The sequence below is a fragment of the Juglans microcarpa x Juglans regia genome, chromosome 2S, assembly GCF_004785595.1.
Source record: "Juglans microcarpa x Juglans regia isolate MS1-56 chromosome 2S, Jm3101_v1.0, whole genome shotgun sequence".
Taxonomy (NCBI): domain Eukaryota; kingdom Viridiplantae; phylum Streptophyta; class Magnoliopsida; order Fagales; family Juglandaceae; genus Juglans; species Juglans microcarpa x Juglans regia.
The window spans coordinates 20,452,211-20,524,299 of record NC_054597.1 but is presented as its reverse complement, the minus strand read 5'-3'; the positions used below and the strand labels follow the sequence as shown (position 1 = coordinate 20,524,299).

At 35.1% G+C, this 72,089-nt stretch overlaps 2 protein-coding genes and 1 pseudogene across 4 annotated transcripts in view; 1 reads left to right on the top strand and 2 right to left on the bottom strand.

Annotated features, from left to right (window-relative positions):
- LOC121251864 (switch-associated protein 70) overlaps window positions 1–5,500 on the bottom strand; it is an 8,440-nt gene extending 2,940 nt beyond the window's left edge. Inside the window, 8 exon segments of the mRNA XM_041151254.1 lie at window positions 1,527–1,755; window positions 4,071–4,143; window positions 4,146–4,151; window positions 4,286–4,317; window positions 4,458–4,541; window positions 4,634–4,695; window positions 5,090–5,194; window positions 5,322–5,500. Coding sequence (XP_041007188.1) covers window positions 1,527–1,755; window positions 4,071–4,143; window positions 4,146–4,151; window positions 4,286–4,317; window positions 4,458–4,541; window positions 4,634–4,695; window positions 5,090–5,194; window positions 5,322–5,345 — 615 coding nt within the window. The 5' untranslated portion in view covers window positions 5,346–5,500.
- Window positions 5,501–31,723: 26,223 nt separating this feature from the next.
- On the top strand, window positions 31,724–61,461 carry LOC121252434 (anaphase-promoting complex subunit 5). 3 transcript variants are annotated; one of them, XM_041152060.1, is made up of 21 exons: window positions 31,724–32,180; window positions 32,327–32,612; window positions 32,742–32,901; window positions 33,075–33,196; window positions 38,118–38,367; window positions 41,644–41,821; window positions 41,926–42,004; window positions 42,967–43,052; window positions 44,191–44,320; window positions 44,458–44,490; window positions 45,200–45,448; window positions 45,826–45,903; window positions 46,020–46,282; window positions 48,971–49,030; window positions 49,152–49,219; window positions 51,227–51,332; window positions 51,468–51,609; window positions 52,120–52,218; window positions 52,971–53,235; window positions 60,020–60,087; window positions 61,157–61,461. In XM_041152060.1, exons 2-21 carry the CDS (start codon window positions 32,442–32,444, stop codon window positions 61,313–61,315), a joined length of 2,766 nt encoding a protein of 921 aa, XP_041007994.1. In that variant the 5' UTR covers window positions 31,724–32,180; window positions 32,327–32,441; the 3' UTR covers window positions 61,316–61,461. The 3 variants fall into 3 exon arrangements, with proteins under 3 accessions (XP_041007994.1, XP_041007993.1, XP_041007995.1); XM_041152059.1 differs by having other exon boundaries at window positions 31,724–32,612; XM_041152061.1 differs by lacking the exons at window positions 31,724–32,180; window positions 32,327–32,612; window positions 32,742–32,901; window positions 33,075–33,196 and adding an exon at window positions 33,767–33,918.
- On the bottom strand, window positions 33,814–33,932 carry LOC121253712 (annotated as a pseudogene).
- Window positions 61,462–72,089: the final 10,628 nt, after the last annotated feature.

The window sequence follows — 72,089 nt, the reverse complement described above, 5'->3', positions numbered from 1 at the left end:
TTCCTAAGCATTTTTTTTAACAATAGAGCTTTTGACGAGATTCTCAAACTTCGTGCTAATATATCAATACATCTCTTTCTCCAAAACCAAATTCTATCCAGACAATTGAAACATGAGTAACTCTTTGACTTGGTTCTTGTGAATGGGATATTTTCTAAGATCCAGAGCATGGGTGGCAATAAATGGCCATGACCTGATTACATCGAGGTTGTGAAGGTTGTGGAGTAGAGTTTTCATCACATATCTGATGATATATTCGTTCATATATTTTTCAGGGACCCCCACCCATGAGGGTGGTACATTTGCATGAGCTTCCTGCAGAGCAATACACAAAAAATGGAATTTTGATGTTCTTGGGATGATAAACATATAAAGCATATTTTATCGCTGGTGCATTCAATCCTGCTCATGTTACAGCTAGCTTGCTTCTTTGGATGTGCCATACCTTCATTCATTGTGATACGAAGAGTCTATTGACTTGTTTGATATACCTTTGAATTCAGGAATAAGCTAATCAATTAGTTCATACCTTAACATTATTCATTTTGCAGCAATTTCATAACTCGATCATCACCTCCATGTATACCATGTGGTTTACCACTTACATGGCCTTAAGTTCATCATTATTGTTCTAATATTTTTCAAATTAGCCTTTTGCATGAATAGCACTCTTAAGACTAAATGTCTCGCCTTCAGCTGACCTTTGTTCAAATCTTTGAACATCTAGATATCTTTGGAGAAATTGCAGTATGTATAGAGTCTTATCTCTTTTTTACCTTGCTTCTATAAGGAATCTTTACCAATATTGTTTATGCTTTATTAATGGGACCATGATTTAGACTTGTTATTTTGAAGATTTTGATTTTCTGCACAAATAGAGTTTTCATCTGCGGATAATCCGATTTTGATGTTAGTGTAACAGCTTTCTCTAGTTTCTCCAATGTAGCAAACTCGTCCTGGTACATGAGGGAACATATAGTTCCCCAACATCTGTATTTGAAACTTTTGGGCCACGACAATGTGCCTATGTAGAAAAATCTGCACAGGTTATAGTTATTCTAAATTATTCAAACTTTGTTCCCAACTTTATTAACTTAATGGTGATATAAGAATTTTTACCCATTTTTATATTACTTTTAGCATCTGAGAATTAAGTGTGTATGAAGGTATTTATTAAGTAAAGAAGTTAGTACTGGCACAAATAAGAAGGCAATATGTGCAATCATCCATACATATACATTCTAGCTTTGCCTCCTAGATTGGTTCCATCTATCTTGTACCAAATATCAGAGACAACCAAATATGGCAAATGGATTTACAAGTGATTAATATGTACATTCCAACTTAGTTAAACAATTAAAAGTGCAGGATATAAATCTGATGTAACTGCAGACGAACGCAAGCTATTCATCTTATTATCAATAAAGGCAAAGACCATAAACATAATCCCAATGAAAAATCATAAGGCATGCAATTCATAATTGAAGTAAAGACACAGTATAAAGTGGAAAATATAGATATTGTACCCTCATGATTGCTAGATCATCCATTGGACCATCGCTTGTTTTATTTGTCACCATTCCTAGAGCATTTCTTAAAGAAATCTGCATTGCTGCTTCAATTTCTTTAGAACATTCAAGGGCTGTCGAATTAGCAGCAGAAACTACAGTTGCAACTGTTCCTAATTTTGCAGAACCATTCCCACTTAAGGAATTCACAGCCTCTTTATGGGCCTTCAGAACCAACTGTGTTGCACTGAACGTCACAAGGCAAATGAGAAAGGGAAATATTAGCAGATAATAAGCCCCAAAATATGTATTCATCAATAAATGTGTTTATAACTGGGGCAACAAATCAAACACAAAGAAGAAAACGTTATCAGAAAAATGTTCATTTTACGCAAAGGATTCAATCTAATGAACAAAATGCAATTGTAGAGAATAGCTAATAGTTGAGAATTTGTAACCAGTATCCAAGTGACAGCAGTCAACAACGTAATAAAGAATTTGCACGACACTCACAAAACACACGCACGCATGCAAGGAAATATTAAAAGAAATAAATGTCAATGAACTCTCATCATGATCCTTAAACATGATGAACTTTGACCAATACTTCAAGCCACCTAACTTAAAGTTGAAGAGCCACTCAACTTGACTTCTCGCAGTTTTTTGCCTAATCTCTACTAAGCTCTAAAACAACTAAGACTTTTCACCACTATACAGAACAGGGATGTAGGAAGAAGCAATGTACCTCTTTCCAAACCCTACATCATTGACCACAGCCTTTCTTTTCTTAAACAATGGGGCAAGTAAAAAATAATAATATCATAAAATATGGAAGGGTCCCATGCTCCAAACTTAGTACAAATTTCGGATGACTGCATGATCCCTTTTAATCAAAAAATTACCGACAAGGCAACTTCACATACAAATCAGCCATCAGTTTGCAAGAAACATCTGCAAACTTCAGAAATTCTAGAATAGACTATTATATAGTCTTTTGGACTATAAGGCCAACCATATAGCTAGCCATCTGGAAAGGAAAACGGAATATTTTTTTATTGGCACCGGGCGTCCGAGAACAGTGTCCCGACTAATCCTAGGAGTTCACATGCCCTTGGCACGGAGCTTCCCGCAAGTGCACCTCGGGTAATTCAAGGGAAAAATCCTCCAGTTTGATAGCCCCTAGAAATTGTTTGCACCCAAGTAGTTTCGAACCTTAGACCTTGGAGGGAGCATACCACCAAGACCAAGGCCTTTACCACTTGAGCCAACCCCTAGGGTTTGGAAAACGGAATATAAAAACCATACACTATTTAGAGCAAAAGTAAAGGACAGCTTTTCACCAAAAATAAACATTAAGAACCTTGCTAGTAGTGAAGTTTCAAGCTCACAATCACATAACCTTGTTTCTTTCTACATATCTCTAAAGCATTCATTACAGAGTTTACAACTTTGTTAAATCACCATTTGTCCTAAAAAGTTAAGTTGATGAGAAGAAATGACTTCAATTGTTTAAGTTATGTTTTAACACTCTCACTCACATGTGAGTCATACTTTCTCTTAATAAGTGCACCAAACATCTGAAGTATTTAGTTAAAAATTGGGGAGGTAAAATGTAGAGTACTAGTTTGAGAGATGTAATAATCCCATTGTGTAAGGAAGGTGGTGAATGGGGAGATTAAATACGGTACTGATCGGTCTCCCTCTAGTGCTGCTCCTGGACTTCCCTACCGAAGCTCTAATGGACTACCTCAGTTCCATCCTTCAATGCGCTATTCCCTTCTCCCATCAGCCTATTCAAGCAATTATGAACCCAGAACAAATACCCTCATCTTCCACTTCAAGTCATGTTTCAAATCCCAAGTCTGTAAGTCGAGTATCTCCTCCTGCCTCTGTCACACATTGCCTTGGAGGGAGAAGTTCAATCCCTTTATAAAGATTTTAAAGGGTTTCAATTGTAACATTGACTATTCCTTTTGGAGTATAGGCCTAGATGTGATTTGTGCTTCATTGGGTAATTACAAGAGACGTCTACCATATCATATTATATCAACAATTTTCCCAAAAACATAAGTTAATAAGGATAGAGAAATTTAATTATTTAATTTATGTTCTGAAAAAAAATATATAAATAAATTGGTTGGCACCGGGTGTCCGGGAACAACGTCTCGACTAATCCCAAGGGTGCACAGGCCGGCAAGGAGTTTCGAGCAAGTGCAGCTCAGGTTATTCAAGGTGAAAATTCCCCCAGCCTGATGGCCCCTAGACAGTGTTTGCACCCAATGGGATTCGAACCTTGGACCTTGGAGGGAGCATATCATTAAGACCAAGACCTTTACCACTTGAACCAACCCCTAGAGGTTTTCTGAAAAAATTAAACCTACAAGATACTTGACTATACTAACAAATGTATGTGCTAGAATAAGACCATTCCAAACTTGTTATAAATGAAGAACGGATGCACAGCAGAACCATGACACAGTAAACCTTTTTGTAACCAAAGAAAAATATTACAATAAATCATATCATGCAAAGGCTTAAAAAGGAAAGATCCAGAGAACCTACTGTAAAGTTGATACCCAAGCTCTAGCCGCACCAGGAGTCTCTGCACAAAGGAAGTAGTCCTTTTTCTGGGGGTCCCAATATCTAATTATAATAGTTAAGAAGCGCTCATGTTTACAATTTCAACCCACATTAAAAGGATACTTACAATGAAACTCAAAAAGATACAAACTTTAGTATTTTCTACATTGCTAGAAAAAATAATGAAATGTGGATACAGAAACAACAGCCATCATACTTTGGTAGTCCACTAAAGCACATTAAGAAAGAAACAAAAAAACACGAAAAAAAATAAAGTGTTAGTAATTTTTAAAGCTAAAAGCCACTTGGACGAATTACTTAGCCAAGAATGCAATAATGCATGCTTATTCAGAACGCTCTCAATCTTACTGGAAGTTGACAGGAGATATGGTAATCGTGCTATTTGCATCAAATATAATGGATCCCTTAACAGCTGGCTCATTTCTCCTGATCCTAAAGCAAACAGACAACACGAAATATCAAATATTAAAATTCTTAGGTAATCAAAGCAAAGCCAGGGAAAATAATGCAAAATATTCACCGACTTGTATTCCATTCTTCCAGTCGTTGGGTCCAAGATCACCCACCGCTCGTTCCATTTCCTCAGCTGTTAAGTTGCACACAACAATATTAATTCGGCTATCATCACTTCTTCCGTTTCCGAACTCCCACATAGAATCACTCGTCCATCAGTGAATACTAATCGTAGTCAAGTAGTCTCATTCTTATAAACCCATTACATTATTTTCAAAAACTTTTGGCCAATTCAAACAGGGTGGAAGAAATTACATCTAGGAAAAGGTCATGATAGAGCAAATTGACCAAAACAAAAAACTATAAAAACTGCAACTTCTCAAGTTAAAATTCAAAGCAGAAGGCAACCCTTTGCTTGAGCTAAATTCTCACAAAGGCCTGAATTCAACGAAAATCTAATCACAAATAACCAATCCAATTTAGACGCAATTGGCGAGAGAGAGAGAGAGAGAGAGAGAGTATTGTACGGTCTCGGATCGCTTGAGAAGAGGGCCCTGCAGCAAGTTCCTGCCGGAACCGGATGCCAACTGCCGCTTGATCTTCTCCAAGCTACTGTCTGCATCCCCGGCTCTCTGTTCCAGCCCCATATTTTAGATTTTACCAAAATAATACATAATTATCAATCCCGCATAAACAAACATACACACACACATATAGATAGAGAGAGGGGGGGTGATAGGGAGGGGCTGACGAACTAACCGGTGTAGCAACATTGGAGGCCATGGTAGGAAAACAGCGAAGACTGGAGAGGTATCGCAAAAGCAAATATGGAACCTTGGAAGGGTCTATTTGATAATGGCAGGGTTTTTCCTTTTGAGGGTGATCTTTCAAAGCCGGTGCCGGGCTGTTAGGTTTCTTTCGTGGACTTGCAGGTGGTACTTGTTTTATTTATTTTTCAAACAAAATGAAATTATTTATTTAACATGTATATATGTTGCTCAACTTGCTCTTCTTTTTTTTCTTTTTTTTTTTAAATTGTTTTCTTTCCTTTTCTTTTCTTTTTTTTTTCTTTTCGATTTGTTAATTATTTTTCAGTTTTGGAATAAGTTTTATAGCATTTTATAAAAACTAGAGGGTTTTGGGAAATTAATTCAAATTGAGAAAGTTATTTTGAGAAATATTGTTGTTCAAATATGAAAAAAAAATGAAAGAAATATGTTTTTGTAGGGTTTTTGTAAAAATTGTTTTCATCTTTTTTTCTTTTTGTCATAGAAACTTTATTTCTGGTTAGATTTTTTTAGGTACATTGGGGAGTAAAAAAATCTAAAAGATTAAGTATTGATTTGGATTCGGAGATAAAATGGGATAATTTTAGATGATAAATAAAAGTTGAAAAAAAATATATTAGAATATTATTTTTTAATATTATTATTATTTTGATATTTGAAAAAATTGAATTACTTATTATATTTTGTGTGAAAATTTAAAAAAATTATAATAATAAGATGAAATAAAATATTTTTCAAATTCAAACGGGACCTAAAAAGAATTCTCACAATTTTGTGAAACTAAATATGGCCTTTTAATTTTGTGCTTTCACATGAAAGACGACTATGCCATGGCCTACATGTAATAAATATCAAAATAATTAAATTAATTTAAATAAAATTAGATGGTTTGTGAAAACAAATGAAATCAAGCAATTTAGTTTGGTTGCTTGTAAATGTAAACTGGCCAGGGCAACCTTAATTGTGGCTGCCACTTTTTTCCAAATTTGTTCCAAGAATTTTAAAAACAGCTTTTTAAAGTTTTTTTAAAATATTTAAATTTTAGGTCTTGATTTATTTTTTAATTCTTTAAATGTTTTTTAAGTTTTTGTATATTTGTTAGAACTTTAAATTATTTAATATTTTAATTGTTTTTTTCTTAGAGTGGCATGTAAAATGTCGACAAGTGACATGTCACCGGTCAGTTGACGAACAAAACAACGAAATTGAACAAAACAAATACAATAGCGTTCTTATTAAAACCAAATCTTAAGAAGGCTTCTCATAAGAATATCATAAGACTTTGATGAATAAAATAATGAATTTGGAAACTCAATTACTGTTTTTTTTCTTACATGAACCAAACATAAGTCCAAGCTTCTGGTCATTTGTTACTTTACTTCTTATAGTCTTGAATTGAATTTTGATTTGTTATCAAGTTTATTTACCCAAATACCACAGTGAATTGGTGTTGTCATGAAAAGTTGGGTTTCCATCATGAATAATTTCTATTTAGCATCACACACATACCACACACCACACTTCTTTTAATTTTTTATTTTATTTTTCTCATAACAAGTATGTGATATATGGATGATAAGTAGAACAACTCAGTTAATTTAACAAGAATAAAATAAAAAAATTTAAAATATGTATAGTGTGTGGTGCGGGATGATGAATAGCATAACCCTTGGAATATATATGAATAAGCCAAAACCCAAAGGTTGTATTTGGTTGTTGAACCAAACTCAACTTATCTCAAACAAATTATTATTTGAATCCACTACTTTTTCAACTTCTCATAAAAAAGTTAAACTCGTCTCAACCTATTTCATATATTTTAATCTAAAAAGTTAAACTCATCTCAACCTAAAAAAGTTAAACCCATCTAAATGGAACCCACAAAATACTATTATTTACAATTCAACTCATCTCATCTCGACATCCAAATGTAGTGGAAGGGAATTAATATCCCCAGGACCTATTGAGCCATACCACAAGTTTGAATTATGGCTCAACCCAATAACCTAATCAATGAAGAGCCCAATCCATCTCAAATACTGAAAGGATTAACAACCTGGGAGCTTCGAGTGAGAGAAGTCATCGGTTTATTTGGAATATGCTAAACCTCCAACATCTCGAGGTTTAAATTTCAAATAACAAATGAGATAGTTATCGATTAGAAACAGAAACATCGTAGATTCTATTTATACCATCCAAGTATGGCAATGAAATCTATCTGATTCTTTGGCTAGAGATAAATTATATGTTATTATTACTGACTTAGGCATCGGAGGTGTTCCCCCAATCCCCCTAAGCAACACACTCATTTGGTTGCATGTGATCATGTGTGAAAAGTTGTGAAACACGTTCTTAAGAGTTAGCGTCGTCTGTGGGATTTTGTTTGTCCTACAACCAACATGTTTTTCACATGCCCACCACTACTTGATCCCACGCAAACAGAGACCAGGAAGTGATATCACGAAATATGGAGGGAAGGCTCACAAAGATGAAGTAGTAAAGAAACTTATTGCCAATGTGGAGTCACTACGGAAAGAGAACGAGACCCCCAAAACAAAGAACGGGCCATCAGGGAAGGACACCGTGCCCAACCAGGCCGATAGGGTTGAGATGAAAGCGCATAGCATTCGAGCAGACAAACCTCCTCGGGAAAATGAGGAAACGAAAAAGATGAACCATGACCTATGCAGTTTGATGGATAAGTACGAGGAGATGGCCAAGAAAATATGGACATCTTTCTCGGTTGATCAATTGTTGACTAGCACCAATCTACCGTACAACGTAGAAATTATGGCAATACCATTGCCATTGAAGTTCAAAGTCTCAACGATAGATATGTAATATGGATCTAAAGACCTAATGGAACATTTGGAGACCTTCAAAGCTCACATAACACTCCATGGGTTCCCCAGAGAGATTGCATGTAGGGCTTTCCCTCTGACTTTGAAGGGAATGGCCCAAGGGTGGTTCGGAGCATTACAATCAAGATCTATCGACAGCTTCGAAAAACTAAGCAGGCAACTCTTAACCCAGTTTATGGCCAGTCGAAGGCAAAGGAGGCTAGCAACATACCTACTGACTGCAAAACAAAGGGAAGAGAGGAGCTTGAAAGCATATCCGGCACAGTTCAATAAGGAGAGAATGACAGTTGATAACCAAAATGAAAAGATCATGTTGGTCGCTCTGCTTGGGGTCATTTGACCAAAAAGTCCTTTTATGACCAAGTTGGCAAGGCCTCTACTTTATGAGAATTTATGGACAGGGCAGAAAATTTCATCAACGTTGAAGATACACTAATCGCCTTAACTACTAAATCGGAACGAAAGGAGGAGCAAGTGTCAAAGGGGGGTTCAAAAAAAGATCGGGAAGGAGGACAAAAGGCAAGGAAAGGTCAACATGATGGAAGGCGAGACACACACATAGGGCGACATAACAGCAATCACGTATACTATTCTAGTGTGCATAATCAAGATAAGGTCAAAGAGGCCAGGCGTGGCGAGGATCAAGGGCGACAGGCCCAGAAGTATTGCACGTACCACAATGCAAGCGAGTATAGAACTGAAGATTGCCACACACTAAAACAAAAGTTTGAAGAGATGAGGGGCAATGACGAGCTAGAATGCATTGTTGCTCAGAATGCTACTCCACCACGGCGTTCGAGCAACAAGAAACAAGAGCATAAGCCCCAATGGAGCAAGAGCCCAAGGAGGAGGGGATCACCAAAAAGAGGAAGGAGATCGCAGGAATCATGAGATTGGCATCCTAGGCATGACCCATTAGGCTATGCCACAAGTCTGAATTACGGCTTAACCCAATAACCTAATCAACGAAGAGTCCAATCCGTCTCAAATACTGAAAGAATAACAGTCTGGGAGCTTTAGGTGAGAGAAGCCATCGGTTTATTCGGAATAGGCTAAACCCCCAACATGTCGAGGTTTGAATTTCAAATAACAGATGAGATAGTTATCGATTAACAACAAAAACATCATGGGCTCTATTTATACCATCCAACATCCAGGTATGACAATGGAACCTATCTGATTCTTTGGCGAGAGAGAGATTCTTTATTATTATTACTGACTAGGGCATTGGAGGCGTTCTCCCAAACCCTCTTAGCCACACACCTCTTTTGTTGCAAGTGATCATGTGTGAGAAGCTGTGAAACACGTCCTTAATACGTAGCCTAGTTGAATCGCATCAAATCCGTCAATCATAAGTTTGTTACTTTGTTTCTCAATTCATGGGATGTGACAAAAATGCTCAATTCTAGATGTCGCATGTTGAATTGAGATTGTTTTAAATTGAGTCAAGATTGCATACGTAAATCATAAGCCAAACTTTGCTTAAAAAAAAAAAATATCATAAGCCAAACTATTTAGTTAAAAGATTTTTTAAGTTGTCAATTCTAATCAAATCTATGAAAATTACGAGGGAGGCCACCCAAAAAATCACATCGATAATCTAATAACTTTCTATTAGGTAGAGATGAGATAAAATTTAAAATTTAAATAAAATATTATTAAAATATTTTTATTTTTATTTAAAAAAATTAAATTTTTTATTATATTTTATAGAAAAATTTAAAAATAATTATAATAATTAGATGAAATAATACGAGATGAATGATTTTTAGTATCCAAACCTCCCCCTTAATGTCGTCCCGAAATCTCCCAAGAAGTATTCTCAACTTCCCATCTAATCAAATTGTTATATGTCAAATGGGATAAAATAACGCCATATTTAACTAATAAAAAAAGGCAGAATTAATGATAATTGTTGAAAAAGTACCTTGAAGATTTCTATAAAACTTTCTTGAAAAAAACAAGTGAACTCTTGAAATTTGTTCATTTTCATTTTATAGATTAATGACTATCGAAGTTTGACGTATGTGTTTGTTTCTTTACACATTTTTGTGGAATTACATTAAGTCTTTCAGTAACTTAAAAGTTATGTCTAGTATATATTAATGAGAAATAATATTTGTAGTTTTAGGGTGTGTAAATTATACGCACTCTATTTGAAACAAGTGGGACTTATTATTAAAAAATAATTTTTTATATGAGTCTCTAATTCACCCTCTTTTTTAAAATGAAGTACTCATTATTTATACACTCTAGGACTGTATCTAGTATTATTACTTTATATTAATTTCAATGACTTGACTTGGTCATTAGGGGTGTAATTGGTCTGGTTCAGTCCGATTTTGGATAAACTTTAGAATGGAACTTGTATACACTGGTTTTGGAAATTTAAGACCCGATACATACCGATTCATCATTGAAATCGAAACTTTCGATTTTTTGGGTTTCGGTCTGATTTTTCGGTTTACCATTTATATGTGTGACACTATATAAGTTTAATATTATAATTTTTCCAATACTAAAATTAATTGTTAGACTTTAGTATTTATTATTAACAATTACTAATTCATTAATGTTCAATTATACTAGTATAGTATAAGTAGTGTCTAACTTATTAGTAACGTTAATAAACTTGAATAATAAGATTAAAATAGTATAATTGATATCTAATTATACTAGTATAAGTAGTGTCAAACTTACATTAAATGTTATATTAGTTTTATATTATAAGATTAATAGAATTGAATAATAAGATTAGAATTTCATATTATATTAATTAACAATTTAGTATATAATATATATAATATAAAAAATTAAAAATATATATACCGGCCTGATTTGGTTTAAACCATTTTTCAAAATATGAAAGCTGGTACCACACCAGTTTAGCACTGGTTTTGATTCTTGAGAACCGGTACCGTACTGGACGGTTAGATCGAATCCACAGATTCGGTTTGGTTCAACCTTGTCCGATTCAACTAATTTTTTGATTTTTTTTACACCGTAAATACAAGTTCAAACAAATTTAAAAAATTTCAATTATATTCACTGTTAGCAATGACTCTTATTCATATTAAATTAATGAACTCAAACATTATAAGTCATTTGTCATATCAAAGAGTGATATTTTGTATAGTCAATACCTCATTATGTTGGGTGATAGCATAGAAATATATCGATAATCTTAGTTATGATAAAAATATTACAAGAGCATGTTTGGTTTCAAAACTTTTGAGAACATTTTTAAAAATACGTTGTTTGTTGGATTTTGTGAAAGAAGAGAGAAAATATGAATACATTTTTTAAATATGTTTTGTATTGGATTTTATAAAGTGGATGGCAGAGTTAAAAATTTGATTGCATATAATTTTTTAAGAGTAACTTTTATTTTGGTTATTATAAGAATTGTTGTGATTTTGGCCAAAAATGTAGTAATTTTGGCCAAACATGTCATTGATGATGTTCTTGATGTTATTGATTCAAAACTGACTCGTTTATTGAGTTGGGAAGAGATAAAAAAATTGTGAATAATAGTGAAATGACTTATGAATAATAGTGAAATAATTTAAGTTAAGATACTTTATGAGGTTTTGAAGAATTGAGAGAAAAAGTTTTGAATAAAAATATTATAAAGTTAAAATATTGTTAAAATATAATTTTTTAATATAATTTTTATTTTGTGATTTGAAAAAGTTAAATTATCTTTTGTGTTTGGTTTGAAAGTTTGAAAAAACTGTAATATTTTGATAGTGATTTGATGAAAAAATTGAAAATTAAAAATTAAAAAGTATTTATTTTTTAATGATATTTAGATGTTGAGATGAGTTAAGAAAATTTTTCATTTTATCTCAAAATCCTGACGAGCCCTTATTCTATTATCAAGTAGTAACGAGATAGTAAGATTGGTTTGTAAAATTTAATTTTTCTTTAAAATATTTTCTTTCAAATCAAATTATACCATCTAATTATTTTATTATGCTTGCTTATCCTCTTTTCAGTTTGTAAATATGTTTTGACATCTTCATTTCAGTTTGTTACAAATTACATGCAATTCTTAATTGATAAAATGTTGGTTATTATGAAATCTTGAAATTTCTTTCATCAATATTTGCTATGATCGTGTCTTGATTTTTTTATATTTTTTATATTTGGCTGCCCCTACGGCAGTCGGCAGATAGGGATTTTGGTTTTTTCTACGAAATTTCCTTAGAGCAATGGTAGGTTTCCTCACACTGACACAGGTCTAGCCAAAATACCAGCATTGGCTTTCTCTTAGATGGGCCACACAGCCTCCTGGGTCATCCGAGGGATGGCATGGATTTCTAGGATTTTCTAAATATTGGTAACATTAGAGTTTTTCCTAGTTGAAGTTCTACAAAACCTAGTTGATTAGAATTCCTAACTAAGATTGATTTAGAATATTTCTAAGATTTTGACTTTAGTCTTTTCATAGAATAGTGTCAAATAGAACTAGTTTCACCAAACGTATTCAATTGAATTACTAACTCTTGATTAAATTCCAATGAGAGCCCCTCCAAATTGGAGGCCGTGCTATTATAGGATTTACACCCTCCAATAAGAGGGTGACATGTGTTCAACATAGCAAATTTATGATAGGAGTGAAATTTGAAAATATCTCTCATGGGCAATGCTAGGGATCCCGCTCAGGGATCTCGTTCAAGCATCTCATTTCTTTTTTTTATGTAGTGATTAAGAAAATGTTGTTTAATAATATTGTGAATTTTTTTTCTTTTTTAAAAATATTTAAAAGTGTTAAAAAAATGATGTGAAAAAAAAACATTTTTAAATATTTGTTTCACATCATTTTTTAACACTTTTAAATATTTTAAAAAAAATCACAATATTATTAAATAATATTTTTTTAATCACTACGTAAAACAAATTAAGAAATTAAAAAAAAAAATTGGAATGGAATAAATGAACGGGATCCCCCAATGGGATCCCTATCATTTTCCATCTCTCATTTCTCATTTCATTCATTTTCGTCTCCCTCATCGGCAGACAAACTGTAATAAGAACTCACTTTAGTGTTATAATGAAACCCCTTAGGGTTTCAAGCCAGCGTCTTTAAGTGGGCTAGACGACCGCCCTCTTGTCGTCGAAACACGTAGTTGCTTTCCTCATTCAGTCTTACGTAAAGGAAGCTTTCCGCGAGTTCTCCTTAGGACGCATTACCCTTTCAATACTTTCTTTTTACTTAGTATCTACTTGGGATAAGGTCTTCAAAGAAAGCCTGTACCCCACTCAATTCTGTCCTTGAATTAGCTTAGCTTTCGCTTCGCTGTTTCTCCTTCTTCCTGACTTGCAAAACTTCTGCATGCAGTCCAGTCAATCAGTGCGGTAGACACAACGAAGGGGTTTGGGGGGAGAAAATACTCTCCCCCTAGGCTGTAGCTGTATAAAAAAAATGCTTGTTGTTGCTTCCCCCCCCCCCCCCCCCCCCCCCCCCCCCCCCCCCTCCAATTTTACCAACTCTCTTAATACCATGTATGTTTGACATATTGTCAAACTTGAGTAATTTCCACCCTTCATTTCTCACCACTTCTCTTTTTGTTTCCATTTCTTCTCCATTGCTATTTACCCATGTCCATCTCTTTGAGCCCCATTCCTAGTTCTTCTCACATCCTCTCTCTCTCTCTCTCTCTCTCTCTCTCTCTCTCTCTCTCTCTCTCTCTCTCTCTCTCTCTCTCTCTCTCTCTCTCTCTCTCTCTCTCTCTCTCTCTCTCTCTCTCTCTCCAGGAATTCTTCAAAGTAGCAAGGCATTTAATATTAAGGGTATTGTGTAAGCAGACCCACGGTAAATATAATGGATTGATGATGTGTTACCCTCTCATTGAGGGGTGTAAAAATGCCTAAAAGCACCTACTAGTCTAGTTTGAAGATAAACTCAATTCCAATCCCAATTTTATTTAAGTGATAATTCTAACATAATCGGAATATTAAAAAAGTACTTTAAGAACAATGTTTAGAAGACAACCTATTAATCCAAAACATCAAAGTATGACACTCGTGGTGGTCTTCCACTACTTCTTAATAGATAGTGGACATGTCAAACATACAAATCCAAGTCATGTGTCATTACGTCTATTAGGGTTGTAAAACAAATTAGTGAATCTGTAAAACAAACCAAACCGGATCAAACTGGTGCGTTTGGTCAAGTTTAGAACCGATCCGATTCTTGTTTCTAATAATAAAAACCAGTTATAAATTGGTCTGGTTCCAATTTTGATATTTAGAACACTAGTTCAAACCGAACCAGATTGGTATATATATTTAATTTTTTATATTATATATAAAATATTTTTTATTTGAGTTTTTATACTACATATAATTTTTTATATTATATATTATATGCTAATTGCTAATTAATATAACTTAAAATTTTAGTTTTATAATTCATGTCTATTAGTCTTATAACATAAAATTAATCTTATAAATTTTTATATAACATAATTTAGTTTTATAATTTTTAATATAACATTGGAATTTTAGTATAGCATATAAATTTTAATTTTATAATTTTTTAGTAAAAATTTATAAAATGAGGGATATGGGTCAACACTTGTTAAAGTTTTGTTGGAGTGTGATTTTGTTTGTCCGTAAAATTGCAAAAACCGGACTAGACCGGACCGAAACCAGAAGTCTGATTTTTTTGGTTTCAGTGGTTAGTTGGTCTAGTATCGGTTCTTAAATTTTTAAAACCGGTGTATTCTAGTTCAGTTCTAATAAATGTCTAAAATTGGACCGATTACACCCCTAACATATATTAGTATATTAGAGTTATGCTAAGCAGGTTACTAAGTTCAACGGATCAATGTAAGGCTATACAAGAAGACCATACAATATCAACATCATTGCATTCAATGTAAAACTAAAAATCATAACGATAAGATTCCTTATAGACATGGAGGTATGTCCAACCTCGGCAAATAATCTAGGTAGTTTTATGGGTCCTCCTTGGCTTCCTCTTCCTCATAATCCTTAAGCCCTTTTTTATTAGTTGCGATTTCACGTAGGGCATAGGTGGGACTACCATGTAAGTATGAAACTTGGAGGGTAACCCCAGTAATCAATATTATGGAGTAATTACAAAGTCAATTATTGCTTCTCAAGTTTTGCCAAATATGGAAGTGGCTTAGATATTTCGAGAAGGATTCAAAGAAAACATATATCTACATGTTAGATACAATAAATAATTATATTCTAAGATCTTCACACCATATACTATTTACTCGACATAATTTGATTTAAAAGATAAATCTTAAAATTTGAATCTTATTGTTTAGGATGTGTTTCACTACCAACTTATCACAACTCCAAACCTACAGTAAGGAAAAAGGGTGTGGCCGGGTGTGCCTAGTATACCTTTGATGCCTAAGTCAGAAATATGATTGTATCGCTTGGTAAGAGGGGGTCTGAAATTGTACCTGAGGTTACTAGTGTTGGTCCCTTATATACAGGTGAACTGCTTGCTGATAAGGTTAGTTTATTTTCCCTAAATCTCAATGTCTTAATCACCATATTCTCTAGATATGATCCCAGAAGGAACATGTTGACATATCGAAGATTAATATCCTGAATATCTTGTCATTTCCTTAGGGGCATATATATGCTATTAATGTTAGTTACCATAATCTTATTCGGGGGTGATACGATCCTATGGTTGCGAAGTATGGTGTTCCTGCAAGTTTCTAGACCCACTGGCCCCATTATATAGGCCTTTTACTTTATGTCAATGGGCTCGTCTAATCGCAATTCAAATGACTCTCTAGTTATTCAGTAAATTCTTGCCATGTCGACGTGGTGAGAATTTAAAAATTATGAAACGTTCTCGCTTGTCACATTATTTATTGCGATTGGCCACTTGTGCTTTTGTGTTAGAGGGTTTGCAACGACCTCACTTCTACCCTTAGTCATATCACTAGATCGTGAGATGTGCTCACGACGATTGTGCTGCCAGACTACTCGTATTCTTCTTGGGGCATTTCAACCGTCGCACCCTTGGTTATAAATGGTCCCTTCCATTTCACTATTACCTTTTTCACTTTCCCACATTCCCTTCCTTATTGTCTATGTTCTTTGTAGAAACTCTTTTCTTTTCTCCAGAGTTTTTGGTTTGATTCCATGGCTTGTTAGAGTTCTTCTGTGGGATTCCATATGAAAGCTTAGGGATTCATATGGAAACCCATATTTCGTGGTTCTTGAGGTCCCCACTTAAGGGGTCGTTGATGAAGAGGGCTTTGCTGAGGGTGGCCCTTACTATTTGCTCCCTCTCTCATGGGTTGCGACTTCCCTTTTGTTGCTTAGTGCGTGACATTCTTGACTACTTAAAACTGGCGCCAGCTCAACTCCACTCTAATGCCTATAGAATCCTCATGTGTTGTTATGTCGCATGGAGGATGGTTCTTGAACCCATCAGAGAGGGGCTACCCCAATTTGATGGCCCGTGAGTTTTTTGCTACCCATACGGTCAGGGCACTGGAGGGCAACATTTGTAGTTTTCGCTCCCACCCTCGCTATCGCCTTGCTCGTTTCGAGGGTCACCACTCGAATGCCAACCAGTGGTAGAAATTTTTCTTTTAGGCAAGGATGAGAATTCCCTTGTAGAAAAGCTGATAAAGCTGAATTCCCAATCCCTGCCATTTGGGGAAAGGTCCCTGATGACAAAGCTGTGACTGTTACCTTCTCCCAAGGAGCAAGCCCGTGTGGAAAGAGTTTACTCCTGGGTTGAACACAACTAGGAGTCTGTTTCGACAGAGGCCTTACTGACAAGGGCCCACATTGATAGGTTCTTGGTGATGCCCAATCACTCTCGCATCAGCGGTCGCAGTTTGCCAAAGGAGCTTGAGGCCTCCCAAGGTAAGAAGAGGTCCGCTGCTACCTTGCTAGAGAAGCGAGGGAAGTAGTCTTGCCGTGAAGCCATTCCGCTTGGGATCGAATGAACATCTGAAGCATCAGGACATGCAATACAAGGTTACATGCCCTCGTTCATGACATATAATATGAAATGATCATAATATACATCTAGTATTATGCAATATTTGCACTGAATAAATTTTTTTTATTGAGCAATATTATGCACCAAACTGAGAATATCTCAAATAATTAAAACATAATACATGGATGATTACAGTATGGGTCTTAGAAGATTGTAATCTCGAAACATGGGAGACCGGACTCCCTAATTATATTACTAATCTTGAAACATGGGAGACCGAGCTCCCTAATTACATTACCAAAATACACTATTGAGCCAGTTCGTCGAATAACTCGTGTAACTCGACTAACGAGGCTAGAATACTGTCCAAAAATCTAACTATGGAAGCTGTAAGCTCTGCATCGCGTCTGTGGCGTCTAATCAACCTCCTCCAGTTTCCTAGGGTCCACTTCTTACTCTGATCCTAACATATCTCCTATCATTTGAGGGAATGGTAGTTGGGACTACTACGGTAAATTTGATTACAAATTTCAACAAGTTAACAGAAAACTTCCATGCAGGTTAATGATGCATGCATGGCTGTAAAAACATGAATACATAATCAATGTCACAAGTAATCATCATAGCATAACTTGACATACAATATGACATAATTGACATAATTTAAACTGAAGCGTGAACTGAACTGGACTTAAACTGAGACTTGACTTGACATGAACTTGATCTGAAACTTTACTTAACATGAATTTGGAATCTAGTTCTTTAATTGATTAAACTCAACTTCTTAGGTGCTACATGGTCCCTTAAAGCCACGTGTTCCTGCCGATTACTACATCACAACACAGGTATCTAAACCAGCTGTGAGTGCATTAATACATACTCCACAGTTGTTGTGGCCCCACGTATTCTACATGTTACAATTGTTATGTCTTACGTAGTGTATGCTCCACAGTTGTTGTGCCCCATGAATTATTTGCGCCACAATTGTTGTGGATTGTAAAATAAAATATGGCTCCATCGGCGTTAGGGCCTGGCGTGCTCGATGACCAGCTAGTTAGGCCTCGCCCGCTACCCATTGACAGTATTTTGTCAACTCAGGAAATTTCACACCTATTTAGACAATCCAGCGTGAAAAAAGGAGTTTCACTAGGACATTACCCCATCCTAGCACTTAGTGTCGTGATTGACATGAATAACTTGACATTACTATTCTCAAAATACACAAACTGTAGTCGAGACGAAATGTGACTAGAATACGAAATGACAGAAGCCCTGATACGACATGAATTGAACGTAAAAAGATATGACTTACTTGAGATAGAAATATTTCGTAACATGACATAACATGTAACAGACAACATACTTGACAGGACATAACATGTAACAGACAACATACTTAACATGACATGCTTGCAAAAGTAAATATTACATGACATGACATCCATGTAACAGATGGCATACTTAACAAGACGTATTTGTAATGTATAAGAATATCTTTCGTAACAGATGAACAATTCACGACAGAATAAATTATGTGTGATAGATGAATATGTAATGATTTGGCATGGCACATAAGATAACATACATACATACATACACTATAGTTCATTTACTTATCACCCATACACATTAAACTGATAGTAAGTTAAAAGCTAACTTACCTCGGTTTTCGCATTTCTACTAAAAAACTCAAGCACGATCACAAAGAATTAAAAGTAGTGATTTCTAAAAGTCAGAACTTAATCACTAACAATGAGAAATATGGAAAAATACTAACTTAGATCAAAATGACCATTTTGCCCTCTACTTGTGGGAAAATGACAATTTACCCCTAATTTAAGGATTTTGTATCCTAACTCCAAAAATACCAAAATTTACATACCTCATGTAAATTTTGTCATAAACTCAAATATCAAATCAGAAAAATTTAAAATTAAACATAACCATGAAAACTGCATAGGGGCCAAAACATGCATAGGTTTTTTCCCTTATTTTTGTCGCAATTCTCCCATTTTCAAAACTCATAATCAAACCAACTTTTTGCAACAAAGATCTTCCTATCCTAAGTTTTAAAACATACTTAAATATCCATTAAAATAAATGCTAATTATCACCACCAAAATTTCTAATAAAAACACCCAAACTTTTTAACCAAAAACAAACCCCGAATCACAAGTTTGACTTTATTCAAAACTTCTCCAAGAATTCAAAAATAATTTAAATCTTACATCTAACATATTCATAACATCATCCTAAAATCAAATATGCTTTAAATCATCAAAAAAATATCATCAAAAATCACAAAACAACACTTGAAGTTTTCGGTTCTACACTTAGTCCACAAACATAAACTGTTCTATAACTAATTTTGATCAATCTCTTGATCCATGGCTTAAAAAAATGAGATCTGCAAACTAAAATATCACATGGTTTAAAAATTTATCCTCAAGAAGATCTAACCATCAAACTTAAAATCATATGGCTAAAAATCAATAAAATATGGATCTAACCCAAAAAAATAAAATCTTTGACCTAACTGAAATCCTCTTGCATAGAAAATCATATCTTTGAAACTAATATTAAATATATTCAACGCAACATCCTAACATGCATATAGGAGGTTTATGATTATCAAATAAAAATATCAATGTCATTGGAGTAAGATTAAACCATAAAATATTCAAACTTTCTCAAAACAGATACTATTTTTCCATTTCCAGTTTCTAAGTTTCTATATCTAAGAAAATCTTTCATCAAAACCTTTAGTCATGCAACAAGTCCTCAATGAAAATTCATAAACACTTTTTAACAATGCTCCATAAAATTTTCGGACCAAAATATGTCCATTACCTTAGTCAAAAACTCCAAAATATAATACACTCTCCAGTTTAAAGCTTAGAATGACCTTTTTATGGTTAAAATAACTTTGGACTGATCAAATGACCACAAAATGAGAAAAATAAGATATCCACAGAAACTAGACTCAAAGAAAAACAACTTTTGTGTGGGAGTCATTGCGAGAAAATACTTACAAAGAATTGCAAATGGCCACGCAAAAAGACTCAGAAAACTTTCCGAGAGAGCTACTAAGTGTCTCTCTCTAAGAACGAGGATGAGAAGTGATGAAATAAAAGGAAGGGGTGCCTTGCACACCTCTAGACTTTTGGAGGGTGAGTAGGGGTGGGTAGTGGAGCCCCGTACCCCACTGCCCTGACCCGTTCGCACGGGGTGCAGAGGGCCCCGCTCGCACCCCTGGAGGCCTATCAAGGCGGGGGACGGAGGGGGCAAAGCCCTGCTTCGCTTTTTCCCCCGCCCCACTTAGTATATATATAATTAAAATTTTATATTATATATATATATATAACCCTATAACTAAGTGAAACGGCGCCGTTTTGTACATGACAAAACAACGCCATTTCAAATTTAGTTAAGTTCCCCCCCTCTTCTCTCTCAGACTCACTCTCTCTCTGTCTCTCACTCTCTCGTGCTCTTTTAGTCTCTCTCGCTTGATCTCTTCTCTCTCTCGCACGACTACACGAACACCACCGAGACTCTACCATGGTTTGAACTTAGCATTTTACAACTTCGTATTTGCCGCCACTCCAAAGGTAAGACATCCGAAACCCTAGATTTTATTTTTTGAGTTTTGGATTGGAGATTGGAGGAAAGATGGGTTGAATCAGAGATTGAAGATAGGAATGATTGTGAATTTGTATATTGTGGATTGATTTGCGCATGTGTTTGAAATTTATTTATTTATTTTTTAGTTTGTATTTTACTATTTCTGGGTGTTCCCTAAATTGATTTAGGGGTTTCAATTGAAACCCCTAAAATTTCAATGAAACCTTAAATCGATTTAGGGGTTCAATCCGAAACCCTTAAATAAATTGATTAAGAGGTTTCGATTGAAACCCCTGAAATTTCAATTTTAGGGGTTTTTGATTTAAGGGTTCAATCCGAAACCCTTAAATAAATTGATTTAGGGGTTTCAATTGAAACCCCAAAATTGATTTAGGGGTTTCAATCCAAAACCCCTAAATTGTGTTGGTTTTGCACTTTGCCTTGTTTTTTCATGTGTAATGTATTATTATGATTTGTTATGTCTTGTATTGATTGATTTTATAATTTTTTATTATATTGCTGAATTAAGAATATCTTGTTAAAGGAATTTCACTGATAACTTTCCTACCCCTACGAGTATCCTTGCCCCCAGAACCTAACCTCACTCTAACCCCTGGGAGTGGAAGTACATCTTGCCCCTCCCCCAAGCCCACACAAAGCAAGAAACTTGTTTCCATAGTTTGGTCTCATTTTACCAAACTAGAGAGTGGTGGTCCCAACACTCTCCAAGTTAAATGTAATTATTGTGAAAAAATATATGGACGTCACTATAGGAAACATAGTACATCCCAGTTAAATGTCCATTTAGAGGAACAATGCAAGGAGAGTCCAATATTAAGATCCTTACTGGAGAAGAGTCAATCTTGACTAGAAATTGGACTAAAAAAATGGTGGATGAGAGTAGTGGGGATCCAACGTTGAAGGGATATACGAAGTATAATCCTGATGAGTGTAGAAGGAAGTTAGCTCGTATGGCTATTATAGATGAGATACCTTTTCAGTTTGTGGATGGGAGATGGTTCCAATAATTTGTCCAAGAATTGGAACTTAGATTTATGCTTCCTTCTTGCCACACTGTAGCAAACGATATTAAAAAGATGTACTGGAAAGATAAAGATGTTTTGAGGAGCCAATTAGTAGGTTTGGTAGTTTGCCTCATTATTGATACTTGGACTTCTGTCTAAAATTTCAATTATATATCTTTGACTGTTTATTTTATTGATTCTCATAGGATTCTTCATAAAAAAAATATTAAGTTTTGTTAAATAACTGATCACAAGGGTGAGACGATTGGGCAAGCCTTGGAGGCCTCAATAAAGGAGTGGGGGTTGATACAGATTTTGACTGTTTCGGTTGATAATGCCTCGTCTAATGATGTTGCCTTGGGGTTTTTGAAGACTTATCTTAGAGAGACAAATAAGACATTCTTGGGTGGTGAATATTTGCATGTTAGATGTTCTGCACATATCTTGAATCTAATTATGACTGAGGGGTTGAAAGTTGTTGATGACTCGATTTCACGAATTAGATTGGCTGTGAAATTTGTGAGGTATTCTCCTTCTAGATTGGAGAAATTTAAGATTGCTGCGAAGACAGTGGGCATAACATCAAAGAATGGTCTTTGTACTGATAATTTTACCAGATGAAACTCAACATTCTTAATGTTAGAGGCGGCCTAAGAATATAATGCAACATTTCAATTATTGGGTGACGAAGACATTCAATATGTCAAATACTTTGATGAGCACGGGAGATTAGGAAAGTCTAATGATGATGATTGGGAGGTAGTTTCTACTTTTGTTGATTTTCTCGAGCTTTTTTACGATGTCACATTGAAGTTATCTGCTTCTTTGTACCCTACATCCCATGAATTTTGTCAGCAAATATGTAGGGTGAATGAAAAATTAGACACGTGTAAAAGTTCCAATCTAAGGATGAGGGGGATGACATTGACCATGAGGGTCAAATATGACAAGTATTGGGGAGATTTAACTAGACTAAATATTTTGTTATATGTGGCTGTTATTTTTTATCCCTGTCTGAAAATTTCAGGCATGCTATATGGTTTGGGACTTATGCACGATCAGACATGGACCGATCTTATTGGTGAGATGGCTCAAGATACCCTGGCTAAATTATATGATGAGTTTAATATAATTAAGGGTGGTACTCCATCTACTACACATACACCTACCCCAACACCTCCTCCAGACACCGGGGCAACAAAGAAGCTTAGATTGGCATGGACTAAGACTCTTGCACATAATCTCACATTAGTCCATCAATTTACGGAGGTAGTTTTAGAATTAGACAACTATTTGTCAATGATCTTATTCAAGATGATGATGGTTTCGACATATTAGGATGGTGGAAGGCAGCATCAAAGAAATATCTCATCCTTTCTGAAATTGACCGTTGTATGTTAGTCATCCTTATTAGCACCGTTGCATTAGAGTCAACCTTTAGTACCGTAGGGTGCAAATTGGATCATTTCTGTAGTTTATTGTCTCCTACAACTGTGGAGGCATTGATATGCACACAGAGTTGGACAATGAGAAATGATATTTATTTTCCAGATGTTTTATATTTTAAGGAGACCGACGAAGAAGGTGGTGATCAGTCTGGATCTGGACCATCTGGTAATTGTTGTTTTTATTTTATTATTTTTATTTATTTATATTCATTTCAACTTCATCATTATTAATTTTAATATTGATTATTGTAGCAACACAAGAGACGACTCGGACGATGTCTACCTACACTACAATATGAATATGTGCTCAAGCCTCAAAAGACTACCCATCCAGGCAGCCCCAAATGTCACAATCAAAGACCCAAATAGCTCGTCTCTATATTTTGATTCTTAATTTATTAGAATATTGAAATTCGAATCAGTTGTACATATTATGTATTTGATTTGTAATTTTTTAATGTTGATACAATGTCCATTGGACACTTTTTTGTTTGTAATTTTGTAATTGTTTAGACTTTCCATTTTATTTTTGTAATAGCTTATTTATTATTATTGTTTATTAGGTAGTAGACTTGTAGTCTGTAGTAATATTTTATTAGAATCTAAATTAGTAAATTTGTATCATGTATATATTATTTTTATTCATGTAACTTTTTTTCTTTTTTAACTCTTTTTTTTAACTTCTAATTTTATGGACCCAAAATGGCCCAAAAGCTGTTTCTAAAGCCATTTTAGGCCCATTTTAACGATTTCTAGATCTTTGGCCCAGTAGGGGGCAGACGAGTGACCTCTCTCCCCCCCCCCCCCCCCCCACCAGCATCCTATTAGCCAGGACAAGGTATACCCCGCCCCCGCACTCCGAAGGTGGGGGACAAGGAGAAACCTTAAGACCCCGCCCATGCGGGGCGGGGGGAGGGGTGGGGGCTACCCTGCCCCATAGGGGGCGGGTAGCACCCTTAAGGGTGAGTTATGGGCTTGAATTACCCTTCAGAGATGGTGCTTAGGTCACAAAAAGGCAAGAATAGTGGAGCGGGAGTGGGTTGCTGCTGCTGCCTTCTAGAAAGGGTGTGATGAGGTGTCTTTTTCCCTCACATCGAAAGACTATTTGGGGTGTTGAGGGCAAAGGTTTATCTTCCATGGTTGAGTGGAAACTTCCTCTAGAAGTTTTCCCAAGGTAGCCAAAATTCATGGGCCTTAAACTAGTGGGTTTCATTTTGGGGTTTAGAGAGAGTTTGGTTAGGGTTTGAGATGCTATCAAGCCCAAAATAAATTTTTTTTACCCAATCAAAATTCTCAAGTTTAAAAGATTGGATAATGATGTCATAACATAAATTTGATTAATAACTAACATGTGAAAGTATTTTAACCAACTTTAGGGTTTGGAGACCAACTTTAGGGTTTGGGAAAACCGTTTAAGGTTTCAGTTTCAACCAAACTTTTTAGATTTCAATTGGATTCCAATCATTTAGGGTTTCACTAGGATTGAAATCTTCTTTGGTTCGGCACAATTTGGTTAATCAGATGGAAAATAGGGTTTTGCTTAGGTGGCATAATCTCACACTTGATTCCTTCATAATTCATCTCATTGTTCCTCTTTGTGCCAAGTGTCTATTACTATTTACCAAGTGTCCAAATAAAACTTCTCTAAACTTAATTTCGACATTTGACACTGTGATTTTGAAAATACTGCGCTAGATGCTACTATAGAAGTTACTATTCACTCTGGGAAAGTGAAACATAAACTTTGCACTGTAAAATCTTAAATATTCATACAAACCTAACTGTGTAATTCCTTTATTGAAATTCAATCCTGAAGTGCCTCGAAATAAGCAAAATACATTTTTGAACAAACATTTGATCCGAAAACTGAAAATGTGATTATTGCGCCATAAAATCTTAAATAATTAATTGAGTTTAATGGTGTAGACCATAACTCAAACTGACACTTATAACTGCATCAAATAAATAAAAGCGCATTTCTAGCACCATAGTGAGTGATAACTCTAGCTATGCTAACAGACTAAACTTATGCGATTGGTCGAATCATGAAAACTTACGGTATTTCCACGAGGTTTCTAAAACCTATAGAAATTCCACTATTAAATTTTTAACGGGCTGTTACAGAGCGGCTGAGCCATAGGGCATGCTTGGGGAGTAAGATGAGATGATATTGTGAATAGTAGTATGATAATTTGTGAATAGTAGTAAAATACTTTGAGTTTGGTACGGTTTGGTTTGAGAGTTGAGTTGAAAACACCTCAACTCGTTTCGGACGAAGAGATGGTCTTGTATCCAAATGGTCAGGGGGGTTATTTTGATTTCAATTTCAACTGATTTCATTATTGTTTCACGCACATGTTTTTTTGACACCATGGAAGCTTTTTCTTTTTCTCTCAAAAGTAAAAAACACCAACCGAAGTTCAACCCTCTCTCCCTCGTGCATCCCTTTCCCTTACCTGATTCTCATCTCCCCCTCAACCCATGAATGTAGAAGCCAATTTTGCAACTCCAGTGCCTCATCATGCATGGTAGTTGATATGGCCCCAACTGCACAGACTTCCTAGGCGCATCATTTACACCAAGACATTCTTCCATCCAAGAGGCAATAGAGTGCAGATTTGCCACAACTTCCAAAGAGAAAATCACAACATCTTATTAAAATAGAGAAGATGGAATCTAATGTGTGCATAGCCAAAGCATCATAAATTGAGGAATCAACAATGGCCCTTACACTCTTGGAAATGCAATCAGGTTCAATGGGAAAGGAAAAATAAATCCAACGGGAAAGCCAGATTGACCTCCTATAGTTGACCACCACTACACTCTCCAGAAACGTCCAAACAAGGTAGCAAGATAAGCTTCAAAATGCCTCCCCCCACTAAATAAAGACACTAGCATGGAATTGCAGGGGTCTAACCTGACCCAAGGCAATCAGAAACCTAAGTAACACTCGAACGTAGTTTTTTTGTCGGAAACATTGGTGACGGATGACTGCACCTTATCTATTGTCATTGTGTTCACTATCCAGCTGATAGTAAAAAGAGGGACTTTTACTTTTGTGGCGTCTGGGTGTAGAAATAGAACTTGTCCATATTAATATTAATGCTATCTCAGGTTTAGTCTACCCAGATTCTCTACATCATCCTTGGTTAATTAGTTATGCTATGCATCGGCCCAATGGAACAACAAATCAAATTTTTGGAGTCACCTAGACTCAATACGTCAAGCTTTCCCCTGGCCTTGGGTATATGTATGGGAAATTTTAATGACCTTATTGATCAATCTGTAAAGTAGGACGGAGTCCCATCTCTTATAATCCAAATAAGGGTCTCAAAGCCCTCATGGATAGAAATGGTCTCATCGACATTGGTTACATGGGTCCAAAATTCACATAGATAAATAACAGACATGGGAAAGCTCTTATAAGAAAAAAGATTAGACCGAGTCATAACAAACCATGAATGGAGACTACTTTTCTTAGATGCTACACTTCAGTACTTAGCATCATCAGCATCAGACCATCACCCACTCTTGTTGCATACTATGACAAAGAATCGTCATGCATCATCTTTCAAGTTTGAAGAATTCTGAACGTGGGAACCCCAATGATGAGCACCAACATAGACCTAGTCTTAAAGATATTTTACAATTTCCAGATTGGCCAATTACAAGATCTAGAGCCAAGAAGATCAAGGAAGTAATATGAGGATTGATACAATCTACTTGGAAAGAAGCTAGCAAGAGCCCAACACACAAGATGGGCTTTCAGGAAGAAGAACCAGTTTTGATCCACGTGATACAAGTTATGGAAGAGTGCAACACAAATTAGGGCCTATTATTATGTTTATGTGATCGAAGGCCTTGAACTTGTTTTATTTCATTAAAGGGGCTTATTTTATTAGTTATAAGAATTAGTCTAAAATAATCGGGCTTGAGGATGCTTGACTCGCATATGTTTTATTTTGTTGAACTAGGATTTCAATAAGTTACTGTAGTCATTATACTATTTATTCAGGGGTATTTTTGGAAGAAATAGTTTTATTTTGGCTAGAGTTTTAATTAGGTTTTGGTTTAAATACTATTCGTTGCTTCATTTTAATCAATTTATGAAATTTGATGAATTTATTCATTATGAGTTGAGTTTATCTCCTCTTATTCTTGAATGAATTTTTGAACTTATTACAGGCAAATTACAACTTTTGTAGCGCTTTTGCTTATAATTTAGGTTTTTGAGATAAGTTTTTCAACGGGTCTAGATTTTCATATAATCTAGGTTCTTGAAACAAGTTTCTCAATGGGTATAAATTTTCCATTGGCTTTCTTGGATGAGTTTTCAAATTGATTGTGGGTTCAAAGGATTCTATTCCCACGAGTTCATATCACCCTAAGCCATCAAATAATAAAAGAAGCATGGAGCAAACACTATTAAGGCAACCCGACCTACATACTCTACAAGAAAATCAGATCAATCAAAGATGCACTCAAAGTTTGGAATAAAAATCATTTTGGGCGAATCCAGAATAAAATCCAACAACTTGAAAGGGAACTTCTTGAAGTACAAAGCAACCAAATGACTCCCTGCAACCAAGAAAAAGAAAGATTATAGCAGCATAGACTCCATAAGCAAAGAGAAAATGAAGAAATTTTATGGCGTCAAAAATCTCGGATTACTTGGCTCGCCTCTATGGATCTTGACACAAAATTCTATCAACTGACAACAACAATCCGAAAAAGAAGGAATGCCATAGATTCCATCAAATTGGGACCAGATAATTGGACAATGGACCCTCTCGTTATTGAATCTTCGTTTATTAATCATTTCAGAACAATATATTCCTCATTGAATCCGCAAGTCCTGGAAAAGCTTGAAAATATTTTTGACAAGCAAATTTCGGACTTTGAGAATGAATCACTTAATGTGATACCAAATGAAGAGGAAATATTAGGAGCTCTAAAGTAAATCTCAAGCCATAAAGCACCAGACCCATATGGTATGACGACTCTTTTTTACAAACACTATTGGAACACCATAAAAAAATTGGTCATACTAGCAATGCAAAATTTCTTTAGAAGCGGTAAACTCTTGAAGTAAATAAACCATACCAACATAGTTCTCATTTCAAAGACCCAAAGCCCGAATACCCAAGCCAATATCGCCCAATCAGTCTTACAAAATGTCAGCTACAAAATAATTACAAAAATAATGGCCAACCGTCTCAAAGGTGCTCTTTCAAAATCGTCTCCCCTCTCCAGACAACATTCATACTAGGTAGGAACATAAAAGAAAATACCATTATTGCCCATGAACTATTCCATCACCTCAAACGGAAGACAGGAAAAAAAGGGTTAATGGCCATTAAGCTGGACATGGAAAAGTCTTTCGATCTTGTTGAATGAGATTTCCTTTTTGTGATAATGAAAGTTTTGGGATTCAATCGAAGTTGGATAAATATGATAAATGAGTGTGTAACAACAACGACATTAACCCTTTCTCTTTATATTAGTCACTGAAGCTCTATCAAGAATATTGTTAAAATCACAAAGAGGAGTTAGGTAAGGTGATCCGATATCACCCTTTCTCTTTATATTAGTCACTAAAACTCTATCAAGAATATTGTTAAAAGCTGAAGTGCAAAGAAAGCTCGTGGGGGTAAAACTCAACAGAAATAGCCATCCATATCACACCTCTTCGTAGATGACATAATCATTTTTGCAAAAGGTACGAAAAAAAATGCACAAGTCATATCAGAATGGTTGGAAAAATACCAAAAGTGGTCAGGACAAAAAATAAATCTGAGTTAATCCTCCATGTTCATTACAAGGAACACTAGTCAAGCTATTAAATCAACCATATCTCAATGGCTGCCTTACAAAGAATCTTCGGCAGGAGTGAAATATTTGGGTTTGCCCACTTCTTTTAATAGAAGCAAAAGAGAAAACTATAATGATATGTTGAACAAAGTGGAGAGAAAATTGGAAGGTTGGAAATCAAAGCTACTAGCACAAGGAGGAAGAACCATGTTGATTAGATCAGTAGCAAGTATAATCCCATCATACCATATGAGCTCCTTCCAACTACCAAAATTAGTATGCAAGGTACTCGACACCAGTTTCAAAAAATTTTTGTGGGGTTTCCCAAAAGACAAAACTCATAATCTGACACTTAAATCTTGGAAGTCCATCTGCCAACCAAAAAAATTAGGAGGCCTCGAAATCAGACTGATGTAAAAAATGAATGAAGTATTGTTAGGAAAGAATGGTTGGGAAATAAGTCTAGTAATGGCCTATGGCATTCAATCCTATCAACAAAATACCTTTAGAACTTAAATTTCTGGGAGGCATTACCAAAGGCATCAAATTCAAGCATGTGGAAAGGCATATACTCTGAACAAGAGATCTACTTAAGAAAGGAAGATGCTACCAAATCTTCAATGGACTCTTAGTAAATATTTGGTCAGATTCGTGGATTCCTTCTTTGGAAAATTTTAAGCCAAAGTCGATCCAAGGTATGGATACAACTCACCATTCTCTTAGAGCATTGGCATTGAATTAGCCAAATGCCTTTTCATCTTCAAATTTATCAAATATCATCCATATTTACTTCACATTGAATTAGCTAAATTGTTTTCATCCAAACTATAAGTTACAGTAAATCTATTCTTCTTTTCAAATTTGAAAAGAAGTATAGCAAGTCTAAAAGTATTTTTTGACACTATTATATTATAGATATGAGATTTTATCATCTATATATGTGATATTATTATATTATAGATTGTTAGATTGTGAAAATGAAAATGAATATGATTGTTGAAGGTTATTGAAAATTATAAAAATAAAATATAAATTAATTAAAAAAATATAAATAATAAAAAATAATAATAATTTATTATTATAGAGAGTATGATGACTAATCCAATGTAGACTTTAAGTTTTGAATGATTAGCTAAAACTGAAAAAGTTACATTTTAGTCAAAATTTGAAGAATGGGATGGCCAATCCAATGCTAATGCCCTTACAGTTTTGAACCTCATAAAAAATAATCCATGGACATGGGCATGCCAAAAATGCACAACCTCTTTGATCAGGAAAGTATATCAGAAAATCAAAAAATACCGCTGCCAACAATTGCATAAGAACAAGATAGGGTCATTTGGGCTCCTAATCTCAGTGGATTTTTTTTTTTTTTTTTTGTTAAAATCACTTATCATGCTACAATAAGCTCCCAAGATCCGATGTAGCAAAATCCCATGATGTCGCTCTTCAAGCCTCTATGGAGTTTAAAAATTCATGATCGCCACAAATTACTGCTTTGGAAGATACGTTGGAACATCCTCCCAACCAAATCACGGATTAGTGAAGTAATCCCCCAGCTAGAATCTGAAGAATGTCCATTATGCAACCAAGCGAAAGAGGCCCTACTACACCTTTTCATAGAATGTCCAATCAATCGAATATTATGGCAGCAGAGCAGTTGACCCTTAAATCTAGCAAGCTTGCCCATCACTTCCAATTTTTGCAGTTATCATGTTGGACTTTATCTAGAGAAAGAGGAATGATATTATTCACAACCACACCTCCTTTTCCCTTGACAAGGCAAAGATCCAGGTAAGTTACATTTACGAGGAATATGAGGAAGCCTGCGAAGAAAAAAATATAGGAGAGAAGAAAATTGGAAACCCCCTCCAAACTTTCAAAGCTTCTCTTTTGATGCTGCAGCAAGAGATCATTTTTCAGTAGTTTCAGCAATTTGTAGGAACCAAAGTGGAGATATTTTGAAAATTAGGACGAAAAAGCTTCAAACCTCAAATCCTCTAGTAGCAGAAGCCAGTGCGGCGTTGTTAGCTTTCAATATGGCTAATAATCAAGATCTCACGATAATAGAAGGAGATGCCCAATTGGTATTTACAGCCATTGAATGCTTAGGCTCATCTCCATTTTGGAAAATTTCACCCATCATCATGGATATTCAACAAATCTCCCATCATCGACAAGTATGAAAGTTTACAAAAATTTATCGATCTCAAAATTGATGTACACACTCAGTAGCTCAATGGTCAGCAACCAATCATGTTTTTGGAAGCTTATCCTTAGATAATCTATCTAGTTGTTTCTTGTCTATTAATAGCGGAAAAGATCCACCTTAAACTTTCTATAGCAACTTTTTATTATTCTATAGAGTAATGTTACATGTACTTACAATTTTACTTACAAGACTCATTTGATTAGTTTTCTTTTAAAATTCAAATTTTAAATTTTGAATTTTATGCTTTTTAACATAACAATAACTAATATATACAGGAGTAAGTCTTTTGTAAATTTTCCTTCGGTATATTTATCATTTTCTTATTTTATAATATGCTTGATTATAAAAAAAAATGCGGATGCTCTAAATTGTTTTAAAACGTTGGATAATTTGGTAATTTTACTACACTATCCCCTTCAGCCCGATACCCTCTTCCTTTCCCATTTCAAATTCAATATTCAAGCTTCCGAATTTGGAGCCAGCAACTCACTGCGCAGCAACGCTGGGTCCGTTCCTCCGAAGCTCTGCCCGACCCGATACGCTCTTCTTTCTTCCGCTCGGAGTATTTCCGTATTGCAAGTCCCACAACGGCGCCAGTCACAGTCGAGGCACGCCGTCCGCCTAATTTATCTGAATCTCTCTCTCCTCGCGCATTCTCTCTCTCAAACCCTTCTCCCTCCACTTCAAATTCCGTTGAGCTGGTTTCTGGATTTCCCCAAATTATGCAATTGCAGAATTGTAGATTTTCGGCCATCGGTGCAAAACTGCGTGCTTGATGTTTTTCTACTGACTTTTGGGTTTTCTGGAAGTTTTTGTGCATAATCAAAATAAATAGAGAGTAGGGACCATATTCTGCATTCTATTGTTTAAACTTGTTCATGAGTCAGCTTTGTCAAGGTGCAATGTGCATCTTTCGCCGGGGTTCGACGAAGCTTTGATGATTTTGGCTGAGATGAAGCTGTGGCAGTATAATCATTTGTGCTCTGTCTTATGTATTTGCCTAGGCTGATAACAGTTTCTGCAAGATATAGAAATTGACTTTGATGGCTGAACTCTGAACTGGGAAGTAGATATCCATATATCATCCTCATGAAAATAAAAGACTAGAGCTTTTTACCCGAAGAGCTTTTTACGCGAGGCGAGGGATTCTTGTAATGGCCGGGATTGTGAAACCGCCAGGTGCGTTCGCAATTACCCCGCACAAAGTCTCTGTATGCATACTTCTTCAGATCTATGCTCCGTCCGTGCAAATCTCGCTGCCGTTCCCTTTCTCCTCCGTCGCTCAGCACAACCGCCTCGGTCTGTTCCTCTTGGCTCTCACTAAGGTACACCCCTACTCAAAAATCAATCTCACCGGGGCTTTCATTTGATATCTGATTTCAGTTCAGAGCATTCGGTAGGAGCACAGAAACTTGCAAGTGTTTAAAGTTGTTTGGTGTTGATTTTCTTTGCAGTCGTGTGACGATATTTTGGAGCCGAAACTGGATGAACTCATTAGACATTTGAGGGAAGTTTGCGGCTTGTCACATGATTGGTTTATTGATCATTTAACAAGCAGGTTATCGTCCATATCGTCACCGGATGATTTGTTTAACTTCTTTACTGATATGCGAGGTGAGTTGCTCGTCATCAGTACTGCGTCTTCTCTTTGTTTTTCCATCTGCTGCTCATTATTTTTCATGTCTTCTTCTTTTTTTTCTTCTTTTTTTTTTTTTTTTGTTTCCTTCCCTTCTTCTTCTTCTTCTTCTCCTCCTCTTGGTAATTGATTTTGGTATAAATTTTTTTAGGTATCCTTGGGGGCCCTGAATCTGGCGTTATGGAAGATGACCAGGTTATTTTGGACCCTGGTAGTAACCTGGGGATGTTTCTCCGTCGTTGTATACTTGCCTTCAATCTGCTATCGTTTGAGGTATTATGTCGCTAATTATGTCTTAAACAGTTATCGTTTTAGGACTTAAGAAATTTTACCCAATACTTTTCCTTGTTGGTTTTGTCATGGGTCTAACAATTGATCGAAAAGCCTTGTAAATGTTGGATGTCGATTTGCTTATACTCTTAACTCCTAGGAAAATAACATTCCTTGACCTTTTAGAATCTGACGGCCATGGTGACCCACTTTATCGAGACTAACCTGATAGTAGTCCTTCTCTGTTTTAGTTTTTGGTCATGGGTCTAACAATTGATCTAAAATCATTGGAAATGTTGGATATTGATTTGCTTATACTCTCAACTCCTAGGAAAATAACATTCCTTAACCTTTTAGAATCTGAAGGCCACGATGACCCACTTTATCGAGACTAACCCGATGGTAGTCCTTCTCCTTTTTTTGCAGCCCTATTTCATCTATCAACATTTAAATGCCTATACTTAATACCAAGCCAATTTTATTCTAGTCTATAGGTTGCCTCCTTCGTGATGCAAACTTGTGACATGAAACCTTACTTTGATGCCAATTCTTACAGGTTTAACAATTGATCAAAAAGCTGTAGGAGTATTAGATATTTTTTTTTAATCGGTGAAAAACGAGGGGTGCAACATGAGGACTTCGCAGGAGGTCACCCATCCTAGTACTACTCTCGTCTAAGCATGCTTAACTGTAGAGTTTTGATGGGATCTGGTGCATTAGTTCTAGTATGATCACACCCGCCCTAGGATTATTAGATATTGCTTTGGCTAAACCTTTAACTCTTATGATCATGGCAGGTTTGTTAGGATTATCAAAAGGCACCTTCTAGGCTTTGCCGCCTTTTTTAACAAAAGATGGCACTTATGTGAAGGTGGCTCCTAGCTTTGTCAGAAAGAGAGGACCAATAATTAGGGCTCCCATTCTTCTATTGTTTTATTTATACTAGTACAGGATAAGGAACAGTTGCATACATGTCCTTCTAGACAATATTAATTAAATAAACACAGAGAAAGTTAGATCATGGTGGAACTCCTATCAACTCATGGGCACCCCTAGTTTCATTTTGGCTGGGAAATTAAAAGCTTTGAAAAATGATCTAAGGAAATGGAATCTGGAAGTCTTTGGGAATATTAATGACCAGCGATTCACTCTCTCTCAAGAGCTGCAGCATATTGATGTGAAAGAAGTGGGGGGGACTCTTTCGGAGGATGAAAAAGTAAGGAAAATGGTAATAGTAGCTGAGCTGGAAAAAATCACCCTTATGGAGGAGATCTCTTAGAGACAAAAATCTCGAGCCCTTTGGTTGAAGGAAGGGGACAGGTGTACAAAGTTTTTCCATTGAGTCGCTAATTCTCATTGTAGAAACAATGCCATTGAGGTCCTACATTCGGAAGGCAGGGTTTTGACAGACAGCGTTGAGATAAAAAGTCACATTGTTCATTTTTATGACAAGCTTTTATCGGAGCAATATCAATGGAGACCCAAGGTAAACGGACTAGATTTTGATTCAATGGATCAGGCAAGTGCAGCTTGGTTGGAGAGGTCCTTTGAGGAGGAAGAGGTACTTAGTGTGCTTAGCGGGATGGCTAAATATAAAGCGCGGGGCCCCGATGGCTTTACAATGGCTTTCTTCTAAACTTGTTGGAACATTATTAAAGAGGATCTTATGTACGTTTTTCTTGAATTTCACTCTTTCATAAAATTTGAGAGAAGCCTAAATGCCACTTTCATCGCCCTTATCCCGAAAAGGGCAAGGTCGGTGGAGGTACACGATTTCCGGCCCATAAGTTTGGTAAGTGGGGTCTATAAGATCATATCAAAAGTTCTTGCGAAGCGACTAAGTGAAGTTATGGGGAAGATCATCTCGAAGTCACAAAGTGCGTTCGTTAAAGGAAGACATTTTAGACTCCGTTCTTATTGCTAATGAATGCTTGGAGTCTAGAGTTAGAAGCGGCACCCCAGGCCTCTTGTGTAAATTGGATATGGAGAAAGCATTTGATCATGTCAATTGGGATTTCTTATTGTACATTCTTGTCAGGCACGGTTTCGGGGAAAGATGGTGTCAGTGGATAAAACATTGCATCACAACCGTTAGTTTCTCCACTTTGATCAATGGTACCCCCGAAAGTTTCTTTTGCGGCTCTAGGGGTTTGCGACAAGGGGACCCTTTATCTCCTTTGTTATTCATTGTATTGATGGATGTGTTGAGTAGAATGTTGGAAGAGGTGGTGGATAGGGATTTCATCCCAGGCTTCTCGGTGGGTAGTTCCTTGAATGAAAGCTTATCAGTCGCACATCTCCTTTTCACCGATGATACGTTGATTCTATGTGACTTAGACCCCGATTAGATTCGCTCTTTGAGAGCCCTCCTTCTGTGTTTTGAAGCTGTCTCAGGCCTTAAAGTGAACTTATCAAAGTCTGAGCTAGTTCCAGTTGGCTTGGTTAACAATCTAAGTGAAGTGGCTGCCATCTTGGGTTGCAAGGTGTCACTCTTGCCTATGAAGTATTTGGGACTTCCTTTGGGGCCACCCACAAATCTAAGGCAATGTGGGATGGGATTGTTGAGAAAATTGAATGCGAATTGGCGGGTTGGAAGAGAATTTACTTGTCTAAAGGCGGCCGAATCACGCTTATTAAGAGCACACTTTCTAATCTTCCAACATACTTTTTATCTTTGTTCCCTTTACCTGCAGGGGTGGCAAATAGACTGGAAAAGATCTTCCGTGATTTCTTGTGGGGAGGGCTAGAAGATGAGAGAAAATTCCATTTGATTAAATGGGATAAAGTTTGCACCCCTTTGTCTTGCGGTGGATTGGGGATTAGAAAATTGAGAATCTTCAACAAGGCTCTACTTGGAAAGTGGCTATGGCGGTATCATAAGGAAGGGGACGCTCTTTGGAGAAGCATCATCGACATTAAATACAAGAGTATTTGGGGAGATTGGTGCTCTAATGCAGTAAGAGGGGCCTATGGGGCGGGTGTTTGGAAATTCATTCGAAACGGATGGGAAGACCTACTCGGTAATTTTAGATTTGAGGTGGGAAGGGGCACTCGCATCAGATTTTGGCATGATATCTGGTGTGGCGATGTGGCCTTGGAAAATGCTTTCCCCTCGCTTTATAGGATTGCGTCAGACAATGATGCTTCTGTGGTTGATAATATGAGCATCTCCGCAAATTCTATTCATTGGTCAGTGCGTTTTTCTAGAGCTGTATAGGACTGGGAGGTGAATGACATTGTTGATTTCTACAATGTTTTATATGCGTTGAAGGTACAAGCAGATAGGGAAGATGGACTAATATGGACACTCACCGGGAACAAGAATTTTTCAGTCCGCTCTTATTACAAGTTTTTGACGGTTCATCCCACCAATGCATTTCCTTGGAAGAGCATTTGGAGGAGCAATGCACCCCTTAAAGTTGCCTTTTTTGGCTGGTTGGCATCCCATGGGAAGATATTGACTATAGATAAACTGAAAAAGCAAGGCCTTTACTTAACCGATTGGTGATTTATGTGCAAACACAACAGCGAATCAGCAGACCACAGACCATCTACTTCTCCACTGCGATGTAGTCAAGGCTTTATGGGACGACATTTTCACTAGGCTTGGTATTGCATGGGTGATGCCCAGGAAGGTCTTGGATTATTGTCATGTTGGAGAGGGATTAGGGGCAATTGTCACATTGCAGCTGTTTGGAAGATGGTACCTCTATGTTTAATGTGGTGCACATGGAATGAAAGAAATGGCCGATGTTTTGAAAATAGGGAACACTCTCCGGATAGTTTTAGGGCCTTTTTCTATCACACTTTGTTGCTTTGGGCTTCTTCTATTGTATTGAATGGGAGGAATTTTAATGACTTTTACGCTACTTTCCGTAGCGCGTAGTTTGTAATCAGGTTTTTTTTTTTTTGTACACTTCCCATGTACTTGGGCATTGTCTTTTTATGTGGATTAATATAATTTCTTACTTATAAAAAAAAAAAGTTAAATAAACACAGGTCATTAACAATACATAAGGATATCACTTATTAAGAATAGTTCCCAAAAGAATCAAAAAGAAGGTGTTAGTAAATCCATAAAAGATGAAGGTCAGCTCTTCTATCTTTAATTAAATCAAAGGTTGTTGCTTGTTGGCCTTTAATAACAAGATGACTTATCTGTTGCCATACATCGATAGAAAACATGTCTTACTGCCTTCTGGATTCAACTCGTCAATCTGAGTGTTTTCCCCATGGATGATAATTTATGGCTCTAACAGATCATTTATTTATGCAAAGCTAAACAATTATGTGAAAAGGTGAATGGTTAATAGTTTTAGAATCTTTTGCCACTGCTATTTGCTGAATTTCTAATCCATTGATAGCACTGCTTCTGATGTTAAAGTAACATTTCCAGACACTGGTTCTTATTGACTTTGAAGATAAGAGAAGTACACAGTAAGAATAATCACCCCCCACAAACACACACAAAAAAAGGAATGATTAGGGTTGTATAACAAAAAAATTGCTACTAATGGGTTATTGACAGAAAAATGACCTAATCATTGGCAATTTCTGATAAACTTATATATGTTAATAATTGTTTCTATTGTTATTGATTAAATTGTATTGATATGCTAATTTATTCTTTTTGGATAGTTACTTAAAGCAATTTTTTAAAATTGTGATAGTTATGAAATTGTCTTTCCTTTTTTGTTTGGTTTCTAATTATTTTTTATTAATTAACAAGGGAATACATAGATAATGATACTCACTTTTCCTTGGTAGCATTCTCTTTCAGGTATCTAAAATACTAAAAAAACTTTGTCATACAGGTGGCTGCTGTTGCTTTAACTTAGGTTTTTATTGGATAAAACATAAAGTTGAATATGCTTTACTGTCTCTTTTCATTTGTAGAAAACTAAGTTCTAATTTTGAAGTGCAGGGTGTGTGCCATCTACTGACAAATATAGGGCATTACTGTAAGGAAGCCCTCTCAAGTTGTCCTTCTTATGACACAACTTGCTTAGAAGAGTCCAATAGCAATTTGGAGGCGCTTTTAGAATATGAAAACATGGACCTTGAGAATTTGGTCTTCGAAAAAGTCACGGAAGAAATTGAAGCGAGAAAAAGTGCCAGTGAAACAGTTCCTTTTCATCTTCATGCACCAAAAGCACTTTTTGGTTTGGTTGAAGGTATATATACTGAATGTCTTTCTTGACAAGCATCTGCATATGTTATAAAAGCATAGACACCCTTTTGCTTGACATTAAACCCTCCTACAAAACTAAACTTTTAAGAAAATCGAGTAGTTCGTTCTCCTAAGTTTTCTTTGAGAAGGTATGCTATAATTGAATGCATAGTAGCTAGTGAATATGCTTGTTGACTCTATAAATGATTAATTTATAACAGATGCTATAACATTAAATTTGGAAGATGTTATCTCATTTCTCCTTTTATTTTTTGGTAGATAGCATCAGGGTTGGAATCAAGGGCTTTCTTTGATAAGAATAGAGAATTGAAGTTATACACATTCCTCTTGATTCTCTTTTGCTTAGCAAAGAAACTATCTCAGCATGCTTTTTGGGATTGAAGTTTTTTAGTTCTTTCCAAGTCTTCCTCTTGTATGGAAGAACATAACTGCTGCTAGAAATGATGGAAAAGTCTTCATTTCAATTTGCGTCAACTCTATAGTTTTGCATTTGAAATGGTAATATTTCTTTTGAGTGGCAAGTTATACAAGAACCAAGTGGGTCTTGAACTGATGATTCACTTTTACACTATTGTTTGAGGGAAGTAGGTGCTATTTAAGCTAGAGCTCATTCACAATGATTGATTTTGTTATATCCTGCAGAGACAGTGACATTGACAAGCATATAAGTATTGTTAATTCTTTTTCTTTTAATCTTTTTGGAAAGAAATTGTTTTCTTTGTATTGAAGATGATAAATAATATTGGGATGCCTCTATGTCAGAGCTTTTGGTCTTTTGTAATGGTTCTCATCAATGGAACAGAGTTTTACTAGAGTTGTTCATGCTTGGGAAATTGAAGAAGTTCCTGCATTTCTTATATTCTATGAGTGTTGGTAGCAACGCAGGGGATGGGATGCTTTGGAGGTCCAAGGGGAGAAAAATGTTTACAGTTTGTTCTTATTACAAGCTTTGGCATCATAGAGTCATATTTCTTTTCCTTGGAAGTGGTGTCGAGTGCTTTCCAAAGTAGCTTTATTCATTTAGACTGCCTCTCTTGAGAAAGCTTGACTATGGACAATTTGAGGAATCGTGGTCTCATTATAATGGATGGTGGTACTTGTGTAAGAAGAATGGTGAATGTGTGGATCAATTACTTTTCCATTGTGAGGTGGTCAATGGGCGTTATGGGATGAGTTTCTTAGTAGAACTGGCATTGCTTGGGTGATACCTTCGAGGGTGATGGTCTTCACAGTTGTTCTCAGGTGGTTGCGGTTTGGAGGATGATTCTTTTGTGCCTTATATGTGTATCTGGATGGAAAGGAATGATTGGTGTTTTGAAGAGAGGGAGCACACGTTGGAGGAACTTTGAAATCCTTTTGTGCACACCTTATTGCTTTGGTTTTCTGCCATTGTGCTCAATGGAACTAGCGTTCATGATTTTCTGTTTTCTTTTAAAGGTTCCTAGAATGTATTTAGGCCTTAATTCCACATTTATTGCACTTATTCCTAAGTGCATATAAAGGATTTTTGTACCTAGTCTCGTGGGAAGTATATACAAAATTATATGCAAAGTCTTAGCCAATAGGATAAAAGTAGCGATGGAGAAGGTTATACCCAAGGCCCAAAATGCATTAATTAGGAGGAGATAGATCTTAGACTTGGTCCTAATTGCCAAGGAAAGCCTGGATAGTAGACTTCGGTCAAGGATCTAGGTGTATTATGTAAAATTGAAATAAAGAAGGCTTATGATCTTCTCAATTTTGATTTTCAATTGTATATGTTGAGGTTTTGTGACCTTGGAAAATAAAGATGTGAGTGGATAGTGCACTTTATCTCTTCAATGCGTCGCCTTGTCTAGATAAATGGTACACCCTCAAGTTACTTCAAAACTCTTGCAACCTGACAGGGGGACCCTTTATCCCCCTTACTCTTTTTGGTGGCCATGGAGGCTTTGAGTTGGATGCTATATGTTACCGTGTAAAGGAACATGGTTGTGCTGTTTGTGTGTTATAGTTTTTTTTTTTTTTTTTTTTTTTTTAAGCAGAGGACACATTTCTTTTCTTTGGGGCTAGTCTATAGCACTTCCGCCATTGACTGTGTCTGTTTTTATGTTTGGTCCTTTTGGGGCTTTATATAGGGTTGGAAAATTAACTTGGTTAAATTGAAATTAGTCCCTCTTGGTGATGTGGAATATTTTGGAGGTTTGGCTCATGTCCTTGGTTTTAGGGTTGTCCTTCACCTTGAAGTTCTTGGATCTTCAGTTAGAGGAGTCATACAAGGAGAGGATGGTATCCTTGAGATGATGGAATGGTGATTAGTCTGTTAGACGTGTCCCTATTGTAACACCTCCTTCTCGTAGGAATACTACTGAAATGTTAAACTTGTGCAGGTCTTGCTTTAGCGATTGTTTTGAAACTGTTTTTTTTTTTAATTTTTTAATTTTTTATCCCAGGGACAAGTTAAAAAAAATGATCCAAGGGACCACTACAATAATTTTCTCATAGATCTTATACTTTTTTTTATATGTATCATAGATCTAAATTAACCATCTGTTAAATTGCTATAATAGGTTGTGCTATAGTATGCTAGTCTAGATGAGGTGTCCCCAAGAGCATTAGCATTGATGTAGCCAAATGTAAATCAAACCAAAATTTAGCTAAGAACCCCATATTGTTTACATTGGAAGAGGCAAAGACAAATTTTTTGCTTACAAGTTACAATAATTCTACATATTTGTATAGTTACTGTTTCCCATCCATTGAATAATTTATGTTAATTTCTCTCTCCTCCTACTTAGACTTTCTCTCTCTCTCTCTCTCTCTAAGGCAAATGTTTTGCTTACAAGGCACATTTATGTTAATTTAATTATAATTTTTTATTTAATAATTTAATTTTATTATAATTTGATTATTAATTAGCACATATGATAAGTAGAATTGCAAAATATGAAAAAATAAATAGAAAAAAGTATTATTATTACTAAATTAATAATATTTTAATATTATTTTGGTTAATAGATGGATAATTCAATGTGGGAATCTTTCTTGAATGGAATAGGCAAAAGGCAAAACATGTGATTTTAGCCAAATTTTAGCTTTGCCTTGCCTATTCCAATGCTAATACTCAAAGTAATACAATTAACCATCTGCCTACCTGCGGACATGAAAGAAGTATGCCCTTCACCTCATATTTTGCTTGCTTAAATTTGGTGTCCTAGTGAGACTTGATGTTTTATGCTGAGAAGTACAATGTTAATCATATAAAAAACTAAGCATGCAGATATTGAGGTTCTTGTTGATGTGAAACCCAAACAAGGGGACAAAGATAGAGAGGCTTCTCCATATGTGTGTCCTCCAAACGATACATTACGAGATTTTGAGCCCAATTGTGGGATATTCCTAAGATCAAACTGGCAGATACAAGGATACTTACAAGAGCAGGCTGATGCAATTGAAAAGTAATTGATGCTTTGACACTTTTTATCTAAATTAAAGTTTCGCACATGAATTTATGAAATTGGACCTTAGGTTTTACTGAGACTCGTTAATATTCTTCTGGCAGGAATGGAAGCTCTGTCTCTTTAAATGCTTTTGAACTTATTTTAAGTCGGCTTCATAAATTGGCACCTGAGCTGCATCGTGTAATTTAGTATTCCTTCTTCATTTTAATGCTTTTATTGTTTGGTATTTTGTAATTTTGCTTTCTTCACTTTTTTTTCTTTACCTTTAAATCGGGGGGGGGGGGGGGGGGGGGGGGGGGGGGGGGGGGGGGGGGGGGGGGGGGGGGGTTTCTGCCCTCTGCCTCCGTTAAAATAATATATTGGAACTATAATTCCCCCACAAAAACCCAAATACTTTTGTATCTTATAATAATAAAAGCCCAAAAAAACCCTCTTCCACGCCTAAAAAGTTTTTGAAAAATTCCTATCTATAATCTTAAAATAACCCTAGCCCCTCAAAATCTTACAATTCTCCTATCTTCAGCAAAGGTCTTAAAAATTCTTTAGTTTACAAAAAGTTCAAATTCAAAATAATCCCTTAACTCTAAGAAACTTGAAAAAACTGGCAAGTCCTTTTGAAAAATATAATTAAAAAATACATAGAGATTTTTTAATAAAACTACAAAGTTTAGCCTGAATCTTTAATAAAACTGTGACCTTATTAACTCAAAAGTTTGACCACAAAATGTTTCTAAATGCCAAAAGATGCAATTTTCTCAAACCAATGGTCAATATATGATTTATTCTCTATTTATTCTTATTTTCTTCAACCTTTTTCTTAATCTTCTCCACGATCATAATTTCAAATTGAAATATATATATATTTTTTTTTGTTGAAGAGAGAATAAAAATTTGTAACTCATGATCTGTTACAACCATGACATACCTTAAGCATCTTTAGGTTGCTAAACATGTTGATATTTTTTCACATCTTCAATTATGTTTTATGTGTTCTTTTTTGTATTATTATGTATGAAAGATATATGCTATATAGAAAAAGTTATTATTATTATTATAAGATAAGTTAGTTCCTAAAGATAAATTCCTGGCTCCACCACTCTTTAAATCCATTGATTTTCTGGTTATGTTGGATTATGATGTAGGTCCATTTTTTGCGTTACTTGAATAGTCTTTGTCATGATGATTATTTTGCTGCTTTGGAGAATCTTCATCGCTATTTTGATTACAGGTAAATCAAAATTCTATATCACTATCTATTTGGAAATGTTCTTAAAAAATTGCCTTTGTGGTTGCTAATTTCCATGTAGTAACCTAACTTTAATAATGTAAACTGAAAATGGAAAAATGTGGTCAGGCCGCTTGGCATTCTTATATCGACAAGAGGCTTACTATAAAATAAGTTGTTATCAGAACGATTTTATTACTTCAATGACCATTTACAAGTACCAGTGGCATGCTTTTGATGGGTGGGGATGCAATAGTGTTTTTGCTGGCAATGACATTTTGTACTGCAAAGCATTCTTGACTAAATTGTTCATCATCGTTTTCTTGAGTTTGCTCCACCTGGGCAATTCTAGTGGCATTTTGGAGTTTGGTTTTTTTGGCATCTCGTACTCTTAGCTGAGTTTTTCACAATCCTCTAACCAGTTATCTGACATGTTTTTCTCTTCATCTTGAATTAGGAGGACTTTGAATTTCATCTCTATTATTTCAGATTTGTTTGGCTAACGATATTGCGAAGCTGTACACATTGATTACTTGTTTTTAAATTTTACATTGGTACTTGAAAATTCGAACAACCACTTTTCTTTTGCCAGTTATGGGCAATGCCAAACCAAAAGGAAATTTTTGAGCCAGTTCAAGTTTAGTTCCTTTCTTCATTTGAAAAATTTCATTCACTCTAATTATCGAAACTTTTGAAACGGTTTTTTGCATGATTTGTTAGGTTTCTGTTGCTCCTATTATTTGCTGTCTATAGAAAGGTTCCTTTGTAATTGGTTTATCAAAGAAGCGAAAAATGGAGCTGAGTTGAAATATTTCTCTGCTCTCTTTTCAGTCCATTGAGAAATTTAGCATCTTCTTACAAATAATTAGATGAAAAATAGATGTTGTGTCTACATGAAGGCCATAAACCTTTCCTCATCTGATTTTTTCTTCTTTCAATTTCACTTTTTTTTCCAGTACCAGGGGTCTCAAATTAGGTGCTTTTGGTAATTTATTTAATATTTTATTTTAGAAAGAATGTTTCTCTAAGAATTTGTTCTTTCTATGATCATTATCCTCTTTCCTTTTCTAAATCCAGCCGGCTAAATCCAGCCGGAAAATGTATAAAAGATGATCTGATCTGAAAAATGTTGGCACAAAAGTGCAGGGACAGAAGGAATTGATATCGTTCCTCCTGCATCTGGTTGCAATAATTTTGGACGATATGAAATTGCTTTATTATTTCTAGGGATGATGCATTTCCGGTTTGGGCATCCAAAGCAAGCTTTGGAGGTGAGCATGGGGAAACCATTGCCCCTTCCCAAATATATTCTCTCATTTTTCTGTACCGTTTGCGAAACCAGACTTATTGTAGTTCCTGTTCATGCCCTTGCATTTATTTAATAGTTGTTTTGCTTCACTGTGTTTAGGTTTTGACTGAAGCAGTTTGTGTTTCTCAACAGGTAAATTTCTATTTCTGTAACCTCGTTTTTCATCTAATCTCATCTCATCATTACAATTTTTTCAAATTCCCACATAAAATAAAATAAATAATTTAACTTTTTTAAATCCCAAAACAAAAATAATATTAAAAAATATATATTCTAAGAATATTTTATTCAACTTTTAACTTTACTCTCAACTCATCTCATCTCATCTGCGAAAACAAACAAACGAGGCCTAATTCTCTGTTCCTCGACTATCATCTATTGGACTATCACACTTGCATATCCTTTCTGGTTTTATCTGTTAGAAGTTATTTGTTTATAGCTTTGATCAGTTGATGAGATCTGCGTCCGGAGAATTTGGGTACTAAAATGTTAGTATGGTGTTTTGTAATATGTAAACCAAATCCTTAATTTAAAATACGATTTGGCTGAACAGGATTACAGTTTCTGGTCTTATATGACTAGTGTGGTATGGATTTAGTAATAGGGCTTAGTTTTCCTCTCCCTATGTTTTTTTTTGGGTAACATTGGGGATGGAAGACCAATTCAAACTAAATAAGGATTGTGGTCTTAAAAGACATAATGTGGACTGAATTTTTCAGTTATTTAAAATATGATGCAGGCGATTTGTTGTAGAGCGCCAATTGTTTTCCTATTGGTTGTGGCATTTTTTATTTTGACTGTTTGTTTTATGAGGAGCCCTTACGAATTTCAATTTGTGCAGCAAAGCAATGATACTTGCCTTGCATTCACTTTAGCAGCTGTCTGCAACATGTTGTCTGAAATTGGTGTCTCAAGTACAGCTGGGATACTTGGATCATCATTCTCACCTTTGACCAGTATCGGTATTTCACTCTCTGTCCAGCAACAATTGTTTGTCCTTCTCAGAGGGTCTCTGAAGAGAGCAGAAAGTCTAAAGTTGAAACGCTTGGTGACTTCTAATCATCTTGCAAAGGCTAAATTTGATTTGACGGTAAGAATTGGGGTTGCTATACTTTGTGAATTTTCACTTTGCAAGTGTTTTATTGTATGCATGTCTTCCCCTGAATTTGGTAGCCTTTGTGTATTGCTTGTATTCATTTTGTCCTCTTTGAAAATGAAATACTATGCATGGTACTGCTGCAATTTACTCCACATTGTATTGGTGCTTTGAGTGCCTGTTTGTCCACGTGTTATAGCTATCACCTAAGGCACCAAAAGAGGCTTTAAAAATCCATTACTCAATCTATTATCTCAGTGACACAATGAATTACCTGTTAGATATATTTAGAGAGGCGGCTAGAATTTTATTCATCCTATTTTCATATTATGATGTCAAGGAAATATAAATTGTTATGTCTACGTGTGCAGCATGTGCAAAGACCTCTAATATCATTTGGTCCCAAAGCTTCCATGAAGCTCAAAACATGCCCAATCAATGTTTGCAAGGTAATATGAGGCCTTTGATGGTTATTCTTTGCTCTTTGTCCATTTCAGACATAATTATAAGTAATTTGATTCCTTAGATTTATAGCCATCCTTTTCTCATTAGTTTAAATTTGCAGGAGTTGAGGTTAAGTTCTCATTTGATTAGCGAATTTGGCTCAGAAAGTTCTACAATGACAACAGATGGTGCTTTTAGTACCGTCTGGCTTAAGAATTTACAAAATCCATTGGGTTCAGTAGTATTGTCGCAAGAGAATGGATCTGGAAGCAATACCAATGCTTTCCAGTTTTATGCACAGCCAAGTTCCATTCCTGGATCGGTACTGCAATTAATAGGTTCTTCATACTTACTCCGAGCCACTGCATGGGAGATATATGGCAGGTGATTTTTATTTAATATAGACAGTATTTATCTTATTTTTTCTTATGCTTATTTAACTTTTAAGGCTTTCTGTTATTATCGTTTGTGAGTTTTCCTGTTAAAATTGCAAGGCATGAGGGATCCTATTTTGTTTAAGTCAATTTCTGACCTGGATTATCAGGTTGGTTTTCCCTTTGTGTTTGGCCATTAATGAAAGTCATCAGTTCTTATACTTGCCTGCAACTGTCTATGTACATCTAGATCTACTATTCCTCTAATCTTTTTATTGGCGTTCTGTTCAGTCTATGCTTGTATTGATGTGTGTGTATGTATGCATGCGTGCTTGTATCATGCATATATGAGTATATATATGTGTGTGTGTGTGTGTAACTGTATTTTTATAAATGTAGTGTATATATGCTCTTTCTATATGGATTCTCCTTACAGCAAATTTGCTTTTACATGTGCATCCGATTACAAGAAGGCTCACATTGACGCATCATGACTTGAATCAAAGGTTCTCGATAAGGGTGTATCAAAGGTCCTTGATAAGGGTCCCCTAATGGTGTCTACCATAAGGGTTCCTAAACTCAAAACTTTCTGCATAAGAATGGCTCTAGTGATGAAGATATAGGGCATGTTTGGCAAACATGAGAATTTCCAAAATGCTCAAAATTTATCATAACATCATATTCCTGAACATCACTAAAAAACAAAACACTTTTCAGTTTCAAATTTTCAACTTTTTCATATAATCATTACCTAATCATTATTCAAACACAAAAATCAATATAACTTTTACAAACTTCAAAATAAAACACAAAAATTAATACAACTTTTACAAACTTCAAAACAAACATAATATTAAAAAACTACATTCATACAATTTTTAACTTTATCTATTCACTTTCACAAACTCTAATATAATACTTATTTTAAAAATATTTTTATTCAACCTTTTCTCTCTTCTTTTCCAAAACTCAATAAAACATCTTTGCTCAAACTATTTCACTACTACTCACAAAAGTTTTTGTGAAACTCTTTGAGCATCCAAACATGCCCATAGTCTCACAGACCAAGTTCTTGATAGGCAAACACAACTTAGTTACCAGAAGACAGCGTTTACATGATAATTGGTGAGAGTAACTCCTCAACTTAGTTACAGGTTTTTACTAGGGGTGTCAAATCGTGTTAACGGGTCGTGTTCGTGTCGTGTCAAGACATGTATATTATACTTAATGGGTCAATCCGAACACGACCCGTTAAGGATTTCGTGTCAAAATCTCAAACCCTAACACAATCCATTAAGATAACGGGTTGACCCAACCCGACCCGCCAATGAATACTAAATAGACCCGACCCAACCCGACTCGTTTACGTTAATGGGTTGAACAGACCCATTTCAATGCATTTGACCTGATTTATTTTATATAAATATTAAAATATAAACAATATCTATAAAAAAAAAAAAAACTAACTACAAGTCCAAAATTACAATTCAAACAATAAAAATACTGACATTAAAATCCCAACAGTACCAAATATGATAAACACAATTACACAAATATAATAAACACATTGTAATAATATTAAAGTTACAATCCCAAATATGATAAACACATATTGTAAAATATTAATGTTACAAGGGTTACTAGTTGAAGAGGGGGGTGGTGCGAGACTTGGTCACTTGAGTAGTTGAGAAGTTGAGATTTGAGAAAACTGAGGGACTTGAGGGCCGTAGGGTTACTGGGTTAGGGGTTTTTGAATTTTTTTAATTTTAGGTCTAATGGTATAAATGTATATTCAACTTTCTTAACGGGTCATAATGGGTTGACCCATTAGTGACCCGTTAAGTAATTGTGTCTTAATGGGTCAACCTGTTTTGACATGAACCCGTTAAGGCCAAACCCAAACCCATTTTTATCGTGTTGTGTTCGTGTTGGGTTAACGGATCGTGTCACATATTGCCACCCTGAGTTTTTATCTTTTTGCTTCGAGTAGATTGGACTGTAAACCCCCTTTATCTAGGGGATTGGGCAATTATCTTTCCCCTTTACCTTTGGAAAATGAAACTACTATAGCCGCCTTTCGGCTTCCCCTAGGTTCTCTATTGGCAAATGTCTGATATAGGCTGTCCTGGCTGGATGACATCGAATTGCATGCGTGCATGAGAATAATGTAAAGAGGGAATGCCTCTTCCATTGTTTCTGGTTTGGCCCTTGGTACATCCTTCGGCTTGTAAGTTTTAAAATTGTATGATTAATTTTCCATTACCCAACTACTTAAAAACTTTTGAGGAAAGATGCAACTTAATATTGTGTTATGGCAAGAAGTCCTGTGTCAAACTCCTCATCTCTATTCCTCCCATTTAAACTCAAAAGTCCACATGTGGGGCCTAGCTTATTAATGGGGGGTCTTTGGCCCATCTCTAAGGAGTGTGGGAACAGTAAAAAGATGACTAGATTTTCTACTCTTGAGCTTCTCAAGCTTTTACAATATGTAAGAATCTAACATATAAGTTTGTATGAACTCGATGAAACTGAGAATTAACATGAACCCAGCATACTTTTTACTTGACCATTTTTCATGTGTCATTATATGTAAGTATCTATTTTTATGGATATATGTAAGTATCTATTAAATAAAATGCAATTTTAGTTTTGAGGGAAGCATCATAAAGCTCACTGATTTTTATGCTATATGTATCAGTGCTCCTCTTGCTCGAATAAATGCGCTGATTTATGCAACTTGCTTTACTGATGCTTTGAGGTAATTAGAAAGTATCTTTTGATAATTCTCTTGTTGATTTTCATTGTCTCTTTCACAAGCCATGTTATCTTCTTTCCAATCAAACCTAAATTTAACATGACATTTTCTTTGATATTCTCAGTTCATCTGATGCTGCTCTAGCATATGTGAAGCTTATCCAACATTTAGCAGTTTTTAGAGGATACAAAGGTCAGATTAAAAGCTTGTCCACCACTTAAATGAGATTGGATTTTACTTTGAATTTTGTTTTGTTTACCATCTTTTGACATGAGATTGTCCTTTTATTGGATTATTGTTCTTCATTTCGTATTTTTTTGATTGTGCATTTTCACAATATACTTAATATTCAGGCATAGTTAAGAGTCATTGGCTTCTAGAATTACGAGGGTGGTGCGAGATTGAGAATTAAAGAGTCATTGGTTTCTTGATATGTAGAAGATAAGATGGCTTAGTTACCATCAAACAGTTCGAAGTTTGAAGTTAACTTCCTAGCAGGTGTTTTTTTTTTTTCGGTAAATAATAATTTATTGAACTTTCTATCTTCTGTTTAGAGGGGGACTGGGTACAAGATCCCCTAGGAAAATATCATTTGATGGGTGAAAAGTAACTCATGCTGTAGCCATTGCATGGCTAGAGAAGAAACATCTGGGAAAGCCTAAAACTAAGGCAAAACCAAATGAGTCCCTGCGTACTGTTTGCTTCAGAAAATGGTCTCTCTACACCTTTACCTCCTTTTTCTGAAACGTAGTTCTTTATACAAACCCTAAAGGTGTTCTTCTATAGTCCGTAGCCCTAAATCCCCCTTTCAGCCCTGAAGTCCATCACAAAACACATAAACAGAGAACATTGTTTTAATTGTTTGATGGAAACATTGAAAATGATGTCCACCATTCTGATACCCCATATGATAAGAGGATTAGGGTAGGTGGTGTATGTGATTCCACATTGTTTGGGAAGGAGAAGTTCTTGCTCTTTATAAGGTTCCAATGGGGCTCCAATTGTATCATTGACTAGTCCTTTTGGAGTATAGGCTATGTGGTTTGGGCCTTTCATTGGGGCGTTACAACCATATTTTCAACATTTCTTCTTGTGCCAAAAGTTGTAACCCATCATCTCATTGGAACCAAACAAAAACTGGAAATCAGCTGATAAAAAAGCTACAATTTTACCCAACATGCACTTGCCGTGGAAAAGTCCTAATACACACCCAATGGTGACCACTACGAACAGCCACAAGACCTATGTTCTGCCATACTCCACCCAAACCACCACCAACTGCGCCCACTCCACAATCTCAGATATCCAAAGCTCGTTGAATTCTCCAAGCACATCCATCACCATTCTAAACTGGCTGCACTAAGATTTATAGATGATCAGCTCCCAAACCTTCCCAAATTGTTTTGAAGCCGCATCCAATGTCATATCCAGCCACATGCAAGGCTGATCAATGGTTAATTTTATTGTAATCGCTTCAAATATGAGACCCATTTGATAGTCATAGAAAAAACCAATGGAAATCAATTTCATTGGCTGGAAGATCGACCTTATATCGACCTTGGTCAATAGTTAGGCAGCAGTAAGTTTTGGTGAGTCATAGAGGAACTGAGGGTGCTGATAGGGGGGGGGGATTAGGATATGGATCTCATTTGTGAAAATTGGAAAGAGAAGAGATGGAGGAAGTCAAGCTTTCAGAGAGTGACAGTTTTTTGGGTGGTTTTGTGACATTTTGCCAGCAGAAATATGTAGAAGCCATTATGGTGGCTGTTGATTTTAGTTGTCTTGTTTTCCTTTAGACAAGTTTCTCTCGCTTAGAAATCCCACTTCCTGAGGAAAGTTAAATCTACTGCTCCTTTTGTTTGTGCACACCTCCATAGTGTGAAAAGGAGGTGGCCCTGTAATTTCTTGTGTCGCAGTTGGTAATTTTCAGTATCGGACTTTGTTGTCAGAGGAGTGAGCCATGCTACGCAAAACTTATGTTGAAATGATATAGATTTTTCTCTTCCATATCGCTAGTTTCCTTGAATGTTAGTGCTTGTTCCAGATTTCTAATGGAGTTTAATTATATGACTTGACTGTATATAATGCTATGCCATTTAATGTGGTGAGCAGAAAGTCTCTTCCATGCACACATCCATCGACGCATTCGTGCTTTTCAGCCTTGACGACCTTATGTTCTTTGTTTCTTTCTGTTTCTAGAGGCTTTTGCTGCTATTAAAATAGCAGAGGAGAAGTTTTTATCCGTATCAAAATCACGAATCTTGCTACTAAAATTGCAGTTGCTCCATGAGCATAATTTACATCTGTAAGTTGACAATGTGCATTGTTTTCATTATCTTCAATTTATGTTACGGATCTATTTCTAATTAATCTGCCATATGGAGCCTGTCCTTATTGTTCACAACCTTTGATACAAATTCAATGTTGCACTCTTATATAGAGGAAATTTGAAGCTGGCACAAAAAGTATGCGATGAACTTGGAGTTCTGGCTTCATCAGTCACTGGTGTGGACATGGAGCTGAAGACAGAAGCAAGCCTTCGCCATGCTCGTACATTGCTTGCTGCCAACCAGTTCAGTGAGGTTTGATATTTCATACCTAACGTATTTTGTTCATCTAGTTTGGTCCATCTGCCATGTATGTTGGAAAGCTTCTTCATAGTTTGCAATTTATAATTACTTCTGCTGTAGCTTGTGTTATAAATGAGGAATTATTGTCTACCTGCACAGATTGAAACATCAATTCCTGTACAGATGGCATTAGAAAGATAGATGATATATATTGCAAATATCTGTGTACTTGCCTATCCTTATTATCAATAAAATTTTGTTTACTGATAAAAAAGAGAGATCTATATTGCAAACAGAAATAGCAATGGCTATGGTACACATTGAAATAATTTTTAAGTAATTGTTTCTCGATATTTTAGTTAAGTTGTCTAGGTTTGGTGAGCAAATTAGTGCTTGGTTTGGTGAAATACTAACTGCATAGTCTGTCATGAAGACGAAAAACCCTGAAAGGTGTCCTCTATTAATGTAATTGTTTGTGTTGCCCATGTTTTTTTATGTCTGCTTTAATGTGATGTTATGCAGGCTGCCGCAGTAGCACACTCCCTCTTTTGCATGTGTTACAAATTCAATCTGCAGGTTGAAAATGCTACTGTTCTTCTTTTGCTCGCTGAAATCCATAAGGTAAAGTGCCATATTTTACTGTATGCTCGGTGTTTATAGTATATTAAACTGTCCTAACTATTATTTCTTTTTCACATGAACTAACAAAAAAAAAAAAAAAATGGTCTCACTTGTCACGCATGCAAAAAAGAATGAAAGAACAATCAATTGCATAACAGTGTATTGCAATTACAGGCATGACATTTTTTTAATTAATATGTTGATTGAATTTGTTAGCATGAAAGCCTCCACCAACGAAATGTTTTGTAGAAGTATAGTCTTATAATAAATAAATCAACAGATGCTTTTTCCATACTTGATACGGTCCCTATGTTCATGAATGACTATTATTGTGGTGGTTAACTGTTCTGCTGTATTAGCAAAAATGATAGACACCACCTTTTTGTACAACTTTTTTTAACCGTATCCTAAATTGTGGGTATTTTTGTAAAACAGATTTGTAAGAGTATCATTGTTTTACAAAATTGCCCTCCATTTAAAATAGGGTTGTCAAAAAAAATGTAAAAGAGCTTTGTTTCTATCATTACTCATTAGCATATATTTAATATTGTATCAACTATCTTACTTATAAAAAAAAAATAATATTGTATCAACTATCTTAAATGTATCCATTAATCACTGATTTTTACTTCTCTCCTCTCAGCCTTGTGGGTGTGGAGTTATTCTCAACCCTATAAGTTTGCTATGAGATCTCTTCCAATTCTTTATAAACTTAACTGCTCTAAAGGGTAAACCTTAATTTGTTTTATCAGCGATCGGGAAATGCTGTTCTAGGTCTGCCATATGCACTGGCAAGTCTCTCATTTTGCCAGTCATTTAACTTAGATCTTCTCAGAGCATCAGCCACTCTCACTCTGGCAGAGTTGTGGCTCTCACTTGGATCAAACCATGCGAAAAGAGCTTTAAGCCTTATACATGGGGCTTTCCCTATGATTCTTGGTCATGGAGGTTTGGAGCTTTGTGCTCGGGCCTACATCGCAGAAGCAAAGTGCTACCTGTCTGATCCAAGCTTTTCAGGTAAAATTGGTCTTTCTATTTTTCACATCATTAATATCTTTTGATGACAAGAAACTCCGGAGACCGTGCAAACGCAATATGTCTTTACCTGGTTAAACCCCAGACCTGTGCAATGTGCTCATCTCACTAATCAGGTAAATCATCGGCTTTTCTCCAATGGGACGTAACCCCTAGAAATTGTTTGGACCCAGAGGTTAGAACCTTAGACCTAGGGGACCATACCCCTAAGACCAAAGCCCTTACCACTTGAGCTAACCCCTAGGTGTTTCACTTCTATAATATTGAAACCTTTAGACTTCTTTTTTACCCCATTTTCATAAACTTTAGTAAACTTAGTGTTGTCTGTGTGTGTTCACTGTTGCAATGTTGATTAATTTTTATGCCAGTTTATAGGACTTTTATCCTCAATTTTAGTTCAGTTACCAATCTGATTTTTCCCAGGTTGATATTTTTTTAACTTTGGCTCAAAATGCGTACTTAGCTTTACTGTCATGCATGTGTGATTTTAATCCTTAAATTTGGATGAGAAAAGATATTTACAACTGTGAATTGTGCAACCCTCGCGTAATCGCTTTGTAAAAAGTGAATAAAACATGGGACCCTCATGAAAAAAATTAATTTTTTAATAGTGGACCTCACTCTTTTTCAAAGCGATTACGCGACGTTTACGCACTTCATGGTTGTATGTAGAATTACTCAATTTGGATAGTTGACTATAGATCTTGAATTTATTGCCATCCACAGTCTTCAAAAGTTTGGTCATTTCATTCTTGCTGAACGTCACATTAAATATAGAGGAATCATCTTTCAAACTTTTTAATTTCTATGATTTCTACAAAAGATTCCACCATATCAACCTCTTCAGGGGCATAACCCACTAAATCTTAATTGTGTTAAATAGTTTCGCCTGTAAGTCCTAGCAACTCAGAAGAAGTTCCGACCCATACAAATTCAAAGATATATTGAGATAAAACTTGTTTCTTGCAACTACAAATAGTCCAATAAATTGGATGGAAAAACATTGAAGATTTTTTGTTGATTTCATGGTCATTCTTATGCAAATATATTCATTTTTATTGCATGCTCATGTCAAAGTAATATGAGGTCAAGTTGCTAATCTGTCACTAGCTCAATAACTTTATAGGGCTTTTGAACTACTGAACAAACTGCGTTCTTTGTAAGCATTTTTTTCCTGATTGGTAAAATAATTTTATTGATGACAGAAAATAGACATAGCCAAGTACATGGGGCATATAAAAGAGCAACACTTTCTTGGTAGGCTAGGGATACAAGAAACTCATGAATATTCATGCTATTTTTTTATAAGTAAATGATTGTATTAATATAATAGGCATAACCCAAGTACACACGATGATATACAAGAGGAAACACCTATCTAGGATGAAGAAAAGGAAACAAGAAAGTCATGTAGTTCTAAACCATTAAAATCTATAGCTATGGCCCATATGAATAAAATTCTAACAAAAAAAGATCTAAGATCTTCAATCTCTCCTTGTCTTCGAACATCCTTTCATTTTGCTCTTGCCATAAGCACCATAGAATACTAATATGAACCATCTTCCACACAATTTTGATTTGTGGAATACCTCCTAAATTTTTCCAACAAGCCAAGAATGCCTCCACTGTGTTGGGCATAACCCATGCTAACTCTAATCTGCTGAACACCTCAACCCATAACGCTCTAGCAACATCACAATGCAGTAGAAGATGATCCATAGTTTCACCACTTTTGCACATGCTGCACCGATCTATTATGATCGCCCCTCGTCTTCGCAAATTATCCGTCGTCAAGATCTTTCCCAGTGAAGTTGTCCATGCAAAGAAAGTCGTTTTGGGAGGTGCCTTATTCCGCTAGATCCTCTTCCATGGAAACTGAGTGTTCTGCACTTGCGTGAGAGATTGCTAAAGATGACGTTCCACTATATTTGATCCCTAGCTATGACCATAAAAGCAGCTACTAAAGTTTCTTTCTCACATGCAATCTTGAATACTGAGGGGAATAAATCTTTTAGTGTATTATTTCCACACCATATGTCGCTCCAAAATTTTATTCCAAACCATCTCCCAACACAAGTCTAGTATGATGAGAGAACACCTCCCATCCCCAACTAATATGCTTCCAAATCCCCACTCTGTGAGGCCTATTTACCTCTCTACTACACCAACCCCCCCACACACTTTAATATTTATAATCAATCACTGACTTCCATAGAGCTTCCGGTTCTGTGTTATATCGCCACAATCATTTCCTAAGTAATGCCCTATTGAAAATTTTTAGATTTCTAATACCCAGCCCTCCTAGGAACATACTTTAGTCCATTTGACAAGATGGAATTTAAAGTCATCCCCCATGCCACTGCAAAGGAAGTCCCTACATAGTTTCTCAATCTGGATCGCCACACTTGCTGAAATTGGGAATAGAGATAAAAATACATTGGTAGATTAGAGAGAGTACTTTTGATTAAAGTGATCCTGCCCCTTTTCGACAAATACAGTCTCTTCCAACCAGTCAATCTACGATTGATCTTCTCGATCACTGTATCCCATATTGTTACAGTCCTTGAGGCAGCCCCCAAAGGTAAACCCAAGTAATTCTTAGGTAGGGCAGACACTTTGCATCCTAGAGTGTTAGCCAGTTGTCTAATATTACAAACATTACCAATTGGCACCAATTCTAATTTTCAAGGTTCACTTTCAAACCCGATGCCACTTCAAAGCAAAGTAGGAGTGCCCTCAGTGCCTACAATTGGTTTTGTTCTGCCTTACAGAATATAAGCATATCATCTGCAAATAACAAACGAGAAATGTTAATAATACCCCTAGAGGGGTCACCAACCGAGAATCCAGCCAGGAAACCATTGCAAACCAACGCCGAAGTCATTCTGCTCAGTGCCTCCATAACTATGACAAAGAGGAGTGGGGATAGTGTATCCCCTTGTCTTAGACCTCGAGAACTGTTGAAGAAGCCAATTGGACTACCATTTACTAGCACAGAGAATCTCGCTGTTGATATGCACCATCTAATCTACGAAGCACCATCTCTCCCCAAACCCACACCTCCCAAGTAAGTAGAGTAGGAAATCCCAATTAACATGATTATATGCCTTCTCCATATCTAACTTACATAGGATCCCCGAGTTACTAGCTTTTTGTCTGCTATCTAGACACATTGGAAATGAGGACTGACTCTAGGATTTGCCTTCCTCATACAAATTCGTTTTGGGGTTTTGTTATAATCTTCCCCAACACCTCCCCTAAAAGGTTTTCAAGCACCTTAGAGATGATCTTATACACCACCACTCACAAGACTAATGGATCAAAAATCTTTGACATCCGACGCTCCTATCTTCTTAGGAATTAGTGTTATGAATGTGGCGTTATGGTTTTTTTCAAATTTTCCAGCCATGAACAGCTCCTAAAACACCTTCATTAAGTCCTTCCTCCTTCACTACTTCCCAACAAGTTTGGAAGAATCTCATAGAAAATCCATCCAGCCCAGGTGCTTTGTCTTTGGCCATTTTCCTCACCACATGAATCTCCATCTCCTTGAAAGGCCTCTCCAACCTCAAGACATCCTGTGGGTCAATAGAATCAAAAGCTAAACCATTGAGCTTGGGCCACCACCACATTTGTTCTATAAGCAAATGTTCAAAAAACCATCAACATGATCTCTAATTACAGGGGCCTCGGTACATGCTGCACCCTCTATATTCAGCATCTCTATAGTGTTGTTTCTCTTGTGAGAATTGGCCATTCTATGAAAGAATTTTGTTCTTCAGTACCCTTATTTCAACCACAAAGCTCTAGATTTTTGGCGCCACGAAATCTCTTCTGGCAAAATAACCCTCTCTAATTTAGTAACCACCTCTGACTTTCAAGAAATTTCTTCCTAGGAAAGAACCCGGCCCTCCTGTGTCCTCTCTAGCTCCTGAAACTCTTCCAATATGGACTTCTTTCGTTCCCCTATATTGCCAAAAGAGTGTGTTCTAAGTCTTCAAGTCATTTTTTAAAGCTTTCAGTTTACCTACAAAAATGAAATTAGGGGTTCCATCAAACTGATATGTGGACCACCATTGCCGAACCCTGTCCACAAAACCTTCAGTCTTCATCCACATATTTTCAAATTTAAAATACCGATGCCCTCCTTGGATATTATTATAATAATTTTTATAGGTGGGAGTTTGAGAAAATTGTAATATTATTATAATAATTTTTACAAACAATTTACAACCAATTTTACTCTTATGATTTATTACAGTAAATTGGTTGTAAAAATTATACTTAATAGTTGAAATCCCATAAATATTTCCTGTCAGTGTGAATTTATGACATCCCTTAAGAACAAACCTCAAATAATATAAGCCGAATGAAAAAGCTTAAAGCACCCTGACATGTTTACGGCATCAATGTAATAATGTTTAAAAGACTTTAGGATGCCTTCTGGGAAAAAGCTACATGTTGGGAGGAATAGTAATATATATAAAAGACGGTGATGGTTTAAAGGTCTACAGTAATTTCCTTCTAAAAAGGTGTACTACATGGAGCCGAAAGCAAGCAAATTAACATGGCACCGAAAGTTCACAATTTGAGGGACAAGAAAGTAATGTTACTTGAAAAGGCTTACTCCTGTTAGGCTTTATATATGAGACATCACTTTCAACGTTGGAAAAGAAATAAATATTCAGAAACGAGGGTTGCTTGGTAGGGACTTACCCGAGGAAGAAAGGAATCACCCACTGCAGGAAAAGAAAGAGGGCAGCGAAATCAGAGAGTTGGTTCTGTGTTTTGAAATTTCAGAGGAAGGGGAGATATATAGACAGGAGAAGGACGTTGACGAGTTTGGGTGGAAGTCTGTTTGTGACTAATGTAGAGGGAAGATCGGTCACGATCACCGAGAAAAGAGAAAGGTGACAGAGTTTGATTTCGTGTGGGAGTTTGATGTTTAATTGGTACGAGGAATGGGAGTTTGAGACTAAGATAAAAGTTGGTACTAATTTTAAACGGGGCTTGATCAATGGATTCAAACTTTTAGAAAAATCTAAACTGATAATTTAACTACATTTTTCCCCTAAGATAATACTAATAATCCGAATTAAAATATTTATGATAAATATTAAATATATAGACTAAAACTATTTTATGCCCTAATTTGAGGATCCGTACGTTACATGCACAGATGAATTATTGAAATGTGCTTTACTGGTGTTATTCCATGTTGCACAAGGATGCTTATGTGATGGATCATTGTCAGCCTTTGAATCACTCTCTTCAGCGGTGTGAATGATTGGAGATGCAATACATCTTCTGCTTTTTTATGTTTAAAGGTTTAGTTAGATATTATTCTGTGTATTATTACACTGATTTCTCTTTTGTAATTTGATACTATACTTTTTACTTTTGTGAATGGTAAGGACTAAACATATCCTAACATGTCTTTGATGATGTCTTCTACTATGAATGAACTCATCTGGGCTACTCTATTATTTGGGTAGTAGAATGAAAGAATATGGGCCTATTGTGGGACATTGTAGCTGGGGCTGGCAATATTTGACACACTTGTAAATATGATACAAACACAACATGAACTAATAGGGTTAGGGCTGTGCATAATAGGGTTTGAGTCAATCTGGGTTAACCTTGATATGACATGGCATTAATTGGTTCAAATCCGGGTTGACCCGATTATATGTAAATAATATATATATATATATATATATATATATGTGGAAGAACTTAGAATGGATAGGAATGGGAAGTTAAGGCACTTTGCATTTTGAAAAGGAAATCAGTGTCGTTATCTTGAAGCATCTTGAAAAGGAAATCAGTTTCGTTATCTTGAAGCATCTTTTGGCACGTAATATTCTTAGTACTCTCTTTTCTTTGTTATTTCTTATATAATTAAAGTTTATTGAAAATGATTGTTCTTTTTTACTTTCATACGTAACTTCTAACATATAGCAAGGTGAAACAAACAATACTCAACTCAGAGAAAAAGATAAATGATAAAAGATCATTTCTCATCTTTCACATGGGAAATGATAAAAGATCAAAGGTCGTGTTTGATAAGTCAAAGAAAAAAATAAACAATTGACTCTGTAAAATTTCAGATAAAAAAAATATGTTTTGTTGTCAATTTCAATTATGACTCTGTATAAAGCAATTGACTTTGTGGAATTATATTTTCCTTCAATTCTCTATTAATCAATAAGTACTAATGTAGAAAGTAGATCTTTTTCCATATGTTGTAACAACTTAAAGCATATGATAATTATGTTTTCAAATAGATTCATTAGAAAATGCATGTAAGAACATGAAGACTGAGAAAAACCTGACTCAAACACAGCTAACTCGACACTAACCCAAATGACATGGACCTGAATGACTCATTTTGTTATTCGAGTTGGGTTAGGGTTGGCTCTTTCATGACAATAACTTGAATAACCTGACACAAATCCGAAAGACACGATACTAATTGCCAACCCTAATTATAGCAACTTCTACAAACGCTTTATTTTGACGTTGTATGGGAAATTATTTATAATATGGGGAGGATGGAGCTGAGACCCATGTGTAGCTGAGTTTAGCATTAGTATCTCTGAGGCGGTTGAATTGGACATAGCACAGTACTTATGTAGATAAAATTAGTGTGGTCACATTATGTGCATAGATGCCCATTTGACCTAGTTTTGGTTTTAGTCAAGTAAATTATACTTTTAAGATTTATAAGTTTACCCCCCCTTTTTTTTATCTTTTTTCTCTCCAGTTTTTGAGAATCCTGAGGTCGTACTCGATCCTTTGAGACAAGCTTCTATTGAACTTCAAGTGTTGGAGGTAAAGCTATCCTTATGAGATTGAATGCAAGAATATCTATCCATTTGTCAGTGAAATATGAAGTTCCCTTTTCTTTATTCTTCTCTTAACTATGTATGCCATGACTCTGTATCCTATAAAAATTGAAATCTGCAACTATCAATCTTTCTAGCTATGCTTAAACTATGTCATTGGAATTGGCCGAGTTATGCAGATTAGGCAGAGGTGAGTTGAGGTTAATATTGTTTAACATGGAGTTGCTCAAACTATGATTCTCCATTCTTTTGATTTTGTGCCCACTGTGATGTTGTGATGCTATCAATGTCAACGGAGAGAATTGTTTGTGTATCATAAACATGCCATTTACCTGCTTTAGGAAATGCTCTAGACTGGAACACTTTTCATTCAAATATTGCTGACCCTCCACCATAAACTTCACCATGTTTACTTGAGGTCATACTGGCTTTCTGATTTAGTGATATTTTTTATTTTTTTTTTTATTATTATTATTTTGTTGCATTGATAAAACAATCAAATCAAGTTACTAAAGTTACTAGAAGCATTAAGGATAAAAAAATATAACAAAAATTTATTTGTATAAAAAACATGAAATGTAATGATATTGTAAACAGAAAATAACATTTTGAACAATTTATAATGTTGTTACTTTTATAGTGGTAAATAGACTTTGCATTTTTGAATTCCCATCTATTTTGCAATGTGCACCAAAAGTATCAACTTTGATACATTGTATCCTCAAACTGCTCAAAAGTTTTATTGTGACTTTGATTAAGATTTGTAGACTAAGTCAAAAATAGATCACCTGACATAATCCTAATAACTAAAATCTTAGCGGGGTTGTATATTAGAACCTTTTGATAGGTTGAGGATGCATACTAGAAAGACATTATCTTGAGAGTGCAAACTACAATTTCACGTACAAATGCTTTAGCACAACGTTTCCTAATACATGGCTCTAACAAGAATCCAGTTTTCCTACACTACTATGATGTATTGTTCCTGTTCTCTCTCTCTCTCTCTCTCTCTCTCATATTCCGGAAGGTGAGATTGAAATGCTTATGTTGTACAGTATCACGAATTGGCGGCCGAGGCTTTCTATTTGATGGCCATTGTATTTGACAAACTGGGACAATTTGAGGAAAGGGAAGAAGCCGCAGCTTCATTCCAGAAACACATGATGGCTCTGGAGAATCCTCAACAGGAGCAACGTCTTCTCTTCAACGTCTGATGAAGGAAGACCTCTGTTTTTTTAAATCATTCTTGTTCATTATTCGTGTATAAAACTATGACTACACACTGTAATTGGTTGAGAAAGTATTTATTTTGTACCTAAATCTGGTCGCACTTATTTTCCGAAGTATTATTTTTTCGAAACATGTCGATATCTATTGCCGCTATTCAGGAAATCTTCACTCTGAAAGCTCTTCTCTTCAAGTCCATAAGAATCAACCCGCTCTCTCAGGTCAAGTCAGTTTGCATTAAAAATGCTAAATAGTTAACATTTGTATTCCTTGTAGTTTTCGTTAAGATGGAAACTTGTGCAAAGTTAGGAATAAATCCATTTTAAATGGCTTTTTATTTAAATGCATGACATAATAAAAAGGGTAACATATTTAGTACTAACCGAACACTTTGAAATAGTTTTTATATCGTTTCAAGATTTAAAAGACCAAGATATATATATATATATATATATATATATATATATTTATATATATATATATTTCCGAGATATGCTTCTCAATTCATTTGTGGTAGCAATCTTCAGTGTTTTAAAAATAAAATTTTTTTATATTATTTGCAAATTGGTGTGAAAATACATTATTTACTGTAGTATCCATTATAGTTAATAAAAAGGGTTAAAAATAAAATCAATCCTTGAGTTTAACGGGTTTGTAAAAGGTTCCTTAGGTTCTCAAACCCTCAGGTCGGGGGATAGATCGAAACAAGTACATGCTCCAAGACATAGGTCTAGGTAGGGGTGAAGAAAAAAATCGGTGAACTGGTAAATTGGATCGATGGGTTTTGTTCGATACCGGATTTGGTTCGGTACCGATTTCATTTTTCTTGAAATTGCTCAAAATTGGTCAGATTTCGATTTTTCTTTTTCTAACACCGGACTGAACCGGACTGGACCGGTATATATATATATATATATATATATATATATATATTTTAATTGTTTATATTGTATAAAAGATTTTTTATATGATTTTTTATATTATATATAATTTTTATATATAATATGTTAAGCATATATAAAATGATTTTGTATTATATGATAAATTACTAATTAATATAATATTAAATTTTAAAATGCTATATCACTATAGTCTATGGTATTGATAGTTATACTAATATTATATCACTATATATTATAATATATCACTATAGTCTATAATATAATTATAATATATATTATAATATATTACAATATATTATCTCTATATTATTATATACTATAATATACTATATAAAATATCGGAAAAATGGACCGAAACTGGTAAATTCAAAAGTACCGGTATAGTGGTGAACCGGTGCAGTATCGATTATTCAAATTTTAAAATTGGTATATACTAAAGTATGTTTAAAACCGGATCGAATCGAATCGATTACACCCATAGGTCAAGTTAGACTTGGTCTGAGGTTGAGGTGGAAATCCATAGGTGTAGGGTGGAATATCTCGAGGTGATATCGAGTATAAACTGATTGGCCCTACAAATATTATCCTTGGGTTTGAAATAAGACAAATGTATGTATACTTATAACTTTATTTAAATTTTTATTTACAAGACTCAGGTTCTGTTTGGATAGTAAAAGTGTTTCATTTTATTTCATTATTATAATTTTTTTAAATTCGTCACAAAATATTATAAACAATTTAAACTTTTTATATCTCAAAATAATAATAATATTAAAAAATAATATTCTAACAATATTTTATTCAACTTTTAAATTTCATCTTAACTTATACTATCCAAATGACACCTCATTTTATGAGTTTTATTTTCAAACTCAAGTCTTGAATTTCAAATTTTATAATTGTTAGTATATTAGTAGCTGACATGTAAACAATTAAATATTTTATAAGTTTTTCTTTCAATATTTCTCTTGAAATAATTTGCAAATAACTCCTACTTTTCAACTCGTTGCATCCACTACTGGCGCGTTGCTACGTAGTGGTAGTAGCATTAGTGCCGTGTGCCAATTATTCTGAATCTGACACGTAACACAAAATGCCACGCCACTTACTTTATTAAAAAAGTTAAAAAAAACAATTCAGGTTAAAATGCCGAATTAAGAGTTGTTTTGATTGAAAAACACTCTTAATTTATTTTATCTTATTTTATTTTATTATTATAATTTTTTTAAATTTTTATATAGAATATAAACAATTCAACTTTTTTAAATCTCAAAATAATAATAATATTTTAATAATATTTTATTCAACTTTCATCTAAAATCATCTCATCTCATCTCACTATCCGAACAGCTACTAAGTCATTTTGATTTTTGTGGCATTGCAACCAAATTAGAATTTAACACATGATACAAAAGTGTCATGAAATAGCAATGCTTGAAAAATTGGAAGTGGGTTTGAGTCGTGTATTGTACAGTTAATATATTAAGACCACACATAGTTCAATTCAATTATTTATAATAGTTTTAAATATTAAATCATTGGGTAGCTCAAATAAGAGTGCAACTCATATATTTAATCTTGTCATTTTTTCTCCAAATATTCTTGTTTATGAAAAAAAAAAATATTTCCTTTGTTATATCATTCTCCTATCGTTCATATTCCACTCATATAAGGATGACGGTTAAGAGGATGAAGAATAATATTTTTCTAAGTTATAGAGATGTTTTATGCATTATCATAAATTTAATACAAACAAGTCATTCCTCCTATTTTTTTTTTCTCTTTAACAAAAAAAAAAAAAAAAAAAAAAAAAAGTACACAGTTCCATATGACATCTTTCCATTTTTCTATCATTCTTACCAAACACAAAGATAAAAAAGTATATGTTCAATTTTATCATATTTTTATACAGAACAAAAATTCTCAAACGATATTTTTTTTAATACGTTCAAATCAGTCCAGATCAGCCGGAATAGATCATAGTCAATTGATTGAACCAAATACGTGAGCAATAATAAAAGTATACTAAAATTGATTCAATTTCTAATGAATCGACATTGAGAGTATGTAGTATAACAACATAAAGAAGGGTATATATTCATGAGAGATATAAAGATACTGCTGATCATGTTATAGTGGCGTTTTACATTTAGGTAGAGATGAACGCATTTGGCTGTAAAAAGCTAAAACCATACCAAGATATATGCACCATTGCATGTCCATATGTCTACTTCAATGTACATTTTATCCTGCTTATGATGACATGAAAGTCACGTTCATTCATCCAGCAACATATACACAAAGTAAGATAAAACAGCTCCTGGATACATATATGATAAAGAATTGATAGAAGTTCAAACATGCAACTTACTAAATTCAAACTTTGAACCCAAGAATATCAATAGGATGATAGAGTTCTAGTAAATATTAGAAACCTTGTCCAAGAGAGTAAAAGAGCATTCTCATGTTCAAGTGGGTTTATATCCAAAAATTCAATACTCATCGAAATGGAAAATCTAAAGAAACCTTGTCCAAGAGAGTAAAAGAGCATTCTCATGTTCAAGTGGGTTTATATCCAAAAATTCAATACTCATCGAAATGGAAAATCTAAAGATCATATCTTGCATTTGCCTATATCACCATTCGAATTTGAGTTAGTATCGTCGTCAAGATCAAGGTCTTCCGCATTACCATCATTGTGGTCACTTATGTTATCAATCCCAATTCCTTATAAAAGTTGTCATAGTCAATAAAGGCCTCTTGGTCACTTTGTTCGAATGTCACATGTTGTAATATGGTTGACGAGTCAACGAGCAAAAGTTCTTCATCTACTCAATACAATGGATTCAGTAAGTCTGGGTCATTGTAATTAACATACACATTGTTTTTGAGATTAGTTTCATCCCTTTATATGTGTCACTATTAGAGGATTCCGCACCATCACTTTAAACCGAGGGAATTGGGGGAATGTTGTATACATTCCTATTAGTTATCTTGTGTACCACATGCAAACTACTTACTAAACTAATATTTAAGTATAATACTTGTTAGGCTTGGCATAAAAGGGCAAAAGGGTCATCTAGAAGTATATAGACTCGTCAAGTAGTCACCGACATGTATCCCTCTTTTCATATCGCCGATGTTTTACCAATCACATTGAAACAAATATACTTTATGCCAACTCATATAGCGTAATTCTAAAATATCATTCAACACACCATAGAAGTCAGTTGACTTTGATTGATGTTCTCCATGAACAACCACCCCATTACTTTGCGTTTGGTGATGTATCTCATGCTCCTTTTTGTGAAACTTAATTTCACTCATTATGCATCTGTTGTACGATGTAACTCATGGGTCAGGACCACATGCTAGTACATAGATTTCATCATTAACTTGGGTTGGATTCATCGAATGCAACTCTCAAAACTAATGTCATGCCACAATCAAATACAATTACATTATATTTAACTTAAACATACATTCCTATTGGAATTTAAGTGAGAATGCACACACAATTCGGTACATGAAAAACATTTATATATAACTACATATATAATGATCACTTGCGTTTCTCCTTAACCACCCTAGAAATTGAGCCTACTGCCTTCTTGTTTGGTATTGTTATAATGATCACTACAAAACAATGCTATTTTTTGCACTGGAAATGGATTGAATAGGTAGTAAAGTAACTAAAAAGATTGTTTACTTGCTTTAGGCAATGCTCAATCTCGGTACAATTATTAAGCACATACCAACAAACCCTTGCAAAGAGCGTTTCTTTTCATTTGTGAGTGTTAGATGACCTTAACGGACACACCTTTTATGAGAATACGAACTTTAGTAGATGGTTGTGGAAGGTCTAAGTTTTTTTTCCTTTCAATGATATGTCTGGTCTCAATGTCATATAAATACACAGAGCAAAACGTTAAGCACTCAACATGAACATATGCTTCAGCGATTGAGCCCTCAGGACGGGCTTTATTTCATATGTAATGCTTGAACTTGTCCATATGTATTTCAAAAGGATACATCCACCTATATTGTACCGGTCCTACAACAAGTGCCTCATTCGGTAAATGAATTGCTAGGCGCACCATCATTTTATAAAAAGGCAGGTGGGAATATCATTTCAAGTTTACAAAGAATTATAGAAATATTTGCCTGAAGTTGTTTCAACAATTTTAAAGTCAATGCCTGTGCACACAATTCTTTGAAAAATATACTTAACTCAGTCAAAGCTAAGCATATGTCAGCTCAATGATCACCATTATGCTGTAAATGTAATTCTTTTCTTTGTTCAAATTGGCCAAATCCCTATGTGCATTTGCGGTATCCTTACTTTTCCTTCAATATTCATCAATGTTCATAATATACTGTCACATATATTTTTCTCAATATGCATTACATCCAAGTTATGTCTCAATTCCAAGTATGGCTAGTACGAAAGCTAAAACAAATATGCTCTTTTTCGTGCAATTTAGGCCTTGTTTGTTTTCAGAAAACATCTCATCTCACCTCATCATTACAACTTTCCCAAATCCCCACACAAAATAAAATAAACAATTCAACTTTTTCAAATCCCAAAACAAAAACAATATTAAAAAATATATTCTAACAATATTTTATTCAACTTTTTAACTTTAATCTCAATTCATTTCATCTCATCTCTGAAAACAAACAAGCCCTTAATTCACTCGATTTCCGTTTCCTCTTCCTTGAACCCTTGCCAAATTGCACATTAGGGACCATACGTAATTGTTCAAGTATAGGTTGGACACGATAGTAATGCTTATAGGTTGGACATGATAGTAATGCTTATGCCTATAGACAAATCTTCATGCTCCACCCAGAAAGATTGGCGCATACAAGGAAGTCATTGATAGTCTAGAGTGATGTCGGATGTAATCGAAACATCTGCACACTGAATGCATCATATGTATCAACACCATCTTCCCATAATTATTTCAATCTTCATCCACTAAAGGATTAAAAAATACATCAATATCATTTTTTGGTGATTTGGAATCAAGAGTTATCAATGACATCATGAAGCATGGATCTTTCATACTTCCAAGGGGACAAGTTGTAAGACACAAGTATTACTGGCCATATATTGTAGGGTTTGTTCATGTTATTGAACAAGTTGAACCTGTCACTCGCTTGCCCAAGTTTCACATTACGAGCATCTTTGGCAAACCAACTATATTTGTTATAAAAAAGTCTTTTAGAACCTAGAATTTTCCAGATGCCTCATACTACTCGGATCATGGACACATTCTTAATTCTATCTTATGGATTGTGCCGTCTTCTTTGATATAAATAGTCTCTGCAACCTTGTCTTTAGAGGGAAATAGTGCATCACTTCTTGAGACCTACTTGGATATGTTTCATTTAGGCACTCATCTTTGTCGACATTATCCTTCTAGAACAAGACACAATCATTTGGACATACATGAATCTTAATGTAACTAAAGCCCAATCCATGCTCCAAGCGGCAAGCCTCATTATATGAGTAAGGGCATGAGGAAATGTAGCTTTCAATAGCTTTATAACCATGTTAAAGGACTTCACGCTCTAACCACCAATTATCTTAATGTAAAGCAACTTCACTATAAATAATAGCTTCGAGAAATTTGCACATGATGGATAGAGTGGACGTTGAGCATCACCCAACAACCCTTTAAAGGTTTGGTCTTTTGGATCACAAAAGTTGTGTTCTTCAGTACCACCAGAATTTAAACTAGTTGTCTAACACAAAGGATCCCACTCGGATGTCATCTAACATCTCGTCTAAATCATCAATGTAGTCACCAAAATTAGATCCATCATCTCCATAGTTTGGAAGAGTGGCATTAAAAGATTCTTTCTTCCCATGAAATATCTATTCTGTGTAATTAGTATCAATCCATTTGATGAACAAATGATCCACCAGACATTATCGGATGGAAAAAATTATTACCTACCATCTTTGACATGGACACCTAATGGAATCACTCCTAGGGCATTGACTTGTTCCATGGATATGAAATGATTTAACTCCTTTAGCATATTCGTTGGACTACAATCTGTCTTCAATATGCATCAAGGTGTTATCCATCTAAACCTTGGTAAAAAATAATACAAAAGTACAAAACTTAGCATAAAGAAAAGACTTTTGAGAGAAAAGAAAAACATATTCATGGTTATTCATGGTAGAAAATAACGTAGGGTCATTGACTGGGCTCACCAAGATATGAGAATTTGGTCAACTTAGAGATTGAAAAAAGTGGGTAAGACCACAATGATAATTGAAGTACTCGAGTTTCGTATAGATTGCTATATTCCAAGACTATAGTTATTTCATTAAGTAGGGTATCGTTGCTTTTCTATGTTTAGTCACATGGTTTTAATATCAAAATATCATCTTATTCATTCCCATGTTCATTAGTGGAATTATGAAGTATAGAAAGTACTAGTGTGATGGGACAATTTGTCACACTCCATGAGATCATCTCTTTACCAAACCCCAAATCAAGAAGGCAGACAATAGTTCAAAAGATTGAAGAAATAATATCAAAGCCTACAACACCATCATTGATGGGCCAAGTGCCTATTCAATAGAAAAAGTGGCTATAAATAGAACATGTTAACTCTGCAAAGCTATTATTAATCAGGCACTCATTAAAATTGGGGGTAAAATAAGTTATTGTACTTGCAACTGCAAAATGAAGATGATAGATCATCAACATGCTACTACAGGACATAATTGAATCATCCAAGCATATGCAACATTGAAGAGGGGAAAAAAAATAACATGCACACTATCTCATAATCATTTCTTGGATGTGCCATGGATAGAAAAATGAATTATACCTTTATTACATATATAATTTATAAAGAACAAGAGCAGACTTGTTAAAAGAATATACATGTTTATCAAATGATGTCGAATGGTAGTCTTCTCTCTCTCATCTCTAGAAGGCGACAGAGGAGAAGTTCGTTAGTCTTATGTTATTCTCCATAGAATAAGGGGAAGGCGGAGTCAACTATTATGGTGGTTGAAGTGGTCGACGATGGAGGAGATAGAGATGGAGTGGGAGCGTTTGAGACTAAATGAAGAAGTAAACCCATTGAAGTGGAGTTGGAACATGGATGAATTACGAAGGAAAGGGAAAAGAAGTTTGGTAGGAAGGATTTGTTCTGTTCGAGCCATTGGAAAAGAGATGGTGAAGAGGACAATGGAGAAAATCTGGCGTGTAAACAAGAGCATGGAGTTTACAGATATTGGAGGGAATTGCTTTGTGGTGACCTTTGCGAACCAGGGAGACAGAGATAAAGTTTTAGCTGTGTAACGACCACGATTTTAAATTAAAGATTTTAAATTATTTTTATTTTTTCATATTATTAGTACTGTTATTATTATTATTATTAATTTTAATTTTTAATTTATTAAAAACCTTTAGATTTTTAGCCGTTGTTTCTGTTTCAAATATTCCTCAGCGATCTCTTCGATTTTCAGACGTTACAATGTAAGAATCAATTCCTTCAATTTATATTCCATATTCTTTTAGCAGAGCAGCAAATACCCTATCTCCTTTATTCTCTATTTCTGTCCTATAGCATCAAGCAAATTTTCTCTCGATCTCCTCCATCATGCTATAGAAAAAAAATATTTTGTCCGTGCTTGGCATCTTTTTCCTCTAGTGGTAAGCCTCATTGCCACTAACTTACTCTTTTTCTCTCCCTCTCTTCTATTTTTTCTTTCAGCCTAACAAATAAATATTTTGCTCAACTTAGTTCTGCTCCACCGTGCCTTTGGAAGAGGTAGATCTCTGTCTAGCCCTCGTTACATTGCCTGCCTTCCTCTCGCACGAAGTCCCTTTGTCGCATGGTGAGCCTTCAAGCTTTTCCTGTTTCGGTTTTCTTCGAGAATAAAATTCTGTCTGACTGAAGTCATAGATATAAGTGCTAATCATTGTTCTTATGAAATTTACGTTAGTGCTATTAGTGTAAGGCATATCTTTGTTTCCTTTTTTTCTAGAATATTATATCCTTGTCTTTTTATTGGACTTGTCTCTTTTAAATTTATGCACAGTTTTTATATTTGCAGAAAGCCAATTACGTGTAACTTGTTCTTTCCTAGTTGCTTTTCTTCTCTATCATTAGACAAGATGTGTACAAAAAGGTGTATGTGTGTCATATAAACTGACTATACAAATTTTCCCTTGAAACAATACATTTTAATTTACGTTAGAGGTCTCTAAATGGCTGACAAAACATGTTGGTCTATAGAATCGTTTTATGTTATTGGATTTTGAGGGCATATGACAAACGGGTTTAATTTTTTTTTTTATTACGTGGGTTTAGGCTTTGACTGGATTTAATTTAAACTTTAAGTATTTTATTATTAATTTCAGTAGAAGATAATAATAGGTTAAAGCTTAATAAAACATTTTAAATTGTTTAAGTTTATGATTTTTCCACTATTTGTTTTGATAGACTTTAATATAAATTGCTACTGGATTATGATTTAGAAGAATAGATAATTATTTGAATTTAAAATAATAATAGTATTTGTTTTAGATGTAACAAAATAGTTATTAAAGTTATTATTCACTATAGTGTGAGTTTAATTACTAAATGGAGCGGCAAAATATGATTCTTAGAATTTTCAATGACGTATAGTATATCTTATAAGTAAACGAGATACGAGGAGATTATTCGGTATCAGTACTTCAAGGTAAGTAATTTGATCACAAATTAGGATTAGCATATAGTTAGACTATTACTATTAAAGCCAGTTCTTTGATAGCTATTCTTTTAATGTACCAAGCATGCTACAATCTATATAAGCATATCAGTCATCATAGCATATGATAATGTTAATTTTTCACATCACGTTCAAGTTCAACATTTTATAGTTTATTTTTATTAGTATGAATGTTATGCATATCACGTTGCATAAGACACGTAAGTTATCTTAATTTTAAGTGTAAGATAAGATAAGATCAGATTAGTTAATCAGATGACCTTTTAGTTCAATATTCAGGGTGGATGTGCAAGCCACGGACTTGAGCGTGGTCCATCGTAGTCTGTCCGAATACTATGCAGCAGCTTCCTTTGCTGCAGCGGGATGTGGGGCTGGTGCACAACCTTGCACGCATGGTTAAGTATGTGGGCCAGTTAAATTAGTCTGTTAATTCAGATAAGTCAAGACAGTCATGCATAGCATCAGCATGATATGACATGAATTTTATTCAGCATGATATGACATGAATTTTATTTAGTATGAAAATTTTATTAAAGCCTTTCAGTTATTATGTTTACGTTGTGGTGAGTTCTTACTGAGTCTTCGACTTATTTTAATTTTATTTCATTTTTTTTATTACCAGGTGAGGAGAATGACGACTATGAGCAGGCGGACTAAGTTTAGAAGGAGCGGACTAATGAACCTTAGACTATATTTATGATTTCTTTTAATTTAGTTGGTTTGAAAACTTGAATATGACTATGTTTTGGTAAATGGTTTAACTTAAGTTTTGTTTTGGAATGAACAATGTTTTTTTGTTTTTTAAATTATGCAAGTCTCTTACCTAGCGTTGGTTATGTATGTACGTGACATTCCTAACCCTAGGGAAGGGGATGTTACAAGCCGGCTACCCATGGCTGTTTGACAGTTATCTTTTTGCTCTAAATGTGTTCGATGGAAGTACACATGCTTACTTGCTTGATTTCTCAAAGGAATGCTTCTGGATCAAGATGTATAACTTACCCTTGGGAGGAATGAGTTGTAGAATGGGAGAATTAATTGGCAAGTCAATCAGGTGAGTATTGAAAGTGGAGGGACAGGAGGATGAGTTGGCTTGGGGTCGATTCC

Coding starts and splice junctions, on each gene's coding strand:
- LOC121252434 (XM_041152060.1), top strand. CDS start 32,442: ATGGCCGGGATTGTGAAACCGCCAGGTGCGTTCGCAATTACCCCGCAC. Junction 45,904..46,019: donor GCCCAATCAATGTTTGCAAG/GTAATATGAGGC, acceptor TTAAATTTGCAG/GAGTTGAGGTTAAGTTCTCA. Junction 49,031..49,151: donor TGCTTTACTGATGCTTTGAG/GTAATTAGAAAG, acceptor TGATATTCTCAG/TTCATCTGATGCTGCTCTAG.